The sequence below is a fragment of the Struthio camelus genome, chromosome 3 (genome assembly GCF_040807025.1).
Source record: "Struthio camelus isolate bStrCam1 chromosome 3, bStrCam1.hap1, whole genome shotgun sequence".
Lineage (NCBI taxonomy): Eukaryota > Metazoa > Chordata > Aves > Struthioniformes > Struthionidae > Struthio > Struthio camelus.
Genome location: NC_090944.1, coordinates 54,615,986 through 54,676,933, shown reverse-complemented (window position 1 = coordinate 54,676,933; position 60,948 = coordinate 54,615,986). Strand labels below are relative to the sequence as shown.

At 42.6% G+C, this 60,948-nt stretch overlaps 1 protein-coding gene across 2 annotated transcripts; it reads left to right on the top strand.

The window, feature by feature from the left end:
- Positions 1 to 420: 420 nt before the first annotated feature.
- FAXC (failed axon connections homolog, metaxin like GST domain containing) lies at positions 421 to 35,530 on the top strand. Of its 2 annotated transcripts, XM_068937858.1 has the most exons (8): positions 421 to 838; positions 3,691 to 3,826; positions 10,746 to 10,942; positions 17,989 to 18,206; positions 25,129 to 25,245; positions 26,888 to 27,169; positions 27,248 to 27,365; positions 28,411 to 35,530. In XM_068937858.1, exons 2-8 carry the CDS (start codon positions 3,788 to 3,790, stop codon positions 28,502 to 28,504), a joined length of 1,065 nt encoding a protein of 354 aa, XP_068793959.1. In that variant the 5' UTR covers positions 421 to 838; positions 3,691 to 3,787; the 3' UTR covers positions 28,505 to 35,530. The 2 variants fall into 2 exon arrangements, with proteins under 2 accessions (XP_068793959.1, XP_068793958.1); XM_068937857.1 differs by lacking the exon at positions 421 to 838 and adding an exon at positions 1,497 to 1,782 and having other exon boundaries at positions 26,888 to 35,530.
- The last annotated feature ends 25,418 nt before the right edge of the window (positions 35,531 to 60,948 follow it).

Here is a 60,948-nt window from a genome sequence, read left to right as displayed (position 1 = left end):
GTTGCCCTGATGTTGCTGAGCAAAGCTAAACACAAAACTGGCCACCAACGACACCTGGAGAAGGCAGCACGCGGACCTGAGCTCCACAGCTCTGCTGCATGGCCATGCCATGAACTCAAAGCTCTCCTCCTCCTCCTCACTCGACTTTGAGGAAGAATAAGAGCCAGAATCTGGCCAATTTCATATCATGGATTTTGGCCCTGTTTCATCTGTGTTGTCTAATCTGTCTCATAGCCTGAAGCAGAGCTTCTGCAAAGCCCTGGTCATGGACTCGGTATTTCCCCTACTGGATGCTGACAGTTGTTCCATTTGTGTGAAGAATCTCGTCACTTTATTCCTGTGATAATATCTAACTTGTGGGCGTGTTTTGGAGCAGCTGTGTACACACTGCTGCATTTAATAACAGACTACGTATTTGGAGAATGGGATTAAGCAGAAAAAGGGCATTTATTAGCGCTGAAGGGTCAGTGTAATTCCCAGAGCCACAGACATGCTGCAGAATATAAAGTGAAGTCCTGCTCATCCTGCCTTGGAGCACCCAAGAGTCCCAGCAGCAAGTCTGAAGGCAAGGGAGAACTGCGAGGTTATCCCAGATGAGCGCAGCACAAATCTTGCCACCTTGTGGACCGAGGTGTTTGTGTCACTTTGCTTCCGTTTTCCCGTACCTTTTCCTTTTAGAGGTGATCTCCTCAGTCAGCTGCTCGAGCATCAGCATAATAGAAAAAAAAAATATTTCTGCTTGCTCCCGAATGGCTTAAAAAAAAGCAGAGTGTCATTTCCTCTTACAGCCGGACACCGGTGTTTAACGGCATGGCGCCTTGCGACAAATAAGGGACGGGTAAGGTAGGAGGCCTCTGTTGCTCAGTGAGGAAGGCAACAGCGTAGCAGACCCGTATGAGCAGAGCACAGACGCTTTAACGCAGAAGACCGGAGCTCGGGCTGCTCTCACTGCGATCGGCAGCGACGTTTCCGATCCGAGCCCGGCTTTGCGGCGCGGGCTGCCCGGACCAGCCCGAAATGCGCGCGCCCGCGCGCGCGTGCTCCGGCCCCGCGCGCGCCCCCGCTCAGCTCCGCGGCTGCGCACCGACTAGGGAGACGCGGCCGCCTTGCCCTGCGCGGGCGGCCGCAGGCCCTTAGCGCGCTCCTTGCGCTGCCACCTCCGCCAGCATCCGTGCAAGGGCGGGCCGCGATTGGTGTGTGTGTGTGTGGGGGAATAAATAAATAAATAATAATTAAAACAAAACAAAACAAAACAGGAGAGGCTGGCGCGGCGGTGAGGGCGGGCTGTGCCCTCCCTCCCGGCCGCTGCCGCGCACTGACGGCTGGGGGGGGCCGGCAGAGCCGCCCGGCGCGGGGGCTGCGCGCCGGCGCGGGGCGCGGGCGCGGGCAGGAGGGGCGGCGGCGGCGCGCAGCGCCCGCGGGCCGGGGGCATGCGGGAGCCGGGGCCGGAGCCGGGGCCGCGCCGCCGCCTGCCGCCGCCGCCGCCACCACCGCGGGGCGGCGAGGGCGCAGCATGCGCTGGGGGGTCGGGCTGGCGGCGCCGCGCTCCTGCGTGGCGGACCTGAGCCGCAACCGCAGCCTGTCGCTGGGCTGGTGCGCGGGCGCCGAGGAGCCGCCGCACGCCCTGTATGGGGGGGACATCGTCGCCTTCCCGCTGCCCGCCGCCGGCGGCACCATGGCGGCGCTGGGCTCCGACTCGTGGTGGAAGAAGACGCTGTACCTGACGGGCGGCGCCCTGCTGGCCGCCGCCGCCTACCTGCTGCACGAGCTGCTGGCCATCCGGTGAGCCCCGCCGGGGCTGCGCGGCCGCGGAGCGGGGCCGGGGCCGGGCCGCGACATGGTGGCGGTGGTGATGGCGGGGGGGGGGCGGGGGCGCTCCGCCTTGGGCCGCGAAACCTGCTGCCCCGGTTCCGTTGACGGAGGTTAACGCGGTTAACGGTTTTAACGGTTTTCCCCGCGGCCGTGCGGGGAGCGGCCGGCTTGAACGGCACAGGGGCCGGCCTCCTGCGAGCCGGCCGCGGCTTCGGGGAGGTGCCGGCGGCGGCCCGCGGAAAGCGGAGTCACCGCTCGGTGCGGTTTGGGGAAGCTTTTATTTTCTAATTTTTTTTAACAGATGGGCGATGTAGATTACCGGGCTAAATAATAGATTTAATGTAAGGAAGCCAGATGCCCGTGCGGACCGCCTCTGCCCTGCCGAGGTGTTTCGGTGTGCCGTGGCAGCCCGGTTACCTGCGCGTCATCCCTGAAGTCTAAGGGCAGCCTTCAGTGCCTTGGAAAGTAACCGCAGGCCTGGCAGGATGCTGTGAATGCCTATCGGCCGTCTGAAGTAGGGCCTTTTGAAAAAAAAAAAAAAATAAATCACGTTTACCAGCCACGTCTGGGTTCGTAGCGGCCCACTGAGAAAACAAAGCGACGTTATTGTCACAGGGCTGTGAGTGGCACCCCCGGCGCTGTGGCGCGCGGTGCGTAAGGAAGGGTTAAAGCGAAAAGCGATGCCGGTGATGCTCGGAGGGGCCGGGTGCCTCGTGAGCGGCGGAGGCAGAGCGCCTGCCACCAAGGCCCGGGGTCCGGCCGGGAGCGCCCCTCGCGCCCACCCTCGCCGGCGGTACCCGGGGAGAGAGAGGAGCAGCAGGCTTGCGCGTCCGCTGGCGGCTCGGGCGAGGAGGCCTCCTCTCACCTGCAGCCATTTCACGTCTTTGCTGCTGCAAGGGACCGTGCTGGAGCTCTCGGGCCTTGGGTGGTGGCTCCCGCCGGTCCCGCTGTAAAGCCGCTGTCGTTCTCTGGATTCGCACCCGTGGAGCAGGGAGAATCGGGACCCAAACTGAAGCCTGTGGTGATTTTTTTTTTGAAAAGCCGCAGTAGAGATCTGGGGAAGAATGAGTGGAGTTGTGTGGTAACAGGAGGCCCCTCTTGGTAGCAGATGTTAGGCTGCTTCCCCCCCCCCCCCCCGCAAGCAATGGAAGCAGCAACTTGCTGAGTGCAGAGGGCAAAAAATGGAAAAATTGGAATCAGACTGAGCTTGTAGGGTGAAGGGCTGCAGGCTTCAGAGTCTCAGCAGCCCGAGCACCACAGTTGGGCCAGGGAAAGCAGGGAGGTGACGAGCCTCTTTAGAGCAGGAGTGGGTATGCATCTGGTAGAACAAGCCCAACGATAAAAATGATACTAAAAGCAGTGAAAACGAATGGTGAGTCTTGCAGTAGTGGACCTGAAGTAGCACTTCTGAGGCGTTTATGGGCAGGAATAAGGTTTTGAGGCCTGATTTCTTTTTTCAGTTTTGTTTCATTTTATTGTTTTACTGTTTCTCACTTATCTTTTACAGCTGTGCAGAAAGGATGCAAAACATCGGTGGGCTCGACAGGGGGTGGGTGGTCCGTGCACATCTCCACAGGTCGCACAGGGATGCGGAGGGCTGGGATGTTATTTTCTTATTCTGTGCATGGACTTTGCTTATTAGTTTCTTTGCCAGGTTTCCGGTTCCCTCTAGTGTAAAATTAGCTAAGCTTCCTATCTGCCACAGCAGCGTAAGTGCTTTTTAGTGCCTCCAGATTCGATGAATAAAAAAATTGCAGTAGTCCATTAAGGGAGGATGTACGTTTTGCTTCAGCCAGGATTTCTGCTTTATGTATTTAATATATTGATGCGTGATGCACCTGTTTGTTGGTTTTTAAATTCAATTCTCTTTTTTAACAGGAAAGAGCAAGAGGTTGATTCAAAAGATGCTATTATACTGCATCAATTTTCAAGGCCTAACAATGGTGTTCCAAGTTTATCTCCTTTCTGTCTGAAAATGGAAACTTATTTAAGGATGGCTGATTTACCCTACCAGGTAAATTTGTATGTTTTTCCTTTACATTGCAGTTAGTTATAATCACGTGAAATGGCAAATATGAAAACAACATCTGCCTCGTGGAGGGAGATGTAAACGTATACGTACAGCTAGATGGGTAGACTGCTGCTTGCTTGTCTCTGGTTAAATTTGGGCTGTAACGCTTAAGGGTATGACTTGAAAAGGCAGATTGGTCTAAACAGCTCTAGATTTAATTGGCCAAGCTAAATGACTGTTAGAAATTAATTCTAGTTAGAAATGCTGAAGTGGGAGAATAGTCTGGAGTTTATATAATGCTAAATAATACCCTAAAACTAAAACATAATGTTATTTGGTCGGTGATTTTCACCATGTTAAAGAGATCAAGATTGCAGAGTTGAAATTGCTTATTTTCCCTGAGGGGTTCTCTCCCGTGCTCTCCTTGGAAGATGTATATTCCTTTCATTTAACCTCCCATGGCTGATGCTTCTCCTCTTGTGAAGGAAGACAGGGTTGTTTTTAGAGGTCGTGAATATTGCGTTTTAGTAGTGGCTGTGTTCCTGTTGAGCTGTACCTGATGCTATCCTTCCACAGGGGATGAAGCGCAAGCTACTCCGGTGAATGACAGACAGGAGAACAGAAAATTGAATCTAGCTCTCTTGTTTGTTAAAGTCAGGGTTTAGTTGCGATGCCACTAGTTTGGCTCGCGCTTCATTGCAGTGTTGGTAGACAGGTTATACAGAATGCAAGCTCTTTGAAACGCAGGATGAGTACTTCTTTTTGTTTGTGTATGTGCATCATGTGCATTTGAGGTGATATAACAGTAATGATAAATATGGTAAGGATCCTAGGTGGGAGAAATGTGGGAGAAACATGTCTTTGTTTTTGCAACTGGAGTAAGTTTGGGGTCTTACTTTGTCTGAAAGGGACTGAGCTGTGGGTAAGTTGCATGCTCATCCCTTTTTCTGTTGCGTGTCAAGCTGCTACAAGTACTGTTTTGTTTAGGTTCAATGTTTTAGGAGGGAAAAAGAAATCCTTTTACAATTTGTAATGTATTTGTGATTGATAGCCATCCACCTTCCGATCTGATTAACGCTCCTTTGCCTCAGAAGTGAAAGAAAATGTAATTAGTATATTTTGCTTAAGTCTTTTAAAGCATGGGTTTTAATGCTCATTACCTTAAAATTTAATGGCACTTGATTCAAGTACTGCAGCATATTGAAGGGAGAGATTTCTAGCCCCCCGAATGTATTTTCCTCAGTTTGGTTTACAAAATCTGCGAGATACTGAAGTTTGAGCAGGGCTAGAGGGACTTAAGTTGTATTGCTTCTCAAACCAGTGTAATATGAGTAGAAATTGCACGTTTGAAAGGAAAACTGTAGTTTTAGTGAGATCTGTGTTCTTTCTAATGGCAGTTTGTGCAGTTCAGAGGTTTGGAATGATTAAAATTGCTCTAGTGGACAGTAATTAATGTTGCAGTATAAAAGGTGATGGTCACAGGATTTAATTATTTCTGAAAGATAACACTCCACATCTGTGTGATTCAGGATGGAGTCTTTTAGAAAGCTAATACTGGAAAGAAGTGAGTCACTTAATTTTTTGAAAGGGAACGATTTCCAGAAGGTTATTCTCCCCTTTTAATTTTTGATCCTGAAAGTCAGCATTCCTTTCTAGTGTTGCCTACCTCTCTTTATCCCTATTGGCTATACGAGCAGTTGGTTAGCTGTGGACACACTAAGCTGGCCTAGGTCAGCATGACCACCAAGAGCAGCAGTCCTGCTTTTCAGCCATTTAGGTCAGAAATGACATAGTTAGAATCATAAACAAATATTTGTTTAGTTTTAACCCAGATTGGATCCCCAGGCGCTCTGTTCACCGTGCAGATGCTGTGCTGGCACAAGGAGGTGGGTGTCTGGGGGCAAGAACAAACAATTGAAGGTGATGGGAAAGCAAGGTGCTTCTTTTAGCAGCGCTAGCTTATGCTAACTTAAAGCATTTGTGGACCTAGACCTTGCTTTCAGGTAGTTAAAGATAAGGGGGATGAAACCCAATCTCTGAATGCGTACCGCTGCTTCTCCCCTTCTGCAAGTGATGTTGTGGCAGGTAGTTAAGTACTATCTTCTGTTTGATGCACACAAAAATATTCTGCGTTACTGACCTGCTGCGTTGAAGGAAGAGGCCTCAGTGATCTTGGCTGCAGTGTGCAATGGCAGTGCTGCTCTCGGGAGCTGTCACGGGCACCAGATGAGGTGGCCGCTTGGAGGCACGTGAGGCGCAGCTGGTCAGCCCTGCTTTTCATGTGAAATTTGACTGCAGTTATTAAAACAGATACCTGGATTTTAAGGATGTGAGTGTTTTTGTGTTCCCTGTTGCAGTCCAGTCTTCTAAACACACAACTGTTTTTGGCCTGTCCCATTTTAGAGAACCTTTTCCACAGTGTAAATTGAAATACTATCTTTAATTTTGGTCTCTCATACTCTGTAAAAAGTGGAAATACAAGCAAAATGGAGAAATCTGGGTGGGGTACAGTCATCTCCTGGCCTTGCGTTGAGATGGGGCCTGACCGTGTTTTGGTTAAGTCACCAAGTCAAGCTAACAGGCTTACACTACTAGAGGAGACCTTGTTTTAGGCACAACAGAGGGCTGTATTTAGGAGAGGTGGTGCTGCTGCCTTCGAATCAGTTTGTCCTACCTCACTTCTCGCCACTCAGTAAGGTGGTTGAGGCAAACTTACAGTTTTCTGTTACATATCTGGATAGCTGTAGTTCCTTATACAGCAGATTGATGTATGGGCTCATCTCCTGTAGGAGTGTGCTCATCCCTTGTTTTTTAGGTTACCAACTGTACATAGGATTTTAGAGTTGAAGCTTTTTAGATGTGAAGGTAAGCTTATGAGCTGAGGAAACAGCTTCTTCTGTCTGAAAGAAGCAGAGATTCTGTTTCTGTCGTTAGGAATGCGGTGCTGCTTTCGGCTGCGAAAAGCAGAGGAGGATAGAAACCGTTGCAGGAGTAAACTCTAGGGGGACATTAGGAACGCCTGTTAGTTGGAGGGTGGAAGATAAGCAGCATGGGTTTGGAGCTGGAATTAATGGCGGATGGGGATTAATTACGTGAAGTATTATCTATATCCAGACTGACCAGAGACTTTTTTTTTTTTTAATTTGCTTTTGTTTTCTCCTAACTGCATTACCCGTAGGCCACTATAGGAGACAGAGACACTTGATGGACTTTCCATTAGCCGGCTCAGTTGCTGCCTGAACTGCTTGGCCAGTTTGGCAGGGCACCACCACCAACAGGTCACCGGGACCTCTTCATCTCGTGAATTTTCTCCAGGCCAGTGATACTGATTCTCAGTATTACTGATCTCAGCAATACTGAGAATCAGTATGACTGTTGCTGGGCCGTCCTGCTTGCCCTAACTGAGTCTGTTAATCACTTGACGTTTCCAGTTGTTTGTGACACCTCTGCTGGTGTCCGTGTTTTGCTGTCTCTCTCATCCCTTGCTGAGAGGAGACATACTGCAGGTGATTGCTACGGGCAGTGGTTGCACTGAGTTACAGCCGAGTGCTACGCAGCTCTGTTTTGAAACTGGACACCGAACAGCACCAAGGGCTGGGCTGGTTCAGCGTTTCACTGTGGAGGGAAGTGAGCAGGAGCAAGACTGTTGCTCCCTTGTCATAGTAGCTGCCATGATTTACCTTGGGCAGGGGGTTACCTACCATGTGAGCTGGTGGAGAACTGGGGTGGGTGCGCGCAGGGGTAAGGCAGCCCTCCGAGAGAAAGCGCCTTGCTCCCCATGCACTGGTGGGGACCGTCGTGGAGAAGCTGCAGCTCTCTGGGTTGTGGTTTGTGCTGTGGCTACCGCTGTAGCCACGCTGTGGGTCATCAGCTTAGCAGGAAGGACTTGAAAAGCGGGTGGAGAAAAGGTGCTTCCAGTCAGAACAAATGGTAAAATTTTCTGACTGCTTTGTGAACCAAAAATTATGAACAGTTTCCAGTTGTGACTTACAACATTTGGATTTTGGACTCTTTTGATTTCTTGTGCTTTGACTTTAGTGTACTAGAATATTGAGTAACACATTACACAAAAATGTTTTAATGGCATATGAGAAAAAAAATGGAATTAAGTGTAATATTCCAACCTTTTTCTAACCTGAATTGCTTCAAATAGACGATGTGAAAATCTCAACGCATCATAAGAACATAAGAACACAAGAAACACAGTTTCAAAAAAATTTTCCATCTAAAATAATTCAGGCAGCCCTTCACAGGCTAGGCTGTAATACTAAACCTGACTGTTTTTTTAAAAGTGTATGAATTTGTTGCTTAAAGTTTGTTTTGAAGGAGCCCATCTTGGTTGCTTTTGGAGATCTTTTGGGTGTTCCCCCATGGACAGTAAAGTTCTGAGCTTTTATATAATCTGATAAGTATTAGCACAGCTGAAATGTGTGGTTTCATATGAAGTCTATGAAAATGACAACCTCTTTGAGAAGATATATGAAGCAAGGTAAGACATAGGCAGCAGTAATTGAAAATTTGGAGCCTTATTTCTTTTAGGCAGTACTATAAAATGACTCCAGAAGTGCCCTATGCCATTCCGTTTATAAATTCTTCTATAAATGAGCTTCCCAGCAGCTCTTGCTACAGTTGCTTTGTTGGCTGCAGTTAAAGTTAATGTACTATGAGAGGTTTTTTTTTTTTTTTTTTTATGATAGTACCATAGCTTTTCCCTGCTTTACAGCTGGACCAGTTTTTAAGTGGAAAGTTGATAAATATTTGATGGCAATTAGTAGCAGGCATAAGGATACTACAGTTTCAAAGCTAAAAATACCTACTTGAGAACAGCAGATACAAGAACAGTATAACTGAACACTTGTCCAGAGAGTAAGATTTTCTTAGATCATCAAAATATACTTCCAGTTTTGTTTGATAAACTAAATATAACGAAACATGAAAATCCCGAGCATTTTTTTTTTAAGTTTACCTAAACCAACTTTCCTGTAGGAACCTTTGCCCTTATGTTTTTGAAAGTGCAATATTAATGTAGTACAAACAAAAATTTTCTACAAAATATGTGTATATATGTGCTTGTGTGTTTGTGTAGAAAGAAGTTGCTTTTTCTGGCATGCAGAGAATATGGGCTACAGTAATTGAAACATGTAATAAATGTATGTTTAAAGTCCAGTGGCTTCTGTAAAACATCAGCGTTTGTGTATAATGAGGGAAATCCCTTACTAAAAGGCCCTATGGTCCTTAAATAGAGATTAAATCAGCAATGTTCAGTGCCATATAGACACATTACACATCTCTAGAAAAAGCTTATGATTCTTTAATAAATACATGGTGAAAAATCTATGAAAATGTATCAGTTAATTTGGCCCATGAAGAAGGACCTTTTGCTGAAGGAACAGCGTGGAAGGTGAAAAGACGGGGTAGTGTTTGTTAAGTTTCAGGTGTCCAGCGGTTGTAGTGTTTCTACCATTGACCAGACTGATAACCCCCTTTTCACCCACATGTGCAAACTAGATGGACCCCACTACTTTATTCATCCATGCGCAGAGTCAGTAAATGAGATATTATATAACTGACTACTGCTACCATAATATTTGTTTGGGCAGCAATCCCAGAAAAGGCTGCAACCAGAAGGCATTTGTGTTCCCAGCAGCGTTACCCATTTCTTCTGTTTTGATCCAAAAGGAAAGAGCTTCTGGAAATGGCCACACATTCGTAGTGCATTACACATCCATGTTTTGAGCTGTAGCCAAGATGATGTGCATTCAAAGAGCAGGACTGAGTTGGAGTTGCGTTCTGTTGTGTGCTCTCGGCTGCATAATGAGGTACCTTAATCAATCTTAATGGGTTTATGAAAGGTAAATATTTGAGACCCAAATGAGTCAACACAGAACTGTTAACCCTAAACCTTCAGAGATCTGGAACTAGACCCCAAAATACTTAGGGTGACCACCAGGTGGGAGCCTGTTTTTTTTGTAAGTCTCTGTGCTTTATGTTTCTGAGCTAGGATTTTTTCTCTTATTAAACAGCAGTACACCAGGACTCGAATCCTGACAAAGGAACACAGTTCTGCCTTGTGTTGCTACTCAGAAGCAAAAGATAGTTGAAGTCTAATGCCTGACCACATTTTGCAAGCCAGGAATTCCTGTAGAATTTGTTAAATGAGAAATAAGTTTTCTATTTAAACTCCATGTTTCACCTTCTTCAACTGTAAAATGCGGAGAATACCTTATTACTTCTGTAGGAGTGCTACGTTAAGAAGATATATTGGTACAGTAGCAGACTAATGCTATACTCGGCAAAAGTGCTGAGCTTCTTTAGATCCAGTTGTATTAAGTGTGTCTGTAAACACTTGAGATTTCTAAGCTGTGAAATTGTAGGAGCATGTATAAAGGCAGACTTCCCTCCTGCGTGGTGAGAGAATGGTATGCATTTCATTGTACGGTTGTGGGTATATGTTTTATCCTCAGATTTAATGCAGCTATTTGAGATTAGGTAGTGGATTAATCATTGTGAAGTACTTCTAACATGAAAAGTGCTGCTCTGTGTAAGAGCCAAATTTAGGCCTGATTTCTGAGATAAAAAACTTACTTAGACTATTGGGCCCAATCTTTTGGGAGATCAGAGTATCTCCAACCCCTTAAGTAAATAAGCCAGTTCTTAAGTAGTATTAAATCATACAGCCTCTCCTGTGAAAAGTGTTGCAGGACCTGGAAATAGCTATTTTGGTATTGTCGTAGAGAGTAATGCTGTTGCTCTGATTCAGTAGCTACCACTAGTAGAGAGTATTGACTTTTTTTTTGAATGTTTGTTGCATAATGTTGCCTTTAAAACACAAAGTTATTAAAAAAGCTTTATTTTGATATAAAACGAATCTCAAGGGCCTTTTTGTCTGTATGTTTGTTTGTTTACTTGCTTTTTTTCTTAGAACTATTTTGATGGAAAACTTTCCCCTCAAGGGAAAATGCCTTGGATTGAATACAATCACAAAAAGGTGTCTGGCACTGAGTTCATTATTGACTTTTTGGAAGAGAAACTTGGAGTGAATTTAAATAAAAACCTTGGTCCACATGAAAGAGCTGTTTCCAGAGCAGTGACAAAAATGGTGGAGGAGCACTTCTATTGGTAAGCTTGCATGGTAAAGCTAGTTCTGTTCTGATGCTGTCAAACCTGCACCTGCACTTTTGTCTGGAAATGTATGCTTATTTTGTCTTGCAGAAGAGTCAGAAACTCAGTTACTAATTTCACAAGTCTTCTCACTCTAGGGAGCTGGTGCTTCTTTGTGCTCATGCTAGCATGAATGAGGAGTAACTCTGGGAGCTGTAATGATGTGTAGGTGAAGGAAGGAGTCAGGCCCTTTGCCCCCAACTTTGCAGAAGAGAGCAACAGTAGGCTCCGTCCTGTTGCATATGGCCTTTATAACTAGAGCAACAGCCTTCTTAATAAAGAGCTAAAAATCAAGATGACTAAATGCTTTTGTAGTTTGGCAGGGGAAAACCCCCAGCAAATCCAGAATTTGGGGTTAATCAAAAATACTATGTTTTTAGTTACTGATTTTAATTATCTGTGTGATTACAATATGTATTACTGCCTTTCCTTCAACACAGAATACTCCTGTTAATATATTTTGTTACCTATAGTGCCAGCTGGTAGGATACAGTATTAGTCGCAGTATCCTGAGAAGTACAGTATCCAACTGAAGTATATATGCGAATGAAAATCTGAATAAAACCGTTGGTATTTAATACACTTTACTCTCACCTTTTTAAAAAAAAAAAAAAGTATCTGTGTTTTTTTTTTCCCCTCTTTACATTTTCAGTCCTTGTTTAAGTGTCCTTTCAAAAGTGGATTCATGGAAGTAAAAGATGGACATGGCCTCTTGTGCCTGCAGAGGTATCCAAAGCAGGATCCAGGGCTTGTTCTCAACGGTTTGCTTTCTATCATGCATTTAAGCCCATGCTCTACTGAGTCTTAACATTTGTGTTGCACTTTTTTTTTTCTTCTAAAAAGTGTGATCTAAATTGACAGCAATTGCCTATTTTTTCCTTTATCTTCTTATTGAAGATGAACAGCAATATGTGTACATGTTTATCTTCAAGTCATCTGTACTGTTTCCTGGGAACAATTTTAGCATTTAGTAGACAGATTTAAGTCATTTGGTTTAGAAACATAATCCTTCCTTTTCAATCTTTGACCTTTATCAATTATACCCATTCTGCAGTGACATATCCTCAAAAATCTAATTACTGTTCCCAGACTTCAGTAGCCTGCAAATGTGACTTTTTTTTTTGTTCTTTTTTTCCCAATTAATGTAGCTGTCAAAGGACGATAAGGCCTCTTAATCCTCTAATGCTCCATCTCCTTGCCTTAGTATTGGTTGTTTCGTGATCTGTGGACTTGCGGCTTTAAATATAACATTTTTGATAAGAAACATACACAGGTATTGTGTGTCTTAATTATAATCACTCTTTTCTTTGTGAAGCTCTTAGCTGTCTAGCCATGCTCCCCACTGAGCCGACTCAGCACCACTGGGTGCAAAATGGGGGAGGTGGGGAGGGGTATTGCAAATTCAAGTGTTGACTCAGAGAGGTGGCGTTGAAAAGGATGGACAAAGCTAAAAGAATTAAGACGTGTCTGGTTGTGTTTCCATGTGTCCTTTTCTATTTAATCCTGGGGTAAGTTTCGCTAAGGCACATCCTTGGCTTGTATTATATCCTTGCTTTATATCCTTGCTGTGTGGCTGTACCAGAGGTTTGCTACATTGGTGTGGTTATGCTATGCCCATTCCCTACACTGGGAAAACCTGGAGGCCAGAGTGATGAGGTGTCACATGTGCACTGATGCAATTCCAGCAAAGTAGCTTTGGCCATCATGTAATTACACCAAGACGAAATCAGGCCTCATCTGTCTAAGGCTGTGTTTTTTCCTTGACAGTGCTGCATTCATGATGGTGGAGTTCCTTCACGTTGGTGATTCAGCCTTTCCCCTTTCCAGAAGAAGTTTAGGTTTGTTCATGGTGTCCACAGATCCCACAGTGAGGAACTTGTGACAGTGATAGCCTTTCTGCAAAATAAGGGTTAAAAAATCAAGGGCAGTGATATAAAATATGGTTAATACAGCTTCACTGCCAGCAGCATGCAAAGTAGCTTCACGTAAATAAATAATACTGTATTAGAGGAAGCAAAGTACATCTTGTGGTGTGCTGTCTCTGTTTGGAGCTAATCCTGGTGGGTGCTCAGCCTCTCCTGCTGAAATGTTCCGTTTCAGCTGAGCTAAGTGCTTAACTTCAGCAGCAGCTCCAATTGCTTGGTACCTCTTAAAGGTAGAAATTGCTGCTCTGGCTGGAGTTGAGAGCAAGGTAGGGCTGTGGTGAATCTCAGCCTGTGAGCCCTTAGGGGTTAGGCTGCAATGTCTGGCAGGGGTCAGGGAAGAAGAGAGTGAGTGACCAGGCGTTAGAGCGCATCCCTGGGATGCGCGAGTGATTTGGAGCAAACACTGGAATTCCTGTCCCTGGGGAACGCCGAAAGTATTTGGTCTTTTCTATGCTCAGGTGAGGCAGAAGAAAAAGCCTGCTAACCTGAATAGGTATTAGGCCAAGTAAACAGGGAAGAGATGGGGCAGACCGCTTTTGCTGCCCAGGTAGTGGCTTCTCACCTAAGGTCTTGGATCTGGATTCAGAGCTCATATGAGTTGCAGAAGCCTTAACCTAGGTCATTTCCATCTCGTTATCTGCAGTATTCAGTGGGCTGGGTACCACACAGCCCCCTTCAGGATGCTCGAGTATCAAGTTTTCGGTGTATCCACAGCACGTTAGTGGGATCAGACTTTCTGTGTAAGAAAGGCCAGAAGATGTCTAATTTCTGAGTCCTCCTGACGTTTGCGTGCTGGGCTAGTTAGCACTGCGAACGCTAAAAACCAGGTGAACTTCTGGAAATTCTAGTGCTTGGAGGGCTGGCTGTTACTGGCAAACGCTTTCCAATACTTGAATCTTAGGAGTGAGATCTCGGAGTGACTAACACTCATGTGCCTATTGAGAACCTAAAGTTTTGAATATGCAGCTTAACCAGTCTAACCCATTAGGTTGGTTTAGTTGTACTGTCAAATGCAACCTTAGTGATTTTTACATATATTTGTGTAATTCATTGCTTGTTTTGCCTTTCAAGAGGACCATGTAAACATGGTCCTCCTGCCTTGTTGTCTAAGCTGGGTATGTGCAGTGTGTGAACAGAAAAGCATGATATGATAAGTGAATCTGACTTTGGGTATTCAAACTTGCCATATATTGAACAGATGTATTTAAACATCATTTATATTAAGTCAGTTATTACAGTGCTGTCTCTCCTGTCATTGGCAATGATGAGGGTTGAATACTGCTGCCATCTTAAAAGCCATTTACTCTAAGGAGTGGCACGGCAGACAGGGTTTCTGCAGCCGCTTGTGGAATGACTTTGTTAGAAATTCCGCTCCACATTCTTCGACCTTTCACAGGATTTAGATGGGAAAAATAACCTCCAGTTCACATCAATCTGAACAGCTTTCCCTTGCCTTGTTTTTTTTTTTTTTTTTTTTTTCCCCCCCAACTTCAGTTTAGGGATGATCAGGCAAGCCACTGTTGATGAGTCACTTTTTCCATCTCTTCTCCTGATTTACATAACGAGGCTAAAGCTGCTGTTATATCTATACTTCAGATTTGCTTCTCCCCTATAGCATTATTTTTAATGTGTTACTGTGGTATTTATACTGTAAGATTTGTACAGATATTCCGGCGCAAATGCAAATGCTAATATGTTTCCCAAAATGCTCAGTTCAGGCAAATATTTAAAATAATTATGTGATCATATAACTACTAACTATACTGTAAACTATGTAATTAGGCTGAATTAGGTTACATAGACTACCTGATTTCTGATATTTCCTAACTTTTTGGTAACTTTGATAATATTCTATTTAGGGAATGTGGGTGGAGGGATGATGGGTGGGATTAAATACAGAGGAACATTTTTTTGGTGAGAGGCACAGATTAATCAACCTTTGAATCTAATTATTTTGAGAAAGTACCTGGTAAAGCTAGTTTTAAAAGTGGTTTTAACTTTATCTTTAAATCTGACCCTATGTTTTTCTTTGCTTTTGTGTGCTCAGGACCATAGATTTTTAGGAATGAACTCAGTGGTTGTTTGGTTAGCTGCATTCTTCACCCATGTGAAATTTGAGATTTGGGACCTGTGACAACTTTGCTTATTGAAAGTGACAAGCACACATCTAAGGCTATGTTTGACAGTTTAGTCTAGACAAGATTACCTAAATCCAGTGGCATTCTGCTTTCACTGCATTGCTATCCAGATTGTCAGATGCTTCGTCTGGTCTCTGCCTCTTCCACATCCAAACACTTTCTGCCCCAGAGCTAGCAAGGGGGAGTGCTAGGGAAATGTGTGTGGTTTTTTTTTTTTTTTTTTTTTCTTTCCTTTCAGCACAGACTAATTGGCTTTGTGGGAAACCTTGTTCATCCTGTCGCATGAAATTAAAGCTGTCCTAGACATGGTTAATTGTTCTTGGTGCAGTGCCAGCTCACTGGTGAGATCCAGGCCGAACAATAGTCGTGGCAGCTCTAAAGGGCTGAATTAGTTGTCTATGACTGTAGTGATTTTTCTAAAATACTAGAACAGGGTCTTCTCCCTTCTTTTTTGTTTTGTTTTGTCTTGTTTTTCTTTTTGTCCCTCCCTGTGGCTAGCCCTGTTGTCTTAAAGCAACTAAATTGTGCTGCAGAATTCCCAAGTGAAGCTGATTTCGTACGTACTGGGAAAAGAGTGTTTTTGTAGTGAGACACACAGCAGTGCTTTTGGAGAACAGATTTGCTATAGCTTATTAAAGTAATATAAATAATAGCAGACAGATCTAGATAATAGTTGTAATTATTTCCTGACATTAGCGTCAAGACTAGATTCTTTCTTCCTGTTCAAAGTTGTATCTGTCCAGGGCATTTTGTCCTTTTGCAGGCCTAGACTTCTGAAATGTTCTGCATTATCAAACACCCATATGCTTTTGGCACAGTTTTCTTTCCGTCTTCCTTAGTTTCTGTGTCACCTTTTATATCTGTTCCTGGAACACAGCAATCTTGCACTACATCCTTTAGCTAAAGTTAGTGTTTCCAGTCTTTCAGTACCTGTTTACTCCTATGCCTGCAGGCTCTGCGTTCCTCCTTTTATGTTGGTGCCCCTTTCTAAATTTGGCGTTGTCTGAAACTCCACTTTGCTGATACTGGCCTAGTAACTTACGCAGATTTGTCCATTTTGAAAAATAAGAAGGCTAATGTAAAACATTTCCATTCAAAGAGTTGTATCAAAGCGTATGAAACATCAGGGAAATGCTTTTGTCATATTCATATGATACAAGAGGTTGTCCGGAATTTTGTTGAGGATAAAAGCCATCAGAAACCCAGGCACATTTTTGTTCTTTATTGTTCATGCACATGCCTCAGCATTACTGACTTAGAGAAATCAATTTGAGTAGAAGACATTGTGCTACAGTAGACAATTTTTAATAGAATTGAAAATGTCTTTTATGCTCTGTGTTGATAGAATTGTAAATTTGAGCTGTAAGTGGATTTTTTTTTTTCCAACTGTTATGGCCAATATTCTTCTGTTACCTCATGTAAATAGTAATTCAAGTAAAGAATCTGTAAAAACAGCTTCTTAAAAGATTAGAACTTTTTCATGGTGTTAAAGTAGTTGTTCTGTGATGGGAGTGCCGAATTCAGCTTCTGTTCATAGTATACAGGTTCTGTTCATGGTAAAACATGCATCTAAAAAATATACAGGTGTTTCCCAGATGATTTTGCTTTGTTTTTCCTTTTTTGAGTTAGCTGATCAGTATAGACACTAAGGAGATAACATGCAATTAGAAATATGTACGGAGATAAAATCAAAATCATATTAAAAACTGGAAAAACTGAGTTCTGATTGTATTATCTTGTAAACTGAAGCGTTTAATGTAAAGATATTACATGAGTGAACTTGCAACTTTTGATATTTCAACTTTTCTATGTAATGTCACTTTATTTTGTCTCTGTGAGCCTGTTTTCATACTGTCTCAAATGTGCAAGTCCACTTTCAGATTTTTCAGTTTGGAAATTGCTGAAAATATCATGAAATAATTGCTATAAACTCCCAATATTTATGAGACCCTGTTGGCTTCATATGTTTGTCTCATCTACTTTGAGATTTAATGGTCTCTTAGCCCTTTTTCCAATTTCCTGTGAAATTAGTGACGGAAGTTTTGTGGTGTCTTTTATTTCATCATAATGCCTCTTATCAGAAGGTATTACGTATTAGAAAAGTTAATGGTTCTTTTTGCGTAAGTTTCTTAACTAGTAACAGCAACAAACCCATTTTTTTCTTTCCGGGCTAGAGCAGTAAAGAATAAAAATTCATGCAAGGAAACAAAAATTTTATCTGGCAAAGTAAATTTTGATAAAGAGTTCTTTCAAAGTAATATATTTGCCATTCAGTAAAGCTAAAATACAACAGAGTCCTTTAGAAATGTATTCCACATAAGATCAATATCTTTATCAGGAGGTGAAAGCATTCAGGAGATAACTAATTTAACAACCACCTCTTCAACTGTATGTGTGGGTTTTTTTGATAAAGATTGTATCCTTGTTAGTTTTTGAGGAGAGCAGAGTCCTTTTGAACTGTTAAAAGGATATTTATTTTGGGGGAAAGTTGCTACATGGCTAAGTTTCAGTAGTACAGAAACCCAGAGGAGTAGGTCGGCAGGAAAGGGTCCCCACTTGCCCAGGTCTGTGCCGTCTGACTGTCTTCAGCTAATAAATCCTTTTGGCACAGCATTTTGCTATGGTAATTTAGCAAAAGTTTGCAGCCCTGTTTATAGTTCAATGTGAACCTCCTTTTTCCTTAAGGGACTCATGACTTCTTGAGAGACTAAACACTAGGCAGTCTGAATAAGTGTTGGAAAACCGGTTGCGGTATCTAGAGTTCTCATTGACAGTGTGAGTGCCATCAAGGTCTACTTTTTACTGGAAACTAGCTCTCTGTCAGAGCAATGAGCACTAAGTATTAAGAAAGTTCTCTGTCTAACCCTTGTGCGAACTGTTGAAGGTGGTGATGGGCTGTCTGGGTATTGCACTGTTATAACTTATTTTCATATCCTTCCAGGACTTTAGCGTATTGCCAATGGGTGCAAAATCTCCATGAGACACGAAAGATGATTTCGGTGTATGGCCCCTTTAGTGACTTACTGAAGTGGATTCTCTGTCATCTGACAAAAGGGATTGTGAAACGGGAAATGTATGGCCATGGCATTGGCCGCTTCTCTGAGGAAGAGATATACACATTGATGGAGAAAGACATGCGGTCCCTAGCAGGCCTTCTGGGTAATGTACAATGAATTACATGTATTCTGTTTCTTCGCGGTCCATTGTCTGCATGATTAGATTGACTGCATATGGTTCCTGTCAGCCTGCGCGAAAACTCGCATTTTGTTGCCACGTGCACAAATAATCTAGATTTTGTGAATAGGTGGAATACACCCTAGTGCTGTAATTCTGTGCTGCTTTCATTCTTGCAGGGACAGTGTTTCTTTCCTTTCTGTTTGCCTGTTATTAAATTGCTTTCCTAGAGAGGCAAAGGTGCCATCTGATTTTTTTGCTAAGCGCTCGATGTTTCTATGTAGAGGAACAAAATGTGACCTGTGAGTTTGGAATGGCATTTTGCTATGTGAATTTAGGAAAATGCAGTATTAGTTCTGAAAATGAAACCTCTTATTTATACTCTGGGGATCTCGTTTTTCTTAATGGGCCTCATGACTATTTTATGGATCATTATGAGGCTGTCATTTGAAAATCCTTTGCATATGTTATTTTTATGAGCTGGAGCGTGTTGTATTTGGTTGGTGTTACAGCATTATTCAAAGCTGCTGGTAAGAGATGGGTCTGTATTACCAGAATGGACGGTTTTAGGCTTGTTGGTTATTTTAGGTGGATCCTTTAGAGTTAGTCTTAAGGTTGACCTCATTCAGCTAGAATCATATGAAACTCTTTTCTGTTGTGTAGCTGCGACTGAAATGTGTACCAGAGCTGTTTATGTTGTGCTTCTCACCTCGCAGCCTGCTAACCCCTAACCACATAATGCTTCTGTGTAAAATCAGTTTTTCAAGGAAGTAGTTTGGGGAAGGTGATCCCTTCCTTTGAGATTGTCTCTCCCTATATGCAAAGAGATTAGAAAATACTGAATAACCTTAAACCAGACACCAAGAGAGATGGTAGTTGTATAGTTGCTTTGTTCGCAGTTTTGATTCTTCTAAAGGGGTGGCTGAGCAGATGGCAGGAAGGATGCCTCATGGCCCTGTCCTGGTTCCTGCAGTGTTCCTGTGCTACAGAGGGAGGAGATTGCATATGCTCTAAACAGACAAGCACAGGGTGGATGGGGAAAGCAAGGGTGAGGAGAGCTCAGCAGAAAGCAGAAACTGAGTGCGTGCTGAGAAAGGTCAGGAGGAGACACTACCAGACTTCAGTGATGTTTTGGAAGAGAAGATATCTACAAAGCCCTAGAGAGGGCTGTGCAGAGTTTTCTGAAACTTGGGAAACAGCAGAGTTGCTGGATCAAGAGCAAGGTGAAGAATAAACATGGTGCATGAATGCAGTGGGCAAAGGGAAATTTGCTGGCAATCCCTTTGTGTCAATTCTCTCTCATGCTCCGTTTTGTCTACTAACCAAAAATGTTATTTACGCTGGTGCCTCTTTGAATAAAAACTATTTTGGGGCTTAAGGGCCTCTCCTCCTTCCTGGAGGAGGAAGGGAGGGAGCAGCTCACCTTGGAAGAAAAGCAGGCACCTGCTGCAAAGTTCTGGCCTACTCAAGGTTCCCTCTGCTGTGGGACTGCAGTTGTCGCACGTTCGAGGCTGGCAGCATGTGGATAAACCCCAGAAACATTGCAGAGAGGAATGGGGTTGTGAGGGAGCTGGAGTAGGTTCAACTTACGACTTGGAAGTTCAGCAGAGCCCACTGGTTCTGGCTGGGCAGTCTTGACAGGCTGAGCTAAGGGATTTTCAGCAGCAGTGGATGTGTCTACACTTAAGTCATCCCCATCTGCCAAGGGATCCCTATCTGTGTATCTATAACATACGTAGTCTCCAAGAGAAAACTGAAGCATACTCCTGAACACTCTTAAAGGGCTTTTGATTTTTTTTTTTGTTTTTGTTTAGAGTAGTCAGTGTAGTCCAGTGCATCTCCCACACCCAAATTCATCAGCCTTTTGTGTGCTGCAGAAATGACATGCTAAGGTAAGACAGACAATTTCAGTAGCTTAGTCTGATCATTCTCAGTCTTCTGATCTTTCCCTGGGTCCACGCATGTGTGGTAGAGTTAAGGAGTAGAGCTCTATTCAGAGTTAGCTTAGCCCACACTGTGTAGCAGATGGTCTGCAGAAGTCATGCGGGTAAGACAAATTGAACTGAACCCTTTTCTATTTGTAACCATTACTGAGTTTGCATTTCTATAATTGCTTTTCAGTCTGCCCCCAGATTTGTCTGCATCCTTCTGTCTCTTGAGTCTACACTGACGCTCAGTCTGAGGTTGAAAGGGATCATTAAATCATCTAGACAGATCTCTGAATCAGACTGTTCAGTTTCTGTCCGGAGGCCAGTGTCTTGTTTCTGGCTAAAGCGTGCCTTTCCAAAAGGCATCCCGTTTTGATTTCAAGATTTCAAGAGGTGGAGGTGCCACCACTTTCATTAGTAATCGGTGACAGCTGCTAATTACATTGAAATCTGTTCAAAATCTGTTTTAAATAGGAATTTGTCCGTGGGCTCTCCTCCTAGTTCTTCCTTCCCCTCCCTGGGTGGCCTCTGTCGTCTCCTGAAGATAAATGCTATAATCAAATTACCTCTCAGTCTTGTTTTTGGTGGGAAAAGTAGGTGGAAATCTTCAAGTATCTCTGTAATGTATTTTCTTTATCTGTTGAGCACAGCAGGGGGAGAAAGAACTGTTTCTGTCTGTCTCCCGTTCACTGGATATGCCCTCCATTCCCTGCTCCTAGATAGGTATCTTGTGCGTTTTTTTTAATCTTCCTGTCTGAAATGGATGTCAGATTAGTCAGCATACAGTTATATGAATCATTGTATTTGCTCTTTTGATTTTTGGTGCGTTTTTCAAATCTGTAACTGCCTTAATTTTTTTCCACTAACATCAGTATGTTAAAGTCTTCTCCAGCCAGCTCTTCATGGTTGTGTCTAGATAACTGTGGCTTCCACGTTAATATCCTGGGGTGGAGGCTGGAAGTTGGATGAGTGACTTACAGCCTCATTGGAGCCTCTCCTGTTTCACTGGGGTTAAGAAGTGGCAATGAGTCAGCTTAGCGCCGGCAGAAAAATCTTTGCAAGATTCCTTCCCTGGTGTACGTGCCCATGTGTTTTCCCAGAAGAGAAAGCAGTTGGGATTTTGACTGTTAATTAGGGGGCAATATTAAGAGCTTCAAATGGATGTCTATAGCGCAGAGGAGCTGCATATATCAAACTGCAGCTGTCAGTCATCAGGCATATCAGATTAATTTAATGCTCCCTATTTTTTAACAGGAAAAATACACGTGGGTATGCAAATAACTTTTTTGAATTCCAAGAGCTGCTTCCAGAGAGTGATAACCTGGCAGCTGCCTGCTCTTGTGACATTCATTTTGACATTCCCAGACACTTTTTTTTTTTTTCCTTTCCGTTTCTGAGAACCATCCTTGTCCCTGTTTCCTTAATAAAGTCCTCCACATCTCTTATAAAAATGAGAATTAGAACTAATCCTTCTGTGATGGACCACCCTACCCCACTGGTATCGTCTTGCACTCTATCCTACAGCCTCTAACTTGCAAATATATTTTCCTTGTATTGTTTGAAAATGATATTCACCTCATACCTGATAGTTGTATAGCATCACGGCAGGGTTCTGAATCTGAGTTTTGATGTGCGTTGTCAGAAGGCACATAGGAGAAGGTAAAACCAGAGTGAAGAATACACCTCCCATCCCAGAGGGCTTTATTATGCCCGGCTCAATGCGTTTCAGATCCTTAGACGATATCTAGGTCAGTGAAGTTAAAACGCAAGACCTGAGATAAACGCGGGCGCTGGGGACTGCAATGCAGACGGAAGTGGAGTTTCTTTCGGCGTTGCTATCCTCGCCCCGAGCTGACTCCCGAGGCGGGCCCGGCTGCCGTGCTGCGGCTCGCCGGCTGTGGGTTGGCGAGGAGGGGGGCGCTCGGCTGCAGGAGCAGGGTCCGGCCCGGCTCTGTGCGCCGGTCTGATGCTGCACCCGAGCTGGTGAGTCCGCTGCAGCGCTGGCTGGGCTTGTTGGCTTGAACTAGCGCCCTCTGACCTGCGTGTGGCCACACGCAGCGTTCATTGGATTTCTTCACAACATGTTTCCTAGCCTTCCCCGTAAAGAGAGTGCAGCTAGGGATCTGTGCATAGCCTCTAAATAAGGCTGGACAGGAATTACTCTCTGGCCTGAAACTGAGTGGCCCAGCTTGGCTTGCGTCCAGCAGCCTTAAACTCCTTCTCTCTCCTCCCAAATCCAACAACAAAAAACAGGAGCTCTTCCCAAACTGGTTATTGGGAACAGCTCCTGACGTGTTATCTTCAGTCTGTGCCTAGACACCATCTGAATCTGCACCCGGTGCATGTTAGCAATAAACAGTCTGAGCGACTGGGCTAGTGCTTGAATTCTGCGCCCTTGTCCTGTTTTATTTACTAGCATAGAAGTAGCTGGTGTTTGCTGTCTCAGAGCTCAGCTGGACCCGAAAATAGCTTAGCTCCATGGTCCCGGTCTGTGATCTGGACAAATGTGCCTGTGAACAAGTTGGTGGTAGACTGTGAGGAGAAAAGCCAGCTCAAATGCATCTCCAGCTTCACGTGTAAGAAGATGAAGTTTGCGTTGCATCCATCTGTGCGCTTGGTGGTAGAGCCTGTCTGACTTCACAACTTACCAGGAGCTGGCAATCGTATCTGAGTTCCCAGCCTCCAGTGATCTCAGCTCCGCATTGACCTGCGAGATAGCTGTGTGCAAGGGAAGGCGGGGAGTGCAGCAGTGAAGTGCTGAGCCCTAAATATCTCTTGGGGTGCTGAATGCTGAAATTTAGGCACCGGCTACACTCATGGAATCCCTGTGTACCTAGAGTTTCTGCTGTGGGTACAGATTAACCTCTGTAGTACAGAGGGATAACAGACTTGGTTGTACTGTACTTTGGAATTTGCCGCATTTTAATGCTGGACATTTTTTCTAAACCCATTTAATAACCTTAACATTTAATAATTCACCTGAATTGCAGGCGGTTTATATTGGACAGGGGAAGAATGTCCTAGAGAGCTGGAATAACTGGATTTGGAGAATTCAATTACATGCCACATTTCAGAGTGTATAGCACTTTGGGCCAAGGGAGGAACAATTCAGTCCTCTAACCTGACCTCTGGAAAAAATACAGCATATTTCATTTCTATGTCCTGTGTGGGTCTTTGCTCCAGGTCTATTGCCTGCGCTTAGGAAGTAAACTTATACTGAATGTTTCTTTGGTAAAATGGTGTCTTTGAGATGTAATTTTCTTGCATGTCTTATTTAGTTATCCATTTATTTGTAGTGCGGTAGCCCCTTGGGACCTTTCACGGTGGTCAGCTCCCCAGAGAGCTGGGCAGCATAGCGATGCAGAACAGGCAGATGTCTCTCCTGATGTGCTTGTAGCCTGTGGACCAAGACATTCCCGTGTGGCTCTTCTCACTTGCCTACCTGCATACCTGATGAAATGCTGTTATTTGGTTCCTGCTAGTTAGAAATCAGTGCTTGGAGGCTGGGGTGCTGCACTGGTGGTAGGTGAAATGAGCTGGCAGTCTCCTTTTTGTGCTTGCTGAGGGACTCTTTACGTAAGGTAAAATGCCATGAAGTTGCCCCTGCGTTGGAGACCTGTGGTGAGTGGCAGAAGGCTAGAGTGAAGCTGTCTGCAGCAGGTGTGTAACTTGGGTGTTGCACCCACCTCTCTCTGGTCTGCATGTAGGAGGAGGTCTGTGGGACTGCCAGTGAGTGGGGCAGCCTAAATTACCATTTCTCTCATGTGCTGCTGACAGAGGCACGTCTTTGAGCTGTCTGAATCATGGCCCTTACCGGGGGATTTATCTTGCCTAGCTTTAGCTGCTCACATTTTAGATACCTTTGTCTGGATTTCCGTGACAGGTCACAGGGAGATGAACACCACCAGGGCATGGGTTACTCCACCATTTCATCAAAGAGGTAGTAACTTGACTGATGATAGAGGGAAGCCCAGCAAATATGCTTAAACGAGACACCTGTCTTCTAGATGGTTAAAACTGTGGGATGAATCACATTGTTCGAGGCTAGGAGGAACTAAGAGTAAAATACCTGTTCTCTATTTTTGTAGTTAAGACAGTGGGATGTTTTCAGATAATGTGGGGAAAGTCTGCTTTGCTGTTGTCTGTGGGGCACTTATCTCCTAAGTCTCTCCAGGACTCATTTTGGTGCCTCTCACAAATGCATTGTTCCTGCATTAGGGCTGAAAGTGGAAACAGTTTGTGGGGAGGGAAAGGGAAGAGTCGTTGCCACAATAGTCAGAGCAACGTATGATGTGAGAAGGTCCTTGGCAAACTTCCTCAAAGCTCCAGGCTGCTCATTCCTGCCTAGGCCAATGTATCTAGAAGCAGGACATAGGTCTCTTTTCGCATTCACTACTAGTGTGACTGATAACATCAGTTTTGATCTGAAAAAGCACTGGAAGAGGAAAGCTTTGGGTTGGCTTTCAGCGCAGCCAGAGTGATGGCCTGAAACTGGATCAGCAAGCATGAGAGATACGGGGTGACCAACTTTTTTCGGCAATGCATTTAACATGGGAGTGATTTTGAGTCTACCTCTGATGAGAAAATCATGCTTTCAAGCACCTACTGATTGCAGAGAAGATTTAAAACACAGAACTACTGCAGTGTGTGTCCTTTGCCTATTGTGAGGAATAGAGGAGATTATTTGGTCAGTGGCTCTGTAACTGGCCTAGTTATAGAAGTGATGGACACAGGGAAACTGCGGTAATAGATTTCACCTCAAGGAACAGCTTCTGAACTGTATTCTTGAAGCAAATTTTGAACCATATTCTATTTGAACCATATTGAGTCCCTGTCTTTGAACCCTTGTTATCTTAAAGAGCATAAAGATCCTCACGAAATCACTTCAGTAAAAAGATGTGTTCAAGATGTAGAAAATTCCAGTTTTGTACTGGGGAGAATGGCAGCCATTCCACAAATGTTTGCTATTGTATTTATAGGTGACAAGAAGTACATTATGGGACCGAAGCTTTCCACTGTGGATGCCACTGTCTTTGGACATCTGGCACAGGCAATGTGGACACTGCCAGGGACTAGACCAGAGAGACTAATCAAAGGTAAGAAAGTTTAAATGATCTCTGAAAATCTCTTGGTGGCATTGCTGTGTTTAAACTTGGAGCACCTTGTAAGGACATTTGAAGATTGCAGGAGCACTTGAACTACCTCATGGGCTGTTCTTGCCTTCGATTTAGTGTTTATACCGTATGTTGTTTTCTCATCAAATTCTTGTTTGTTTTCTCCTTAATGTTCTACGTGGTATAATTGTTTCTATTCCTGTACTTGATCATTTCCCTGTTTAACATAGCAAAGACTGAATGCCTTTAAGGAATGAATGTTGGTGAGGTATTAGAAGATGGAAGCACTGCCATGAGCCAGATTCTGCTGAGTACTTTCCTTGAGCTGTAGGTTCTGCTGTCCCATTGGAATTAGAGCCTTTGTTGTTATTAAAAATAAAGGACAAGGAAAGAATGGCTGACTTTGGAGTCACTGTGTTTTTGCATAAATTGGAACCAGCATGCTTCCTTTTTTTTTTTTTTTTCTTTTCTTTTTCTTTTCCTTTCTTGTGGAGTGATAAAAGCGTGAGAAAGCCCGGTGGAACCATCTTGGCATCCCTTTTCAGAATAAAATTGCACAGTATGGGAAGTGAGAGGAGCTAAGGAGGAGGAGAAGGACGTGAAATAGTTACAAAAGGAATGAATCTAATCTGTAGATCTACTCTGTGCAACAGATTGTTACTAAAGGAGCAGTTTGGAGGCATAGACTTGCTCACTGTTAAAACACTGCATGAGTAAAAAATACTTGAGATTGTTTAATGGGGACGTGATTATTGTCTATACAATCCTTTTTCATTCTGACCTCTGAGGGAATCGGAGGTAAAATTCTCAGGGGTCTATGGATTTCAAGAAAGAATACTATGTTTATTGACCAAGATGAATAGATGATAATGGATGCAAATACCCAGGCAGTTTGTTTGACTCTGCCCATACAGCGGCTCATGCTGTGGCATATTAAGAGTGCTGGTTTCACACACACGTGCTGTGACTATTCTGTTCTTCTTTGAAGTTTTTACAACTTCTTCTCACTGAGCACACTTTCGCTTGCATAAGTGAATGTGTAAATGTAAAGCATAGTATACTCAGATGGGCTAGAAATATTAAAAGGTGAACCAGTGACCACATAAAAACCTTTACAAGTGCCAAATTTATCTTGTGGGCAATGCTGCCATCTGGTGGTGGCAAAATCAAAACGTTATTCAAAATCACTGTATTTTAGTAAACGAATGAATTGCATATATAGCATAAAATCCTGTGTTTGGAAATCAAGGTCCTGCAAAATGAGCAATAATTTTTATTTTGAACAACTTGTAATACTAGAATTTTGTTCTTTTTGAAGTATTTCTGTGAAGGTTGAATTTGGAATAGTTATTTTGCTACATGCATATTTGTGTTCATTTCTGTGTAACCCTTCTTATTGTATGTAAGTTAATAATATGTATTTTAAGTTGCATTAAAGTTCTAAGCAGCGCCAGTAAGAGAACGGACTGGATCTTGGCCTTTTGAAGCAAAATTTCTGATGCCTCTTAGGAAGGAACCTGCATGATTTATTTCCAAACGTTTTGGATGTGTTTCGACATCCGAAAGTGAACTGAAGTATTATGGACTAGATGTATTTACTGGAGTCTGTTGCGTTGTGTTGCAGGTGAACTGATTAACCTTGCTATGTATTGTGAACGAATAAGGAGGAAATTTTGGCCAGAATGGCACCATGATGATGATAACACTCTATATGAATCCGAGGAAAGCAGTGAAGCAAGCAAGACTCACTCCCCCTTGCAGGACTTCAGCTTTTATTCAAGGACAGAAACATTTGATGAGGAAGGGACAGAGAACAGCATTTCTCATACCCCTGACACAGATTACACTGGACACTCCCTCTTTGATTCGGATGTGGACATGGATGACTGCCGAGATCAGGAACAATGCAAGTGATGTGTACAAGCATCTCCCCTTTGCAGACATGCTGTTTCTAGGAATCAGTCTGATTTATTTTTTCTTCCAGGTTCTGAAGAGGTTTGTACCATTTTGGAAGAGATCATTGTGCTCGATGTGGCTATCATATGCTACCTGGACTGTTTCAGCCTTATTTCTTTTTGTGTAACTGTTCAGAGGGAACCAAGGTAAACAGTTATTTGAAACACACGTGGGCAAACTGGAGGTCCAGAGGGCAACGGGACTTCTCAATCTGTTTTGCTCCCATTGCAAAACAGATCCCAGAATCAGGTGGGAGAATCCTCCAAGAAGTGGAGTATTTTTAAAAGCTGGTTTATGTTGAGATCTTATCTCCACAGAAATGGGCTGAGGACAAAAAGGGAAAATGGGCTATTGACACGCCCTTCTCCCCTGGAAGGAAATAATGATGCAATATTGATTTGGGCAAAGTTTTGGGAAGAATTTTATTTGGTGGCCTCCTGTACTCTGGGTGCATATCCTATTACAGAATGTATGCAGGAAAGAACTGCTCCCACTTCTTTTAGAGACAGTTGAGAAAGGCAGGAGGAAAGCATTGCTACAGAAGAGAGCTTTTTAATGTTTCTTGTTCTTTGCAGAAGTTTGAAATCTCCATTCTAGGATGTTTTTATTCAGGAGTAAAATGTGTTTTTAATGTATAGTCTCCCAAACACTCATTTGGAAAGTGTGTTGGCTAAAGCCTGCCTGAGACGTCTAAATTTCTTCTATGTTTTTGAATAATTATTACGTTTTTACTTCCTGCCACTGTCTATTGTCTGCTATGGCCAGACACTACTAAAGAATTGGGGTTTATTACTAAAAGTCTGGCGCATCTCAGGAGCGGGTGCTTTATGCTCTTCACATAAAGTTTGTGAAACCATTTTGGATGCTTCTAGGTGTGGGATGCTGCGTAAATGCAAGATGTTGGCCCAGGCAATCAGGTGTTTTAGAGCTGGCTAGGAAGGCGCTTCAGTGAATGTCCTTCATTGTACTGGCTTTATAATACACAATAATTCTTAGAAGCAGCGCTTGGGAGCAAGCTGTGGTAGGCAGCCGTGTCAATGGCATGGTCTGTGAGGGTTCCCAAGTGCTGAAGTGGTAATCAGAATTGAGCGTAAGGCATCTTTATTAGCATGTATGTGAATCTGGAAAACTAAATCAAGAATGATTGCACAGGTGCTAATGTGCCTCATGTTCATGTCTCCCTAAATGCAGGTTAGAAGCCAGAATAAATCTACTGGATTTACTCACCTACGTGAAGTTAAGCACGTACACCAGTGTTGCTTGGCCTGGACTAGTTGATTTTTGAGCAGAAAGAAAGCGTTTGGAAAATAAAGATAGTTTTGGTCTTGTGAACATACGACTGAGATCAGATATTTTGCCTGCAAACTTTGACAGTGGCCCTTTTAAAAATATTTTAACTGTAGCTTTCTTGGTAATTTACATCAATCAGGATCCCTCAGTAAAATTTTTATAGTATGTTGGTTGTGTCACAGGGTCTGGGAAGAGACATGGCAGACAAGTGCCTTGGAATGTAAATTGTTGGTTGTCCTGATAGCCTGGAGTTTGAAATACGCAGAAGAATTTCAGCGCTTTCAGGGAAAACCCCTTTTTCTAGGGATCTTTTCACAGTTGGTGGAGTATCTCCTAGACAGGAAAATGCTTGCTCTGGGGGAAACACAGAACTGGCTGACTCTGAAAGCAGAAGGGGATAATTCTGCAGTGAATGCCCATGCCTGTTCCGTGCACGGGGGCTGCTACAATGAGAGCACGCAATTGGTGCGGTCTGAGGTGTGTGTGTTTGCCTCTGTTTCCTAAATTCCCCGCCCAGTTCCTTGGAACTTGGCTCTAATCAGTGATCTCTGTTGTCGTGGATGAGTATCACTTGCAAAAAGAATCAAAAATGAAAGAGGAAGATATCATCCAATTACTTAGGACTCTTTCCAGCAAACTAAGCACGGGAGTAGGGCACAAAAAGTTATGTCTTGGGCTTGAAAGCGCAGAGGTGATGGTCTGGAATGCCTATGAAACATCACAGACATCAGGACAGATGTTAGCTACAAAAATTTGGGTCCTGATATTCTGAATATCAGGGATCTACATCAGGAAAATCTTATTTAAAAATGTACATGTGTTTGTTTATCCATTAAAGTGAGCTTTTAAAGCTCTATATTTGAAGGCTGAGCTTTCACCACCTTCTCAGCATTGGGAGAGTTTTGCTTCCAGGCTTGGAGGTCCCTGCTGACAGCAGATATGTGCCAGCAGTAAGTCTCAATTACTAAAAGATCAGCTTGAGTTCAGAGGGCAATCCTTTCTTTATAAGTTTGCTAGGCTGGCCCATCGGTCTCTGGCAGCAATGTTTGTGTAATCTCAAAATACAAGGTAACCGGAAGTCAGTGACATAATTTTACCCTTTTGCGTATATTTGTCTAGATTTTGACTCCATATGGCTGCACGCAGCAGCAGGCATAGAAGTAGCGCAAATCCAGTGTTATGGCACTATCTTATTCCCCAATATCTGAAATGCTTTTCAGTGGGTAGCCCGAAACTTTGTTCCCAGAATTACCTGTATGATAGATTCAGTGCTCTTATGCAGTACTGAACCTAGAGGAGTGAGAATCTGAGTCAAGAATATTCCTCTTGATATCTTCCCAAAGTTGAGGAGGGTGAAAAAATCAAAAGCGTTCTGTAGTCTTTTATTCCAAGTGACTGGACTACTAAAAAGGTTTTTCCTTCCCTCATGGTTATATCTTCGTGATTTTTTTTCTTTAATGTAATAGGAGAAAGATGGAAGAAGCAAAATCATTTGAAATCTTTGTCACATCTTGTGAGGGATGTTTACTGAAATTGCATTTCAGATAGTAAAAACTGAGAAAGCTGTAGGCTTGTGGTAGGTCTCATTAGAGCACGTTCACAGAGCCTGGGCAAGTCAGTTCTTCAGCACAGGCAGAAAACTTGATGTTTCTGGCGTTGTTTGAATCCAGTGCAAATGGCTACATTATGGGGGTGTTCAGAAAAAGCTCAGACTTGGATCCAGGAGTGTCAGACTTGCTCCACGTGCTCAGGCCATCTATGGCGCATGCGTTTTTATGCCTGGTGCTCCAGGCACAGGGCGTTCAGAGTTTGCAGAAATCAGTGTTTCCGAGGAAAGCAAATAATATGAGAAGAGAGGATCCATTTATTCAACTCGTCTACACACAAGTAAGCCTTCATTTTGCATGTGTAGCCACAGGGGTCAGGAGCTTTTAAAGCTGCTTGGAACAATGTGAATATGGGCTTTCTCTGGATTGAGGCTGATATAATTTAGGGCAGAGTTTTGAGTCAGGGGGTTTGCTGTTTCAGTAGATTCCAGTGTAACCATTAAGTCTGAATGAAGAATAATTACTACTTTGAGAATTTCAGAGCTGAGACAAGATCCAGAAAAAGGATTTGGGTGTCCCAGTGAAGACTTATCTAGTTGCCATCTACTCTTGAGTTCTGGGTTCTGCTCCAAGGGCGTTTTATACAATGACTGTTTTTGTGTAGAAGGCATAAAGGATTTCAGGAGCAGGAACCGCAACCTGAATGACCACAACAAGCTTGAGCTCCTAGCTAGCTCCTGACAACCAGGAACTCCCCTTTGAACGCAGGGAATCCTCAGGTCAGTTGGCTGTTTTCCCAACCAGGAACGGGGGAAAAAAGTAACTCCTTGTCTGAAGGAGCTAATAATATGTCTTTTGAGGTAACCACCTGGGAAGTATCTTCTGAAATTACCCTGGACAGAAGAGGAAATTGAACTTTGTTGTTAACTCCAGGTGAGTACCTGAACCCAGAGACTGAAATACCACAGAGGAGTGATATAGAGGGGTTGGGGGAAGGAAGAAAGGTTAGGTGAGGTGGACCCCATCCTGGCCTCTGCTAAGCAGTAGGAGATTTGGCTGGGCTCAGATCATATTGCTACGTTCCTCCATGGTAACGTACCACTTCAGTTTGGCATTTCGTCATGTCAAAGTTTGCAGTGGGGTCACAGTTACATTTGCATGTAGAGTTTTTGCTTTTGCCTCATTTTTGAATAATCAGCATGCCTCAGTGGAGGCTTAACTTGACTCTGACAAGTGCAATAACACATTTTGTTGTAGAAAGTGAAACAAAATAAAATGAAGGATCCAAAAGGATAACAAAAGCAGAAGCAGCTTTTTATTGTCAACCGAGATTTCTCAATTTATTAATCAGTTAGGTGAATGTATTTTACAGCATGTCACATGCCTTCCACTTCTTAGGAATTACCCAAGTTATTTTAGAGAAGAAGCTAATAACATTCTCCTCGTGGCAGTTATTCTAGGAAAAAGTCTACATTTTTGTGTTTGGCTATGTTTCAAACTAGGTATGAAATTACAAAGCAGTCTCTCTTTTCTGAAAACATGTATAGTGTACTGTCAAGGTTTAGTAGGAAATCTTTGGGTTCACTTATCCTGTCCAAACCAAACATTGACTGTTAGACGTGCTTAAAAGGATTTAATCCAAGCTTTTTTCTTTTGAAAAATGTTTGTGGCAAAATGTTTTCGAAAAACCTTAAAAAAAAAAGGCTTACTTAAACAACAGTAAAAGAAGTGGTAGACCGTTTTGGCTCACGTGGAGAAAGTGAGAGAAGACAAGAGTTTTCTCCAACAAAAATAAAACTTTTTTTTTTGGAAACTTCCCAAAATTTTACTAGGAGAGCAACATTTTCTTAGTCCTTCACTGCTTCCCTTTGATCATCTCGATTGTTATCTTAGTGCTGAGGGACTATATAGAACGGAAAATTGTCAGAGAACATCCTTTTTTCCTCCCTCACTGTCCCTTGATCTGATGCTCTATTCTTCAAAATTGCAAATAAGTCCATTTTAAGGATCTTTGCGATTCTGGCCAGAACGTTGACTGAGGGCCTGGGAAATAGGGTGCCTGTAGTGGTGAAATCCAGGACAGCCCCACACTGCAGAATGCGTGGCTGGTAAGTTTTAATGGCTTTTTCAAACTGGAGCTGGAGGGCAAAGGAGTCCATGACATTAGGTCTAAGAAGACATTGATTGCAAAAGATTTCTCTCTGGTTGAGCATCCCACAGCTGCTCTGGAAATGGCCAGACTCTCATTACAGAGTGACATTAGAAAGGGTTCAAAAGGCCTGTGTCCTGAGAGTTGAATGTCTTTGAGATATTTGAGAGCTGCAGCTCCTTTTCTTCCAGTGCTTGAGTGTGCTGCCTGCACAGCAGTTGCGGTCTTTTCTGGTGGCTCGTACTGTGAGGCTTCACCTTTGGTATTGAAAGGGAGCCTCCCAGCCTGTCATGCCCAACACTGTGTGCAGGGAGGGTGATAACGATCTCGGCCTGATCTGAGCTTGGTTGTGGTCACAGCTGAATCTCCTGGTCTGGTTTTGGGGAGAACCCTGTAGGCAGTCCCCACGGAAGGAAAGCTAGCTCAGCACACCTCCTTCGCTCTGTCCACCCCTTCCCAAAATGTTGCAAGAAGCGCTTTATACCCTTTGGATGGGCACAGGAGGAAGCAGCATGTGTGCGTGAGAGAGACTTACTATGGGATGCAGTCATGTCGTTGACTGACGGATCCGCAGTAAAGGACACAGTCTGAATCTGTGATTTCAGGCTAGTGTTTTGCAAGTATAATTCCACCAACCTTATTGGAACCATGCTTTATTCACATGCTGGAGTCTCTCTCTTCATTACTGCTAACAGCTAATGCAGTTTCTCCCTGTTACTTCATTTTAAATACCATCAAAGGCTAAGAAATAAATTTATTTCTATAATGCTATTTTAAGAGGATAGATAATTAGTCTTTTCTTCATTTGGCAAATGGGAATTTAAAGAAAGCCCTGCATTTTCAATAAAGTTAAATTTAAAACAGTCGGCTTTGTTTCTTAATGTGAATTGCAGTGTCTGATTGTGTAACACTTTGGCATGTCAAAATGGATTTGTTTATCAGTATCAGCATCACTGGCTGTGTCAGCAGAGCTCACTGTTACCAAGTATAGTCAGTGGGGAAAACACGGACGCTGGGACGTATAGGTCTTACAGAAACTCTACAGATGTGGTGCTTGATTTAAAAACCAAACCGAACCTGATGTTTCAGATCTGGAGGACTGTTCCCTTCCAATTATAACACTGCAAGTCACACATTTTGAACTTTAAAACCGTGGCAATGTCTCTCCAGATCTATATTCTCTTTGAAAAAATACTGCCTGAAATATTTCTGCAGCAGCAGTTCAGGCACAAATTTCCTTTTGTCAATGATGTCTGCTCAAGTAATCATGACAGTTTCATACTGTTTTCATTGAAAGGGTTGTATCTGTCAAATACTAAGCCTTACAAAGTATTGCCTGCTGGAAAAGTGTGTTATGTGCAGATTTATGCAGGGCTGCTCACCAAGTGAAATTTGAAGGAGAGGAATTCAAGTGGATATTGACCTTAGATGTTTGAATAATAATTTGAATTTGTCCTCGGACAAGTAGCTATTTAGCATAACCTCCCCACCTCACCCCCAAATACTGCAAAACTATGAGTTAGGCATAGGATCAAACTAAACGCTCGTTAAACACAGAATTACGTTGGACAGCCTGCTAACTGGGATATGGAAGTTAATAGACGTAGTATAGGTGTTAGTCTTGCCACTACATATCAGCGACTGCGATGTGGAGGAATATCCAAGTAATATCGTCTAATCTTCCATGGACAACGATGATTAAAGATACCTTTGAATGACCACAGTGGTTTTCAGTGGCTTGTTAGTGCTACTAGTATTCACGTATGCTGTGCTTTGCTTCAGGTATTCATTAGTGCTAAATGGACAGAGAAGGGACTCCTTTTAGTAGCTCCTTGTCGGCTGAGGCAGTCAACGTGCTGTCACCCTGTCCTTGCCCTACAGAATCGTGTGCTTACGATGAAGGGAAAGGAAAATGAAAGGATCCTTCTGGAGTCAACCTTTTTATAGAGGGTTGCAGTGAATTCAGCCTCAAGCTTATTGATGAACCTGCTCTGGTGAGGTACCGTTGGCCTTCGTGTTTGGTTGGTGGCCTTTCGGAGGGAAGGTGCTCTCCAACCCTCAGTGCCTCGTGCGTAGGTCTGTGTGAAGGTGGGAGGAGGGATTTAATTTTCAGGCCACTGACCCTACCTAGTCTTTACAGCTTTGCATTGGTGGAGAGAACTGGCAACAGCAATCAGCTCTGTCTCAGCAGTTTTGAGCAGTCCTCTCCCTGATGGTCATCATGGAGGGCTTCTCTTTCATCCTTTTTCTGTACTTGGTAACGTGGAGTACCTGTCAGCAGAGGTTTTTACAGTTTCCTGATGAGTGTGCAAAATGAATGGGGTATCTGTGTACAGCACAGGAGTGTTAACTGATGAAAAATGTTCATTGTGTCACTACAGTGCTAAACTCGTAGTACCGCATCTTGTTTGCCCTACTCACAAATTTTTAAGGCCAGAGGAGAACATTACAGGCATTTAGTTTGACTTGTGCATAAGAACGATTGTAGGATTTCATCTAATGATTTCCATATTCAATTCAGCAACCTAAAGCTGAATTGGAGCATATACTTTCAAAAGGCATTCAATTTTTACAGAACGAATAAATTCTACCCCCTTTGAAGTCACTGACAAAAGTGCCATAAGCTTCAGTAGAGCCAACGTTTCCTACTGAGGTTACAAGTGACAGAATTTACCACATCTCTTAGTCCTGTGTCTAATTATGCTCACCTAAGAACTTGCATTATTGGGGCTATTTCCTAGAGTAAGACAAGCAAGATATGACCCTTGTTTTTTTAAACTCTCTAAAAGACAGTGCTTTTTAAGCTTCACTTGTTGTGACGGTATTCTCACTGGGCGCTGTGTTTGCGTGTATTCTTCCCTCACTTTTTAATTTATTCTTATAACTAATCTTTCCTAGAATGTACAGGTTTTTATTTTTCAGGATACTTGAAAAATGCAGGTCCCCAGGTTTTTACCGCTGGGATGTGTAATCCAGCAGGAATAAAGTCTGTGTGTGTGGGTAAGGGGGAAGGGATACATCCAGCTGTATACAGTGTACAAGGTTTTACTAGTAAAATGAAACAACACGTTGCTCCATGAAGACTTCAATGCTGTAGCTGCATTATGTTGTTTGTCTATGAAATTACATGAGACATGTTAATTTAGCACTGTTATTACTACTAGTTTATAAAGCCATATTTAAACTTGTACACTTAATTGTAACATAACTTGAAATTGTGCACTGTGTTGATTTGTGTATATATATATATATGAAAATCTGTATATTTCGTCTTTATGCTGTATATGTCACTGGTGTGTAAATGATAAGTACTGGATCTAAAATAGTTTCCTGGTCCGTGTCCTTATTCTGAATGTATTTCTGCTTTCTGCAGAACTGTAAACTTAACTGTGCTCTCTTAGGTGTGAGAGAGGGGAATATCTGAAATTTTAAGAGCAAGTGAGTTGAGCCCACATCTGCCAGGCAAATACCTTTAGTCAGCAGCGTATTTTGGATCATGTCACTCTATCACTCTTCACCTCTCCCACTGACACTGTGCTGTTGCGGGAAGGATTTCAAACGCAAGCACAGGAGGAAGCACAATACTTAACCTTAGGCATGAGGAGGTCCCCCTGCTCCTATCCCTCTTTTATTCCATGGCTAATGTAAACAGCATGAAATAAATAATCCTGAGGACAGGATTCTGTCAGAGGAGTATGTATGTATTTTAAGATATTTGCCCAAAGCACTGGGCTGGCTAGTTTCATTGTATGATAATGTTTTGGACATTTTTCAGTGACTGTAAATCCTTAGGCAGGCTTAGCATGCTACCCAGAATGATGTGCAGGTACTGCATGGCCCAAGATGTAGCCTTGGTGGGAGCAATACAGGGCAACGGCATGCTGGCAGGTGATGAAGGCACAAGATGGTATATAGGTGCATTCAGACTGTGTAGAGGTTGACGTCACATCATGCTTCATAACCGGTGACACTGGTGTTGCAGGCATATATGTGTACATTACGGAAACCTGCTGGCTGGGTGATTGCTACCACCCGTGCTTAAATGGAGAGCAGACTTTTCTGCGTTGTCCTTGGGCAAGCGCCGCTCACAGGCAGTGTGGAGACCGTGGGGTGGTCTTGCACCAGGGATGCTTGTCACAGTGGTTACTGTCGCTGGTATCATGGGAAACCAGCCCAGCCGGAGAAGCAGCCAGGAGCAGGTCAAGTTTCCCTGGCAGTGAGGATCGGGGAGCATGTGTGCCTACGTGAAAGCACTATGTGAGAGATGCAAGAAAGGAAGAGTGGGATTTGTAGGCTATTCACCCGACTGTGCTTTGAGAGCAGCGGAGGAAACGGTAAGTGCACTTTGCCTGCTAGACTGTTAAAAAATTTGCAAGTCAGGCCAAAACTTACAGTGCCATCATGGATGTATTTTCAGTTCCTTTGATTGCCTTACAGTTTTATGGCCTGTAAAGTTAAGGTCCATAAACTCTTTTTTTCCTACGTGAAGATTAGAAACTTCAACTGATGTAATAAACAGTGAGGCCAGAAACATATGCCTAGGTTGAAATACAGGACTTTAATCATTACATATTGCCAATTCAGAAAACGCTGGCAGCTAATGGGAACTGAGAGCCCTTTCAGTGCAGTTGGTTCTCTCTCCTTTCCGATGGACTTTTACTGTGTATGTGAAGTACCTGCAAACTCTATTTATGGTGGAGTTCCCAAAACTTTAAATTATGACATCTGCGTAGTATTTAGGTAATTACAAAGAGCTTTACTCTTGCAAACAGTTAGCTAAGAGATAGAAACAAGATTGTGGTAGAGCAGCTTTGTGAGTTGCCATGCATCAGCCGTTTCACAGTAACTAGCCTACTGCAAGCACAAACTAAAGGTGTTAGCTTAAACCTCAGTAAAAGAGATTTGAGCTAATGTGTTTTCCCTTATGTTAGTTCTGGGCCACGAGTACACATGGAGTTCTTTACTGCAGTCTTGCTGACAGAAATCTGTTAAATCGTAGTAATTAGTGGTACACCTGATCCTTACTTCAGAGAGCACTTCTGAAGAGGTTACGGTATGTGTGTTTTAGATGTGAGGAAAGAGGGTTTGAAAGTTCCCCAGGATAGCACCTGTAAGGGGAACTCAGCAATTAACTGCTCAAACAGCCTTTTAGCTATCACCAAGGTTCTGCGTGGGGAATAGTCCTCCTTTTCAAGCTAGATTATTAATTAATAGCAGCTGATTAGAAGCCTCTATGCCAACTCTATCCCTCCTTCCGATATTTGTTGAGAGGATGGGGTTCATCTGCCCAAGCGTAGGTGTCTAGTGCTGCTTGAGTTGCCCTAGGGGACCTGATACATCTGTCAGAGCTGGCTGGCAGCATCCCTGGGAGACCTGAGACCTGGAGCAGCAGCTAGATGCCACACAGGATATTACAGGGCATCTAAAATGATGCCTAAACACCTATGTTTAGGCAACTGAACCCCACCCTGGATAACCACTTTAAAGAGAAAATAGCAAAACAGGAGACATCGTTACCACTAATATTACCAATGTTCATATCATGGTAGGGTGCAGATAATCCAGTCAGCCCATGTCCTTGCATGCAGCCTACTCCACGAACTCAGGGAGAGGACTGTGTGCCAGAAGGTTTATAATCCAAAAAAAGAGTGATACTGCAAAAGTGAGAAGGACAAAGTCAGACAGTTATTGTTTCAGTATTTGACTCTGAATTTGGTCCCGAACATTTTAAGGTCATATTAGGACCCCTGCAGACAGCTCTAGGTGTCTGTAGGTGCACAGTTGCAATTAGTGGAGATTTACTCCAGCGCAGCCAAAGGAGCTCTTCAGCTGGCCACTGCCAAGTGCCTGCTCTCAGGTGAGGTGAGTCCCTCTGGCTCTGCTGACCCTCCCCAAATTCCCATGGCAGATAATAGAAGCCAGGTTTCTAGCTCACAAATGTACCCTACAGTCACACAACTGAATTAACACCTCTTAATCTCAAACTGAATCTCACCCTCAGGTTATCTGTGTCCTAACCTGGAATGCTGCCCGTTACCTCTACTTTGATACTTTTTCGGGATGATTACATATCGTTGCAGGCACAAGAAGAAATCTGAAGAAACTTTAGGCTGTAAGGTTGAACACTCAACATTTAGGAAATACCAGAGTTAAGGTTGCCCATATAGTTTTTATAATTTTAGCTTTTTTTACATATGTATTCAGTTGCAGATGTCAGTTCTTTCAGTCTCTAGTTTTTTTTTTCCTAAAGACCTCTGCCTCATCTGGTGCATGGGACAGACACTTAGTGAATTAATCACTAGCTGTTGGCTGTTTCATTTGAAGTGAGACACCAAGCCTTATTCACACAAGCACAGTAGTCAAGCCCTACAATGGAAAAAGAATGATTAATTTCCTCATGAGCTTTTCTGCGGCAGTCATTACCATGGTTTCTGGGTGCTTCACAAATATTAAGTTTATTTTCACAACATCTCTGTCGAGATGCAGTAATAGACAAGACTAGAAAGATACAGTTGTTAAGGGCCTTGCAACTAAGGGCAAGAAACTGAAATTTGATATAGGAAGAGCCGGTGGATGGATTCAAACAAAGAAAAGATATAAGCAAGCAATAGACATCAAATGTATTCTTAGCAGATGTACTTTATGTGGGTTAGAGGGTCTTAGAGAATTGCAGGTTACCGGAGGATGGAAGGTCAGGGTCTGAAATAGAGCTTTCTCTGTCAAAACAGAAAGGGAAGGATTTAAAGGAGAAATGCAGCACAGAAGTAAGCAAATTTGGAAAGAGGAGTCGTGGACTGTTACCAGACATAGGCCCTTTTTCTGTCCTTCACAGAAAAAACAGTGTGGCTCTGCCGCTGCTGGGAGCATGCTGCTCTTAGAGACAATAGTGAAAGCAGCTTAATTTTATCTGCTCAGACAGGACAACTTTAAGGTTGAGCAATGCTTTCCTGTCATCTCTAAAGCAGCGGTTGTTTTTGCTTATTGTTACTGTTAAAGAAGAAGCTTTGGTTTGTTCGAGGGCAGGATCTAGATCAATATGCCAAATACATCTACGCATACAGACGTTGCCATAGTTTAATATAAAATGATTTACTGTGACAAAGAATCTTATAATTATTCAGCGTGCAAACTTTACTGAATGCTAACACAGCTCTTGTCAGTGTGGCTTCTCAGCATCACTTTTTAATGTGTAAATATACGATCACAGAAATAGCCAGTGGAGCGGGGAAACATGATTGCTCCCCCAAGGAGCTGAAGTGCACGGAGGTGGGCAACGTGCTTGCTGTCGCTTGGGAAATCCATGCCTGAGCATAGAAAAGATACCCTTTACACCAGCCTTTCTTTACTCCCAGCGCTATTTTCGGTCCCGATCATCAGTGATTCCTTGTCACGAAAGGGTTTAGAAAGGGAAAACATGACGGTTTTCTGACAAAGCAAGCATCACCATGAAAGCAGTTGGCTCCCAGATGTGTGCATCTTCAACTCCTGTAAAATTAGGGTCTGAAGTCTCTGCCTCTTTTCTTCTGAGTTGTTATGCAAGCTCTGAACAGCCAGTACTTTTCCTTTTGCAGCTCTTGAAATCTTTGGTGTAATTTTTCAACTATAAAGTAGCTATATATTTTAAAGGTGGGAGTGTACCTGTTCTATGTTCTCAGGCTGAGGGCCATCGCAGGAGTCAGTGTGCTCCCACCTGAGTCCTGAAAGGCAAAGTCAGTCCTGTTTTTCCCATTAAAATAGTTCAAAAGATCGTATTTACTTTAATGTACATATAGTAACAATTTTGATTTGGGAAATGTCTGGATTTGGTTGTAGCTCATAACCAGTGACCAAAACCCTATAGAATGCCAAAGGGTGGTAAGAGTTTGAGGATGGTATGACGACTTTCTATCTACTGTAACTATTACTAGTGAGATTTATTCTCTTTCTGCTGGGAGGCCAAAAAAACAAGGCTTAATGGAAGAGGGAAAAATAATTGACTAAATCTGACATGCTGCTTATACAGCTATGGATAATTCTGGAACCCACTCAGGGAAATCAGAGGGAACAGCAGTCTTTTCAAAGCCTTCTTAATGAAAAGGTTCACAGTATAAAATTATTTAGATAAGTCATTAGAGAAGTATTCAATCTTTTATAGTAGGCTGTGATAATACTGGTACTTTTACAAGGAGCCTGAAAATATGACAAACAAAAATGAATGGTATGATTACTCATTAATTTTTCCATGTTTTGGATCTGGCTAATAATATGGATAAAAATACTCAAAAATAATTTGCCATGTCTATTTTTTTAAAACTTTTGGTAGATTTTGGAGAGCTTTGTAAACATGTATAGCCTGAGCCTCACAGTGTGAGGAAAATGTCAGAAAAGACTGTATATGTTATACATGCTGGCAAATAGCCACATGGCTGGTGGGAAAAGGGAAGAAGTTTAGGGCAAGGGGCCAAAACATAAGCTAATGATAGGAGGAATATGTAGAAGAGAAGCAATCATTTTACAAATGCAGCCCTAATGGGTTCGTGTGAAGTTTTTAAATTCTACCTAGTAACGAGATCATGCGGATGTAATGAGGATTATTTAACATTGCTTCCCAAAACTCACACAAAAAGATAAGGGACTTGCAGTCTTTCTAATAAGGCTAGATATCTCTCTGGGTATCTTTAGTAAGTCCCGCAAGAAACGCGTAGCAGTTTTTTGCACGCTTATTCCCTTCCTCCATGCACAGAAATGGGCATCCACATTGTTGTCATTATGCTCTCAGTGCTTGCAGCTCTGCATCAAGTCAAATTCCTTTGCTTCAGGGATTTGGCCTGTTACCTGTAGGCACTGGGAAAAATTTTTCCTCCTCTGAGCAATAGACGAGACTTATTAGCAGTTTTCTCACCCACCTCTAAATGCTCAGAGATCAGTTTTAGCTAGAGATGAGGCCTAGTGCCACACCATGGTCTTCTGGGAGTAACCTGCCACTCAGGCATCTGCTGCTGCGGGAGTCGCTGGCATGCATGAAATCTCAGTCTCTCCAGGTCTGTAAACAGCCCTATACCTTGATTTTTTTTTTTTTTAATTGGGGATGTGGGGGAGGAGATCCACAAAAGGGTGTCTGTATCACATTTAACACTATGATACCCGAGAATAAAGAGTGAGTGGCTGCAACAGGTAGAATCAAAGTATTTCAGTTCACAAAGTCTACATGAGACTGGGCGCTTTACTGCAGGCTCAGTCAGTCTCTTAAGGCAGCTGATGCTGATAAGAGGCTAAGTGGATTTTGTGATAAACTTTCACTAGTCTAAAACCTGACTTCTGGGTCGGTAGCATTTGGTTGCATCCTGAAGACTTCAGAGTGGCTTCTAACAGATTGTTTTAAAATTGAGCATTTTTCCATGCTAATAAGGTGAGAAACTTCTGGATTTGTTGCTGTTTGTTTGTTTGTTTGTTTGTTTTCATACCAGGAGTAAATGTTACTAGATCCTGTGGCAATTTTTACTCACACAAATACAAGTGGGTACTTGTCACATTGAACTGTGACTCTGGAAGATGTTCTTTCCTCACGTAAATTAAACAGGTTCTCAGCTCAAAGGATAGCCTACAGACCAGCTGGTATTCCGCTGTCCAAAAGGTGGAAAAAGGTGGCTTAGGAGATGGGAAGAGGGAAAGGAAATTGGGGTGAGGGAGCGAGTGATAAATAAAAAAACTTAGCATTCAGGTAAAAGAATCATTACTGATAATTTTTATTGCCCTTATTACAAACATTGTGAATAAATTTCATGGATACCAAAACATGTCTGGAGCAACTCACAACAGATACAAGTCCTGAATTTTGGCTTGAGTACTTCTCTGCAGCCCCCTAGGTGCTGCCCGCTGGGGCAGCTTTTCTGTACCCACTGTGCTGCTCAGCACATGAAAAATGTTGAAGCAAAATGAGTTGTCTTACAACATCTCTGTTTACAAACCTTGTTAATCTTCCCTGTTTCCATCCAGATTCAAAGCAGAAGAAAGTTTCAAAATAAAAGCATTTTTAGGGAGGTGAACTGTTTTATTGAGCCTGCTCTGGTTAGAACATTAGTCTGAAACCACCTTTCTTACCCGACTCCTTGCTGGTAGGTGTCAGAACCAGTTATTAACTGAACATCCCCCAGGTTCTGTGTTTGGGTTAAAATGACAACTGAGGTGTCAATCACCCTGATTTTGATCTTATACAACAATGCCCTGAATGAGGCAAGAATCAAGAAAGCCTCAGTTTAGCTATTTTTTCATTCTCAGTCTGTGAGTAATCTCCATCAGACAGAAGTGCCACTTTTAACCGTAATCTAAGCCAATTTGCTCCTGTACTGGAGTTGAGGGTGGTTCGTGTCATCAGGCCACTGCAAACATAAGCAAGCAAATCTCTGTTAGGTAAGTGAATGTTTTCTGTTTGGCACACAAGTAAAATGAAACAGATATGAGTGACTGACTGCCTTCAGAAACGTCAGACCTCTCGGATGCCCCCCTCGTGGCCTAGTTTAGTCAGCATTTTGTACCATATGTGTTCAAAATATTACTAGTTTTCGTTCATCAATAACTCTAAATGAGAGAAAGATGTTTCCAATGTAAAGTGCTGATCCTTTAAGCTCCTTTAACCTCTCCAGCCTAAGCAGGGTGCAGTCAGCCAGCTGAACATTCAAGCCAAGTGAATCATGCCACCAGCTTTCAGCAATGCAATTACATCATCTAATGCAGTTATATCATGTTTCAAAAACGTCTAGTGCTCCCTACTTGCTAAATCTTCTCTCAGCAGCATATGTGAGCAAGGCGAAACAATTATCTGCTTCATGTTCAGCTGAACTTCTTTGTGAAAGAGCAAAGGTGGGTTTGAACCTTACTTGCCTTCATTTTGCATTTGTAGTTCAGCTTCTGCCTGGTTGTTCTGACTGGTCTCCAGCAGAGACGGCTGCTCTCACACACGTGTGACGTTCATACCCTCTTGTTCGTACTGTTTGCCATCTCAGTAGAAGAGGCACCAAACAGAGAATTTCAACCATAAATATTCCTGCCTTATCTCCCTGGGAAAATTGAAAGAGACTCTGAGGAGAACTTCTGGAAGAAGCTGCGTAAAAGACCCTGACATCTTTCTTTAAGGGGTTGCCCATGTAACACTGTTGTTGATTTTAATTATGTATTGTTACTAGAAGAGAGACATCAGACGTCCCATCCAATCTTGCAGTATTTGTACATCAGAGAGTCATACAAAATCCTGTTACCCGTGTCCCTTTCTTTTCCTTTTGCCGAATCTTTGCTGATGATTGATTGCTGTCAGCCATGGGGAAGGTCCCCTTAGCTTTCTGATTCATTCTTCCGTGGATGTGTCGTCTGTGTTTGACTTGATGGATATCTGGTAGTGGTTCAGTATTGCTGGTGTGCTCAGATGACTCCTGAATCCCCTCGTGGGGACTTGTGTGTTTCCTTAGTTCCTACTGTTTCCAGTTCCTTATTACTTGCTCTTCATTTTGTGGCACTTGGGTGTAGCCATCCAAACAAACTTGCTTTTGAAGACGCCATGTAGCAGGTTTGTGCCTCCACAGGGATTTCCCTAAATAAGGGGCCTCTCTTGCTGCTGCAGCCAGCAGCTTCTGACAGCCTTCATGATGCAGGGACCTCTGTGGCAGGGAATTTGGTCCTTACTTTTCACTTCTGCACTGACACAGTTTCTATTAGCAACCCGTCCTTCATCTGACCTTCAGTATTTGCCTCTTTGGTGACTGGCTACCTTTCCGTTATGTTTATAAAAGCAAGATGCACCTCTGCAGTATTAGCACTAAGGTGGTAATTTAGCAATAAGGATTTGCAGAGTAATGATTGGAAAAAGTGGGAAAAAGCTCATAGGCACAGAGGAAATTCTTAAAAAAATCTATTCAGCTTTTGATTTCAGACTGTTGAACATGTCTCTCATGCCCTAATCTTATACACATTGACAACGAATATGCCACATGTCAAAAATGCTGTTGGATCAAAAGCCGCCAAATAACTCTTCCAACGCACTCAACAATTCCAATCCTACCCCTTTGGCAACAACATGGGAAAATGAATAACACTTTGTAATCCTATCTGAGTCTGATCCAGTAATTTTACAGGGAGTCTTGTGTTGTATGAAGGGAAATACAGGTTTAATCTCAGATAAAAATAGTATTATATCAAGAGCTTATATTAAATTTGTCACAGGAGCACACTATTATATTGTTCTATAAATTCTAGAGATGTAAATGATATGTTGTACTTTCCCATGGTTTTGAAATTGTACGCATAATATACTTCCAACTTATTAATATTATGCTATTATTCATGTTAGAAATGATCTTGTTGCCCACAGCCAAGCATTAAGTGCTGAGGAAAGACAACATAAAGACAATCTGCTAATTTAGTATATTTATTTGAACAGACTTTAAGATTAGGCCTTCATCTGAAGCCAAGTGCTTTGAAGGCGCTTTAAACATAGCCACAGGAGGGCAGTAGATGACTTGAATATGCCATTTGGTTCTATGTTTTTATCTGTATTTTAATCGTTTTGTTTCCCTTCCACTGAGCTCCTATCTTGTCAAGAAATAAAAATTTGACGCTGATGCGAGAAAGGGGATTTGATTTTCATTTCCCTCTGTGGGTTCGGCACATTTTCTTCACATTCTTGTTAGTTCAGCTTATCATCGGTGTGTGGAGAGTATGTGATACCATCCCTTGTACTGCACACAGGGCAAGAGGGGCACCGGGGGGAAAACCTGTTTGTACAACTTCCATGTTTACACAACTTTCAAGGTCAGGGCTTCCTCCTAAGAAAAAAAATAACAGAAAAGCCCACAAACACTGTAATGGTTGCCTGTGGGCTCACAAAGTGTCCTGGCTGCACTGTGAATTCTTCCTTCTTTGTTTGAAGAACTGACCCACGTTCAGCAAAGACTCCTGTCAACAGGCACTTTAATAAGAAAACCATAGCTGTAGGCCCTTACATGGCTTAGACATTTGCAAATGGACTGGCGGATCTTTTAGCCGCTATGACATTTGTTCAAATCCAGCTTCCGCTAGCAATGAGTAAAAGTTGTAATTAAAAACAGAATTAAATATTTTTGGTAAAAACAAATGAAGGTAGGTCTCCTCATTATCACTCTTTGCATCTGTGAAGGACAAAAGGCAACAACTAAAAATGTCCAGATAAGCTCTCCAGGCTGACCCCGTATCCTGATTAGGTATATAGGAACTGGCAAATACTCAAGATTAGAGGCAGCATGGTCAAGTAACAAGCAGAAACAGCCAAATACTGGACAGACAAACGCTCCTTAGAGATTGGAGGCAAGTTTTACAGATCACAGCAGAAGCGGTGCTGAAAACATTTGGAACCAAGTTAAAGAGAACAAAGACCGTTTCTGTAGAGCTCTGAGTATGGGGAGAAGAGCAGAGCATCCACAGTTTGCCAAGAGGTTATGAAATACGTGCCTGTGTCTCAATATGTCAAAAATTGCTGGGCTTTATTCCCAGCACTCCCACTGACTTGTATGACCTTGTGCCAGTCACCCACGCGTGCTGTGCCTTAGTTTCCCTATTGCAAAGTGGGGGCAATGCTAGCCTACCTCAGAACGGCTGTCCAGAAGCTGCATTTGTAACTCCTTTTTCACATGGGAGGGGGCCTTCATTTGTATTTGAGAATTATTCTCTCTCAAGCTCTTCAGAGTGCTTTTGATTTTGTATTAGTGTAATCAACCTTTGTGGTGAAGCATTTCAGAAGAAGGTAGCAGCAGAGGCAAAACTCACATTTCCCTGAAGTGCAACCTCCCGTCAGGTGAGTTACGGAAGAACATCCTGTAGTTGCTGATGGAGTAGGATCTCTGTGGGTCGTAGTGAAGTAGTTTTATCTCCATGTAACAAAGATCGGTAGCGTATAGATACATTGTCCAGATAGATACACACCAATAGGTTGCAAATCCGTAACTTCAGCTTCCAGGTTTGTTGTCACCAGCCCTTTTTTTGCAAAACGCTTCACATGCCCAGTAAGACACTGAGTGATGAGCGCTCTAACGGGAGAGGACGTTCATACAGCACGTGAGAAGCAAAAGGAGACTGACCCTTAACCATGAAGGGTAGATGAGAAACCACAGAGTGACTCCATAAAAATCTCTATTTGGCCAACCCGATGCTTGCTGCCTCAAACTCCGCATGGCCACCATGAATGGCTGGATTCACTATGCAGGCACATATGTAATTTACCTCCCAGTGAGCTTTCACAGATGTCGCCGTTACAAATCTGATTTATTTTGCATGGGCCCATGGCCTCCCAGATCTGTTATGGGCCCTGGGTTGCAACACATTTCTCTCTGCTGGAGGCCTGGGTTACAGTATATGCAAAATGAGAAGTAAACCTAAAGAAGCAAATTTCTTCATACTTGCATTGCTTTCACTGTACTGCGTAGCCTCAAACTGAGCCGCTGAGTTCATACAGGATGAGGCTATGCGGGTGCACACGCACACACTAACAAACCACCAATCTGATTTTCGGTAGGGCGCGTTCATTTTATTAAATTCTTGTCCTCTTTTCTGATAGGTTTCCTCAATATTCTTGGCAATAAATTTGTTGACAGAAACATCTCCTGATTAAGTAAGTGCTAAATTAATTTTGTAGCATAACAGGAAGCAATTCTGAAACCACATCTGTGGAGATGTTTGTGTTACTTTCTCCAAGCAGTGAATGCAGCATGGGATCTCTGACCATTTCAATTGTTTTAGCTACTGAGTATTGCATATTGCCAGCTGATTCCTCATGAATCTACCTACCAATAAGTACATGTTTTCTATTCTTCTTTTTTTTTTTTGTTGTTAATGTCTGGAGCCTTCCCCAGCACAACCGCAATCAGTTCTAAAAATTCAACTCCTTGCTGTGAGGTCTTGGCAGCCTACTTGGCCTTCAAGTTCCTCATTTGTGAAGTAGGAACAATACTGTTTCATTATTTCTTATTCTGAGGAAAAGCACGCTGGAAATTGTGAGTTGCCCACGTCCTGAGATAAAGAGGGACGTGTAAGTGTCTAAGGTAGGTATTTGTTAATTATTCATATCGAGTGTTATTATTTTGTAAGAACAAAAAGAAAAGGTATTGTGTAATAGGCTGGAAATCTATCATTGTGCCTTATGGTCTCGCATTTCTAGAGAATTCCAGTTAGAGGAGTACTGCAATTTCTTCTATAAGAAACAGTTTCTAGGCAATATGAGCGTTTGCTGCACGGAAAGGGAGTATTTGGTCGAGCTGTGTCAGGTGGAGGTGGAGGAAAGTAGTGTGTAGAAATGGCAAGCAAAACGGGAGCTGGGACAGTCACTTGAATTGTGGGAGATGACACTTCAAAATCCTCCTCTAATTCAAAGCAGTGACCAAACTCACATGTTTTCCACTGGATGGTCAGGTAATCTAGAGCAATGCGCTCTCAGTTTCTTTTGCTGAAGGTGTTCTGCTCTGTATATGTGTTAAATAGGTCCATAAACACGCACAAGGCGAGGATGTACTCTCCAGAGTCCCCAACAACACATGTAGATTCTGGAGGAGAACAAAAAAAGTGGATTGCAGGTTTGAGCTCAGGCTCATCCACTCTCCCGAAAAAAAATGTATCGCCAGTCTCTGAGGCAGAATGAGGGCCTAGATGTACCACTGGCTCCTGCAGGGCAGTTGTGAATTCCGGTAATCCCCTTCCTGGGAGAGGCTCCCACACCAGGATATGTGCTGTACTTGATCTGCTCTTCCTGTGGCCAGAAACACATATAGGAAGCATGCACATTTCCTACCAAACAGGTCAGCTTTAATATGAAGAGTTCAAGAGCGTTCTTGTCTCAGGATGTGGGCGACTCAATCCTTGTCCTGAAGAGTTTATCGTACCCCAAAATATGCATTCTGGTCTTCTGACATGGGGCCTTCCCATGAAGGTGGAAGAAATCAAGCAGCCTGCTCTGTAAGGGAGGTGGGGCACTATGGCACTGTGACATAGGGACTTAGGGCACTGCTCTGAATGGTGGAGTTCAGCTCTCTGCTCTTGGAGAAGCACATACCCTCTATATCGATGCTCCAGATCCACACCAGTGTCTTCACCACCAGCATGTGAAATTCTCCCCATCGCGACCCCCTTCACTGCAGATACTTTTTAGCAGTGACTAGCTCAAGTGGGCTAGCCTTCACCAAAGATGACCACAATCATAGGCTAAATTCACTGGAAATGATGAAAAAAATGTTGATCTGGGTCAACCTGAGAGAGCATTTTGGTTCTGAGATCTATTTTGGTTGCTTATAGAGCTGAAAACCAAATGCTCCTCTCGGCAGACTAAGAAGTGGAAATGGGTGGTGGAAGGGAAAAAGGACACAGGATTACCAAGATCAGCTATGACTACACCAACCAAATTTTGAGAGAAGTTTGGTTTTGTTGCTGTTGTTATTTTTAAAGCACTAAATAAACAAGAAATATTAATGTCATCAGTAATCCCTCCTGGCCATATGCCTGGTCATTAACTTTGCTTATTTTCCTAAGCAAAGGCAACAGCATCACATTGTGCTGATGTTTTTTCAAGAAAATATCACTAGCAAATAATCCTCTTAAGGAAGTGCAAGTGGCTAGAGGCAATGCTCAGGGCTAAAAACACAGCGTGGACTCAAACCAAAAAAACTGCTACCCTCCATGCTTCTTTGCTGCTAGGCCACCATTAGAATACTAATACAGAGAGGTCTGGTCAGCCAGGCACTGGCTTACAAAAGAAAAGGTTTTGACCCCTTTTGGTAGAAAAGCTTCATTTGATCAGTGAACACTCATATCTTATAAAAGGTAGAGGATAAATCAGTTAGCAGATAATTACAGGGTCAAAATAGTGGATGCCTGCTGCATGCCAGTGGAATTCTGATATGTTTGGGCAAAAATATTCGGTATTTTCACACCCTGTTTCAGCCCTGGTCCAACTTCCATTTAAGGCTGTGCTAGCTGGTTTTCAGTGGGCCTTCAAAAGTTTTTCCAAATGTTACAAAATCTGATTGCTCTACATAAGCACAGTTTTAATGGAGCAAATTTAGAAGAGTGATGAAATCTGTGCGCCTCGCGGTCTCATTTTCTTTGCATGTGAAAGGGACTCTGAGGACTGTTCCTTTGCAGAAATAGGCCCCACTGGCTATTTTGACATCCTGAATAGTCACACATGTATTTCAAGAGCCTGATGATAAGCTTACGGATGAGATTTTCAGAGGAACAGTAGAAGGGATAAGAATTTCTATTACCTTGAGTTGATGTTCATCACCAAGCCTGTTTCAAGTGAAGATTGTTTTTAACCTCCTTGCTTTTTAACCCATGTTGTTTATGTTTTCCAGTACTTCAGTGATGCTTTCTGCTGGAGAGAGGTCAGAGTTCTAGGCAAAGTTCCACATGTCTGTCTTTGGGAGCTCTCTTAAATTTTCATTTAGGAATTTAGACAGTCTCAAGTTCCTCTAGGCTATTTGTTCGGATGTGGTATCTAAAAACTACCTCTATTACCTGTATATTTCCTTGCCTTTGTAACATTCCTTTTGATTCTAAATCAAATAATCTTCTTATCCTCTAGATCGTCTGATCCTGCTCTGTCAGATTCATTTCTTACCATGTAGTCAGTCCCGAGGCTTCTTGGCATCCCTTAATTTTGGTTCTTTTAAACCTTGGTGTGTTCCATGTTTGTTTCACCCACTCTGAAAATGCTGCCTCGTTTTTATCTTTTTTTGCTGTGCTTGTCAAATTACAATGTGTTCTCCCTCCTCTGGAATCCGTTTCTTTGTGTCTTTCTCTGCAGGTATGTTTAGGCATGTCATTCTGTGAAGGAGAGGAGGCAAAGACCTCTATATGTATAATTTAAAAGTGCTTAATATTTCTGTCTTGGGAATGTTATGAGCCTGTTTGCTGTTGTTTTCACTCTAATTCAGTGAATCTTTTTTTGTGCTTTTTTCGGTGCATAGGAACTACTTTCTCTAGGAAGTCTGTAAACTTCATTTGCTCAACTAGGTCTTGTTCATACCATGGAATTCCAGTTTTCAGGGCCCAAATACCATGTGTTTTGGGGCTCATGTCTTTTGGAGATGCTGGAAAGTGAGCAGTGAATGAAAGAGAAGACTGCAGTAGGAAAAAGGACAGCACTCTTGTTTAGCAGCCAATTCCATTGTGCAGAATTGGATTTTGCCTCAGAGTTTTTATGCGATATCAAACTTGTCATTTAAATGATTACATATTCAGAAGTAGTCACACCTGTGCAGCTCTTTTCTATGGTTGCTCAACGTGAGTCTTTCCTGCCCTGGTTCTCAAATCTGTAAAACATACACAGCAACAATGGGAGCGCATGGAAATTGACCCCAAACACAATGGCTGCTACAAAAATGCTGCATTATCCCACAAAATAGGTGCTGTGGATGTTTATTGATCTTACCTAACAATTATCTGTAGGTTAAGGATCTAGTCACTATAGCTTCTATGTACTCAGAGACAGAAAGGTTCCTCCAGAGGGCAATACCTCCCACTGAAGGTTTCAATTTGCGCATGCAGGCACTCCTAGAAGTATCAGGTTTACGGAGTTTGTGCAGAAAAAGTATTGCATGGATTTGATTGTGTGCATGTGCATTAAATTCAGCTCTCAAACCAGCTGATGAGATATCTTGCATACCTTTAGTAAGCATCACACTCTGTGAAGTATCAAGCCTAGTATATGGATGTAGAGCAGTGACTGGAGGGTGTGTAGTTACATTGATGTAAGTGGTTGGTTAAAAAAAAAGGTTGTCCACTACAACAATAAACTATAAGGAAAAAACAGCAATTAAGAAGCGTTTATCCTGGGTACTGAAAAAAGGAGAAAAAACAGTGGTAATGTGATTACAGAATCACAGAATCGCAGAATAGCCAAGGTTGGAAGGGACCTCTGGAGATCATCTAGTCCAACCCCCCTGCTCAGGCAGGGTCCTCTAGAGCCAATTAAGAACCGTATTATAAGATATTCACACAAGACAGCTTTGGTAAATGTTGAATATGGTCACATTAATTTTGTCATTTTGTAACTGCTGGATGCTTATATTGTCTTCTCAGTTATGCCTATAATAAATATACAAAAGACATGGCTGTAGATGCCTGGGAGATGTCTCCTGCTCTCTTTCTATGCCCTCGGGACAATGGCTTTTGGCCTCTGCTACCGCTCATGAGGACTTTTCAGGAAGTGTTTTCTGGGCTGGGCAGTGTGGTGACATGTGGAGCAGATGTTCTGTAGGACCTTGTGGACTAAATACTGAAATACAGTGAGCTGTGATTGTGGATCCTTTAGTCCTGTGTGGAAAGAAGGCAGCTATCGGTACAGAGCCGTACTCTGTCTGATGAAGCCTGACTGCAAGAGAAGCCTGGTGGCAAAGAGGCCATGGCATTATGTCATTGTATTTTTAAGGTAGAAGTGTATTTCTGTATTTATTTTGTTTTCTGCTTTTTTTCTTTTTTTCCTGTGGTTAGCCTAAGAGTTCACATCCCACCTAACTCTTTTGCCTATGGTAGGTCTATATGGTGTGTTCACTGGAGCAGAATCTGAGCTGGATTTTTCAGCCCGTGTGTGGCCAGCCATAAAGCTGATGGCAGTGACTTTGAGAATTATGAGCTTATTTGCTTTGTCTGATCACAGAGAAATAAACCAGTCCTTATATATTATGAGGCAATTATATGAGTTAATGATCAAATTTTCATACTTAAGTTATAATAGCTGTGCTTTTTATTTTCAGTTAGAACAAATTTGACACAGATTCGGGCCAAGACCGTAATGATTGCCAGTACCCATTATAGCTTTAAAAGTTGAATAATATATGTAGCACTTCCAGTGTTTTAGTGGCACTTAACATAGTCAAAGAGCTGAACAAGCAGTATTGCATTGCACACTCATTTCTTTCAAGCAGGTGTTCACTACCGCCCTCCTCACCAGATCTTCGGCAAGGAAGCTAATGCCTGGAGAAAGAGAGAGGTGAGATTTTAGCTCAGGCAAAGCTTTGCACTAATGTAGCTCTCTTTTTTTTTCATGCTAGAGTGAGATTATGTCCGTCTGCACCCACTCAAGTAAGTGTGCCTCTCACGGCTGGTCGTTTTCCCCTTCCTCCTCTTCAGTGTGGTTTTTATGGGGTGATGGGGAAAATCTTGTATTTTTGCTGGCTGCAGGCAATTTCTATTCCTTACTGTGAACAAGCATTTCAGGGGCATGAGCTGTTAGCTTGAGGCTTCCCATGGTTAGCAATCAAAAGTAGAACTATCTATATGCTCGAGTCTTTCTATCTAAAAAGGCAGTTAGCCAAGTTAGTATCTAGAGAAACTACTACTGGGCTTAGGAACACTGGACTGCCAGATGCTGTGCGCTCCTAATACGTCCCCGGTATCTCCTTGGAACCATCTTGCAGTGGTTAGCTGGGGTCACTGTGTGCTGTGAACACTGTGTGTGTGGGGGGGGGTGTCACATTTTTTTCCTTATCTTCTGGAAAGGGATGAAGAGATTAAACAGAGGTACATCCAACCTAACTTAGCTGTCTAAAATTTAGGTGTCTGCCTCAAAGCTAGTTCCCTTATGGCTCTTTAGATGTCTCCACTGGAATTAGTTCTTTTTGTGGTCCTATGTGTAGAACAGGCATCACCAGAGAGCATTTCTCATCATCTTCAGATACATGACTATGACAGGTTGTCATGAATCACCACTGGAGACTTCTGTTTCCTTCCATTGATAATTAAAAAAGCATAAATCAACCTAGTCAATCTTAGTCATCTTTTCAACATTGAAAGTTAGGGCAAATGGATCCTTTTGTCAGCGTGGTGGGTCATCCCAAATGTTATCCCCTTTCTGAAAAAACTCGGTCTTTCCTAGTTACATAATGGTATCCTATCTTCTGGCACTGTCTATGCTGCTCACTCCTGCATTTTTTCTGCCTTCACCTACAGTCATGAAGATGGGTCAGTGATATTATTTTATTGTTAATAGCATTGAGCCCAAACATAATTGCATGCTTTTCTCTTATATATCTGTAATTATAATCAGCTTACACTCTACAATAGCCAGGCTTAACATATGCCGTTAAGAAGAGCTTAATGCAATGACTGTGATGTCTGAAGTTGTAAAACTAAAAAGAGAAGTTCTTCCATTTACTACAAGGGACTTGCCATATTCAGTCTTATTCTACATATGAGAAGTCAGTAGATCATGATTCCCTCCCTTTCTCCTTTGATGGGAATGTTACAATTTGTTCTGTACTATTGTCTTTAACCTTAAAGCAAAATAATTCAGATTTAAAATGTATTTTTAGCCTGCATTTACAGAAAACAAAATAACCAGCATAACTGGTTACTAATCTGAAATATGTTACACGTCATACTGGGAGAAGGATGGCAAAAAATAATTTCTCAGCAATCCAAGATGCAGGTACCAGGAAGTATATGCGCAGTCAAGCATTACTGACCCATGGGGTAAAGTTTTGCATATTTGAATGTAGAATTTCAGACCACAGAAGGAGAGAGATTGGTTATGCTGTTTTATGCTGAGAAACAATGCAAGAAGGTGGACTTGTCAGCTCAGGCATGGGCTCTGGCTCTAAGACCAGTAAGAAAAAGGTTCAATGACCTCAGAGAAGAGATCATACCAAAAGCTAGTTGGGTTGGTAGCCGGTTTTTGAAAGGAGGATTTAAAAATAAAACAAACTACTTAATAGATTGTGACATTAAAAGTGACAGTTTTCACTTTTAGTGAATACATGGTAGCTTGAACTATTCCTTCCTTCATTGGAAAGAATAATTTAAGCTACTCATAGACATTGCTGGGATTTCAGTTCAGCATAACTAGGAAAATAATTGGGATATTCTAAGAGCTCAGCGAAAGCAGCTAATCAGTATGCAGCTATGGGTGAAAGAAACAGTAGGTTGGCCATGTAAAAAAGAGGGCTGAATACGTAAAAAGTTATACTCATGTCTAACATAATAAAGACATAAATCATAAAATATGACATCATCCCAAATTCTGGTCTAAGTTCTGCTTCCTCTACTCTGAAAAGAAGTATGAAAACAGGAGTTGCTATTTGGATAGCAGAAGTAATTGTATAATAGAAGGTGCTTCCATCTGAGTTAAGGTTGAAATGACTAAAGCTGCTTAGTTTGAGAAGAAGATAAGGAAGCAGGACCCTACTGGCAATATATAAAATATTGAAAATGCAGAAAGCAAACTAATCACATATATTCTTTCTATGAATGCTAGATGAAATGAATGTCTAAACTAAAAGGTACTATTACTACCTAAACTCCTAAAGAAATGCTTTTTTAACACTGTGCAAAATAAACTTATGAAACTCATGGTGACTAGATATCATAGAGCTCCAAGTGGTTGGCAGGATTAAGAGAGGATTAGACATTTATTATTAGGGCAATTACAGATAACTAAGATGTCTACAGTCATATTAGATAGGATGAAAATGCAAAGGGGATATAAACCTTCTTGCTTCAGGGAATTTAGAAAACATTCGAGAGACGGGGGTTAAGCAGACACTTCCTTTAAGGGCAGTTTTCACCACAGTTATCCATATGAAGACTTCTTGCACCTTTCTTCCAGGCATCTGTTACTGGGCATTATCAAGCTCTAGTTATTTGAATATTCTATTTTTATCCTGGAGTTCAGGTGAAATCTCATCAAAACTGGTGAGCGTGACAGCTCTTCCTCATTCAGGACAGAAATAGCTAGAAGAGTAGGAAACATTGTTTAAAATGCAGGTTGCTTGTAAGCCTGGTCAGAAACTGACTTATTTAAGGGAGGGAGAGGAAGAGTTCTGTCAACTGCATGGCGAAGAAAATCCAAGGGACAGAAAGGAAGGACAGGAAATAGGATGCTGTAAGAACAGAAAAAGGAGTGTGGGCTGGAAGAGATGTAGAAATGGAAGTAAGGAGACTTCCCTTTTGTTTGATTCTTGCTGTGCTCAGGGACTGGGACGTTGCATACATGCCTGCAAATAGCAGGATTCCAAGAAATAGTTGACTACATTATCAATTTTAACTGCTTTTACTTACCAGAATACTGGCTAATCGATCAGACAAAGAAGTAACTTCTGTTCTGTTCTGTTCTGGTCTAGTCTAGTCTAGTCTAGTCTATCACAATAACACTTTAGCAATACAACTTTAGTATGTCTATACTAAGCTCATCCTATGCTACATTAAGCAGTGCATATTTTACATTGTTTATTTTCTCCATTGTATTCATCCCAGGGCAGAGAACTGCGGAGGCATCTGTTGTAGAGTCTTTCAGAATTTTTAATAGATACCTTGCTGATAGTACTAAAGATGAAGAGGCTGCTGAAACGTGCTCTGCCGGTGGAGCAGAAGAGTGTTAGCAATGGTTCTTCATTCCTGTGAGGGTCCATGAGAGTATTTCTGCAGAGATGAACTTTACCTAATAACAAAAAGTCCAGTGACCTGCTTGCATATAGCAATTCCTATAGCCTGAATAATTGTGCCCTCTTGTATAACTGGCAACATTAAGAGTGCTAAGTGAAATAATTAGGAAAAAATCAGATTTCATGAGCACATCATGCTCTTACTTTGAGGATTTTATCTGTACCTCTTCTCTCTTCTGGATAGTCACCACTTCACTGTGCCTCTGCTGGGAGACGTGGGCAAGCATCTGCCTCAGTAGCTCTTGCCAGTCTGATTCTGGCAGTGTGTCGGTGAAGCCCTCAGGATAACTCATGACATCTTCAGTGTATCTGGCCTTCAACGATCCAGCAAATGTGAGGTGAGATTTGAGTCTGTGGCATCATTTTTTGTAGTGGGTGCCTCTGGTGTCTGAAAGTAGGATTTTCTGTGACTGAAGGTAGCAGTACACTCTCAGGCACTGAGGAAATGAATCACTTTTTAACTGCAAGGTCAGTGTCCCACAAATTAATGAAGATTGAACCTCCCCTGTCAGATCTCTAAAAAAGCAAGAGTAACAACTTTACTGCAGAGAATCCATTCAAAGCTGTATGAATGCAAGCGCACAGTTTTGCCATGGGTCACGTAGAGTTGATGGGAGCTTGCCATCTTTGCTGGGTCAGTTTAAAACCGAAAGAGAAAATCCCTGACCATCTGGCAGGATGCAGCTGGCACCTGTGTTAGTTTAAGATCTTCTGCTGATGGCAGGGCAAGGGAGAGCTCACAACGGAGTAATGCGTGCAGTTCATAGATGACCCCAGGGAGAAGCTCCCACGACGTGTTCCAGCTTTAACTAGAACTGATCCTCACAGATGATGCAGAATTACCATTTGACAATTGTCCGTTGCCTTAAAAAAAAAAAAAAGAAAAGAAAAAGAGCAGAACAAGAGCAGCGCTGAGGGCCAGGTGGTCCCTGGTGCCACACCGCCAGGACTGGAGAGGCCATGGTGCAGTGTCTGGAAGGTGCCACAGTGGTGGGGATGTGAGGGGACTCCAGCTAAGCAGGTCTTACAGGGAATATCTGTCAGGCCCCCACACAGGAAGTAATGCAAAAAATAAGAAGTGAGATAATCTTGAAATTAGTATGATCCAGTCATAATCTGAGCAGATCAAGGTGGGGGGACAAATGGAAGAGCTGGGGAGTTCCTGAAGAAACGCAACCAGCAATCAAACTAACCCCCTGTGAACACAAGAAATAAGAAAATGAGAAGATAACCAAGGAACAGGTAACCTCTCCAGGACCCTGCAATTCTATGGGTTTAGGATCTTCTCTGTTGACCTTTGCGCACCTGACGCCATTTGGGAAAAGGCAAGGGTTTGAATGACAGCTGATGGTTGTCCTCAGGTTCAATACTGGTATGCTATCTTCTCTAGCATATCATCACTTTTCTTTTGTGTAGATCTCCAAAATCCCTGTGCACCTCTCATGCACAGAACCTACATTTCTCCTGTATCCCCTCCCCAATGCACTGAGCAGTGACTCATAATGCTGCTCCCTGTCATACATCTCCCACTGTTGCATTACCGCTCCTCGGCCTCCAGGTTAACTGGAGTTAACCTGACTAGTGCATTCAACTTTCAGTGTTGACAGGTACGAGTTGTGCTGCGTGCCTTGCCACATGCCAGCACTAGCCGGGCATTAGCTTTCACAGGCTTTGGAGAAGAGGTGTAAAGATAGGACGGAAGGTGAGAATAGACAGGTAAATGTACCTGGAAAAGCCAGACAGGAGAATGGACCTGAAACGGGGGCCTGAGCATCACAGTTATCTACAGACTGCTAAGCTGCAGCTATCACTAGTCCACACCCGTTCAGAGCATCTCTTGGGAAAATACAGCAAACTGGATCCCAGCCTCTCTTCTGTATGCCTACTACTCCTGCAACCCAGTCTAAATACAAATATCTTTTTCCCTTCTGATCAGTAATTTCCATACATCAGCATAAACAATAATAAAGATAGAGCAAAAAAAAAAAGTTTCTAGTCAGCTAAAACAGGAGAGGAGGGAGAATTAATATTAAGGGGAGGTTCCATGGAACAAAGGCATCGGGCGGCCTACGGGGAGTCAAGGAAGTAAACACCACCGCAGATTAAGATTTATAGGGAGATTTCTAAACGTTCTCAGCTGACGACATTTCACGAAGTGAGCTGATCCGGCCTCTTAAGATAGGTTTCAAGCTGGATTCTCCCTGCCTTAACACTCTTTTATTTTGGCAATTATAACATTTGTATTTATCTGCACTTCTCAGACTTTGTGTAATCTGAAGAGTTTGCAATATCACGTAGCATGGCTGATTGAGATACTCGAAACAGCTTATGTAGTGAGATTATGTAGAGAGATTTTTAGCGTTTTTGCCACATTCTTTTCAAAACATCACATAAACAAATAATTTCTGCATTATTACTGTTTCTGCCAGTCGTAGCAAAAGTAGTACCATCGGGCTCTTTCCAGAATTTTTGCGTCAGAGGAAGCAGCACAGAAGTTCAACATCTTTTTTGGTATTGCTGTTGTTGTGTGGAACAGAGAGACCAGAACTGAAAACGCTGTTCACTGTGGGAACTACATAATACCAGGTGATGACTTGTCCCATATTTAAACCAATCCCCTGCTTTTCATTGGGTAGTAATAAAAGAAAATGCTGATTTGTACACAGTGAACTCGCAATCAGTTGCTTTTGCTTCTGTTTAACTCATGTCATTATAAGTTTGGAGACACGCTGGACATTTGAAACGTTATAACCTGGGCAATATTTGGAGCTTAAGGCTAGGGCTACCCTACCTGAAGGTTCAAAGGGAGTGCATATCATTGCCGCATCGCATGCTCTGGCTGTACAGAGAGACCAGTTGTGTCTGGTCCCATTCGGCAGGTTGGAGGAGCTGAGGTCAGTGTTGCACAAAGGACTCATAAAGTAAGTTTGCATAATGAAGGAAGCGATGTTTGATGGCTGGGATTGGTCAAAAACTGTCTTCCAAATTTTTCTTCTAATGGGAAATAGGTATTTTGACAGAAAAAATGTCATTCCCTTGAAAGCATTGCTGGTAAAAATAAAATCTAAAAACTGCTTTTATTTTGGCAGACAGTTGAAGAAAATGGTTTGTAGATTTTCAGCAAAATTTCAGAATTATTGAAGAATTGTTGGATTGTTTCTAATCTGTTCCCTGTGCATCCACTCCTCCTGATTCCTGGAACAGCTCCAGAGTCGGTCAAGCACGACCGTCTAGGAAAGGTCATATTTTGGAGACATTCTCTTTCATATGGATGTAAGATGCAAGTTCTGGCAAGTTGTGCTGTCTAAACTTCCATATCACTTTTATGCCATGTCACACCTACGCCTCGGTCAAATGCTGCTTGCTTAAGTTATTAGCATTGTAAACTCTTATTACGTTAAGCATGCACTTCATATGCCATTGGTCTCCAGCTGCTGGTGCTAGTATAGGAGTACATGACTTGACCCTAGGCAGAGAGGAGGAGCATTACGGGAGACCCTTTGACAGAGACAGACTGGGAAGCTGTCCAAAGGCTTGCATGTGCAAAGCACAGCTATAAAAGGTAGGAGTTGCTCATAGAGTTATGCCCTATCACTTATATTAGCAATTTCCTTATCATTTCACACTTCTGTACAATATCAGCCAAGGCCAAAGTTGGAGTGCTAATATAAGGAAGTTAGTCATTAATACATTAGCTGCTGTGTGATACTGGTGCTTTCTGAGCAAAATCAGACAGAGTAGTGGGTGAAGAACTAACAGCCAGACCAACCAATGCTCCTTCTGCTGATAATTCAAGGAAGGCACGTATATTCACAGAAAAATAGTATTGAAGATAGTCCTTTTCTCCCAAGAGAAAGGAGGTTTATTGCCTCACTGGTAGCAGAATGGCCAAGGCTTCTTAGTGTGGAGGAGATGTCCCTTTAACTTGGTTGGAAGTCATTAGAGATCACAAAAAAAGGAAATTTTGGTGGAGGGAATCTACATGGAAAGACCTAGGAAAAAGCAGCTCCAAAAGTATCGTGGCAGAAAGAGAAGGCAAATGTGCCCCAGGTGTCTGGAGCTAACAGGGGAAGGAAGGTGGGAGTAGCAGAAGAGCCAAGTGATGCTAAACATGCTCATGCTCCAGGTGGGATGATGAGCGTGGGGTTTGCAAGCGGAGGGAAGGGAGAGCAGGTCAGCAGGAACAAGTAGAACAATAGTAAGGGAAAATGAGATCCCTTTCCTTGAAGTTTCCGTTAAGGACTGAGAAGTTGTTCTTTTCTATTGTCATTAGCACTGTTACACAGTTTTTCAGGAATAAAATGATGGTTGTAAATCTCCCTAGGGCTATCCTCTCTTCAGGACAGAGTGGCCGTTTGTGTCCAGTTCAGCTATTTGGTAAGGTACTCGCATGGCACAGGGCCCATAGGGTGGTGTGAGTGCACCGGTAAGACACCGGGACTTTGCAGCGTGGCCCTACGGCAGGCAGGGAGAAAAGAGACATAGGTTCCATGTTCTTCTTAACACTAAATTAGACCCGAAGGCAACATGCTAAGGAAGCTTTATCAGTAGCTTCTTTTCAGCCTTTTTCAGTTTGGCAGACACGATATTTAGCTGTATTTTTATCCTTGCTAGTAACAGCATAGACATGCCATAGTAACCAGGAGGCAGAAAGTGACTATTGTGGTGAAACCTTAAGATCATTCCTTTGCAAATAAAACATTTTCAGAGTGGGGGAGCAGAAGGCCAGTGAAAGCGCACTAGGTGTCATAGGAATTTTTATAAAGGGCTTTCACCTGAAGGACTCAGATAGTCTCTCATATTGTTGGGAACACATAATATACCCAAGTATCAGCATGGATATGCATTTATGTAGCAGATAAACAAACTATATATTTTTATATATATATACCTACACACACACACGTACGTATGTATATACATACATATACATATGATTAAGCACATGGAATTCTTTTTAGGCTTATTATTTAAAAAAAAAACCTAACCTTGCAGACAGCATCCTATAAACGAAATATGTTAAAAGCAGAAATGGTATGAAGATATGAAATGCCCAAATGCCAGAATGATTTGGGAACCACACGGAAGCCTGAAACTCACATGGGATTTTTCTTTTTGGAGTAGAGGCTGTTCTCCATCCTCTAGAAGAGGCTGAATATGACTTGCTGTGCTCCCAGACCCTGGGGAGGGAGGGAGGCAGGTGGGGCAGAATCTGGATTTGGGCCCCTTTTTTTTGCTACCTGTAGCTGGAATTGAATTAAGAGTTTAGAACTCAAATGAGTATTGCTGTGTTTCAGATAACACAATACAGGAG

Bases quoted from the DNA above. Each gene is read 5' to 3' on its own strand.
- FAXC (XM_068937857.1), top strand. From the start codon at position 1,514: ATGCGCTGGGGGGTCGGGCTGGCGGCGCCGCGCTCCTGCGTGGCGGAC. The intron at 1,783-3,690 runs GTGAGCCCCGCC...CTTTTTTAACAG, and splicing joins CACGAGCTGCTGGCCATCCG to GAAAGAGCAAGAGGTTGATT. The intron at 18,207-25,128 runs GTAATGTACAAT...TTGTATTTATAG, and splicing joins GTCCCTAGCAGGCCTTCTGG to GTGACAAGAAGTACATTATG.